Raw genomic sequence first — 71,199 nt, forward strand, 5'->3', positions numbered from 1 at the left:
TCACTCATTGTAGGAACATAAATTATTGGAAAACTCTGTCCAAGACGACCTCTTTGTTCGTAATATTCGGACCGAGCGAGAAACAACAACGACGGTCAGAATACATAAATCCTTCTAATGTGTTAAGTTTGTTTTAGCTATTCACAGCAATTTGCAACGCCGGTATCACATACAATATATATCCACGGCCTCACATAATTGTATTTACACTTATTTGTTAGTCATACTTTGAAAGTATCGAAGATTCCTTCGATCAGTGTCACTCTAATTTTTTACTTCTGATCACACTTATTTCTTAATTTTGTTCATACGTTGCAAGCATCGCGTACTGCTCCGATAAGTGTCACACTTCTTTGTTAGTTTTGGTCATATTTGAACGGCCTCCGATAAGTGTCACACTTATTTGTTACTTCAGGTCATACGTTGTAAGCATCGCGTATTACTCCGATAAGTGTCACACTTCTTTGTTACTTTGGATCATATTAGAACGAACTTGAAAAATGCCAGAGATAAATTCGCGTATAGTTCTATGAGGGGGTACGTATACGCTGCCCAAAAAACCTTACTTAGAATTAAAATTAAGCGTAGTAATTGCAATTCTAGGTTATATGGAAACCACAGCTATTAAAAAAAATAAATTTCATAAATTAAGGAACGTTATGCCGACTTTCAGGCTGAAATATAATTGTGACACTTATTTTTTACTTTTGGTCATATTAGAACGGCCTCCGATAAGTGTCACACTTATTTGTTACTTTGGGTCATATTAGAACGGCCTTGAAAAATGTCTAGAGATAAATTCGCGTATAGTTAAACTAAGGAATGTCATGTCGACTTTCAGGCGGAAATATAATTGTGACACTTATTTGTTACTTTGGGTCATATTAGAACGGCCTTGAAAAATGTCTAGAGATAAATTCGCGTATAGTTAAACTAAGAAATGTCATGTCGACTTTCAGGCGGAAATATAATTGTGACACTTATTTTTTACTTTGGGTCATATTAGAACGGCCTTGAAAAATGTCTAGAGATAAATTCGCGTATAGTTAAACTAAGGAATGTCATGTCGACTTTCAGGCGGAAATATAATTGTGACACTTATTTGTTACTTTGGGTCATATTAGAACGGCCTTGAAAAATGTCTAGAGATAAATTCGCGTATAGTTAACCTAAGGAATGTCATGTCGACTTTCAGGCGGAAATATAATTGTGACACTTATTTTTTACTTTGGGTCATATTAGAACGGCCTTGAAAAATGTCTAGAGATAAATTCGCGTATAGTTAAACTAAGGAATGTCATGTCGACTTTCAGGCGGAAATATAATTGTGACACTTATTTGTTACTTTGGGTCATATTAGAACGGCCTTGAAAAATGCCTAGAGATAAATTCGCGTATAGTTAACCTAAGGAATGTCATGTCGACTTTCAGGCGGAAATATAATTGTGACACTTATTTTTTACTTTGGGTCATATTAGAACGGCCTTGAAAAATGTCTAGAGATAAATTCGCGTATAGTTAAACTAAGAAATGTCATGTCGACTTTCAGGCGGAAATATAATTGTGACACTTATTTGTTACTTTGGGTCATATTAGAACGGCCTTGAAAAATGTCTAGAGATAAATTCGCGTATAGTTAACCTAAGGAATGTCATGTCGACTTTCAGGCGGAAATATAATTGTGACACTTATTTTTTACTTTGGGTCATATTAGAACGGCCTTGAAAAATGTCTAGAGATAAATTCGCGTATAGTTAAACTAAGGAATGTCATGTCGACTTTCAGGCGGAAATATAATTGTGACACTTATTTGTTACTTTGGGTCATATTAGAACGGCCTTGAAAAATGTCTAGAGATAAATTCGCGTATAGTTAACCTAAGGAATGTCATGTCGACTTTCAGGCGGAAATATAATTGTGACACTTATTTTTTACTTTGGGTCATATTAGAACGGCCTTGAAAAATGTCTAGAGATAAATTCGCGTATAGTTAAACTAAGAAATGTCATGTCGACTTTCAGGCGGAAATATAATTGTGACACTTATTTGTTACTTTGGGTCATATTAGAACGGCCTTGAAAAATGTCTAGAGATAAATTCGCGTATAGTTAACCTAAGGAATGTCATGTCGACTTTCAGGCGGAAATATAATTGTGACACTTATTTTTTACTTTGGGTCATATTAGAACGGCCTTGAAAAATGTCTAGAGATAAATTCGCGTATAGTTAAACTAAGGAATGTCATGTCGACTTTCAGGCGGAAATATAATTGTGACACTTATTTGTTACTTTGGGTCATATTAGAACGGCCTTGAAAAATGTCTAGAGATAAATTCGCGTATAGTTAACCTAAGGAATGTCATGTCGACTTTCAGGCGGAAATATAATTGTGACACTTATTTTTTACTTTGGGTCATATTAGAACGGCCTTGAAAAATGTCTAGAGATAAATTCGCGTATAGTTAACCTAAGGAATGTCATGTCGACTTTCAGGCGGAAATATAATTGTGACACTTATTTGTTACTTTGGGTCATATTAGAACGGCCTTGAAAAATGTCTAGAGATAAATTCGCGTATAGTTAACCTAAGGAATGTCATGTCGACTTTCAGGCGGAAATATAATTGTGACACTTATTTTTTACTTTGGGTCATATTAGAACGGCCTTGAAAAATGTCTAGAGATAAATTCGCGTATAGTTAAACTAAGAAATGTCATGTCGACTTTCAGGCGGAAATATAATTGTGACACTTATTTGTTACTTTGGGTCATATTAGAACGGCCTTGAAAAATGTCTAGAGATAAATTCGCGTATAGTTAACCTAAGGAATGTCATGTCGACTTTCAGGCGGAAATATAATTGTGACACTTATTTTTTACTTTGGGTCATATTAGAACGGCCTTGAAAAATGTCTAGAGATAAATTCGCGTATAGTTAAACTAAGGAATGTCATGTCGACTTTCAGGCGGAAATATAATTGTGACACTTATTTGTTACTTTGGGTCATATTAGAACGGCCTTGAAAAATGTCTAGAGATAAATTCGCGTATAGTTAACCTAAGGAATGTCATGTCGACTTTCAGGCGGAAATATAATTGTGACACTTATTTTTTACTTTGGGTCATATTAGAACGGCCTTGAAAAATGTCTAGAGATAAATTCGCGTATAGTTAACCTAAGGAATGTCATGTCGACTTTCAGGCGGAAATATAATTGTGACACTTATTTGTTACTTTGGGTCATATTAGAACGGCCTTGAAAAATGTCTAGAGATAAATTCGCGTATAGTTAAACTAAGAAATGTCATGTCGACTTTCAGGCGGAAATATAATTGTGACACTTATTTGTTACTTTGGGTCATATTAGAACGGCCTTGAAAAATGTCTAGAGATAAATTCGCGTATAGTTAACCTAAGGAATGTCATGTCGACTTTCAGGCGGAAATATAATTGTGACACTTATTTGTTACTTTGGGTCATATTAGAACGGCCTTGAAAAATGTCTAGAGATAAATTCGCGTATAGTTAAACTAAGGAATGTCATGTCGACTTTCAGGCGGAAATATAATTGTGACACTTATTTGTTACTTTGGGTCATATTAGAACGGCCTTGAAAAATGTCTAGAGATAAATTCGCGTATAGTTAACCTAAGGAATGTCATGTCGACTTTCAGGCGGAAATATAATTGTGACACTTATTTTTTACTTTGGGTCATATTAGAACGGCCTTGAAAAATGTCTAGAGATAAATTCGCGTATAGTTAACCTAAGGAATGTCATGTCGACTTTCAGGCGGAAATATAATTGTGACACTTATTTTTTACTTTGGGTCATATTAGAACGGCCTTGAAAAATGTCTAGAGATAAATTCGCGTATAGTTAACCTAAGGAATGTCATGTCGACTTTCAGGCGGAAATATAATTGTGACACTTATTTTTTACTTTGGGTCATATTAGAGCGGCCTTGAAAAATGTCTAGAGATAAATTCGCGTATAGTTAAACTAAGAAATGTCATGTCGACTTTCAGGCGGAAATATAATTGTGACACTTATTTGTTACTTTGGGTCATATTAGAACGGCCTTGAAAAATGTCTAGAGATAAATTCGCGTATAGTTAACCTAAGGAATGTCATGTCGACTTTCAGGCGGAAATATAATTGTGACACTTATTTTTTACTTTGGGTCATATTAGAACGGCCTTGAAAAATGTCTAGAGATAAATTCGCGTATAGTTAAACTAAGGAATGTCATGTCGACTTTCAGGCGGAAATATAATTGTGACACTTATTTGTTACTTTGGGTCATATTAGAACGGCCTTGAAAAATGTCTAGAGATAAATTCGCGTATAGTTAACCTAAGGAATGTCATGTCGACTTTCAGGCGGAAATATAATTGTGACACTTATTTTTTACTTTGGGTCATATTAGAACGGCCTTGAAAAATGTCTAGAGATAAATTCGCGTATAGTTAACCTAAGGAATGTCATGTCGACTTTCAGGCGGAAATATAATTGTGACACTTATTTGTTACTTTGGGTCATATTAGAACGGCCTTGAAAAATGTCTAGAGATAAATTCGCGTATAGTTAACCTAAGGAATGTCATGTCGACTTTCAGGCGGAAATATAATTGTGACACTTATTTTTTACTTTGGGTCATATTAGAACGGCCTTGAAAAATGTCTAGAGATAAATTCGCGTATAGTTAAACTAAGAAATGTCATGTCGACTTTCAGGCGGAAATATAATTGTGACACTTATTTGTTACTTTGGGTCATATTAGAACGGCCTTGAAAAATGTCTAGAGATAAATTCGCGTATAGTTAACCTAAGGAATGTCATGTCGACTTTCAGGCGGAAATATAATTGTGACACTTATTTTTTACTTTGGGTCATATTAGAACGGCCTTGAAAAATGTCTAGAGATAAATTCGCGTATAGTTAAACTAAGGAATGTCATGTCGACTTTCAGGCGGAAATATAATTGTGACACTTATTTGTTACTTTGGGTCATATTAGAACGGCCTTGAAAAATGTCTAGAGATAAATTCGCGTATAGTTAACCTAAGGAATGTCATGTCGACTTTCAGGCGGAAATATAATTGTGACACTTATTTTTTACTTTGGGTCATATTAGAACGGCCTTGAAAAATGTCTAGAGATAAATTCGCGTATAGTTAACCTAAGGAATGTCATGTCGACTTTCAGGCGGAAATATAATTGTGACACTTATTTGTTACTTTGGGTCATATTAGAACGGCCTTGAAAAATGTCTAGAGATAAATTCGCGTATAGTTAAACTAAGAAATGTCATGTCGACTTTCAGGCGGAAATATAATTGTGACACTTATTTGTTACTTTGGGTCATATTAGAACGGCCTTGAAAAATGTCTAGAGATAAATTCGCGTATAGTTAACCTAAGGAATGTCATGTCGACTTTCAGGCGGAAATATAATTGTGACACTTATTTGTTACTTTGGGTCATATTAGAACGGCCTTGAAAAATGTCTAGAGATAAATTCGCGTATAGTTAAACTAAGGAATGTCATGTCGACTTTCAGGCGGAAATATAATTGTGACACTTATTTGTTACTTTGGGTCATATTAGAACGGCCTTGAAAAATGTCTAGAGATAAATTCGCGTATAGTTAACCTAAGGAATGTCATGTCGACTTTCAGGCGGAAATATAATTGTGACACTTATTTTTTACTTTGGGTCATATTAGAACGGCCTTGAAAAATGTCTAGAGATAAATTCGCGTATAGTTAACCTAAGGAATGTCATGTCGACTTTCAGGCGGAAATATAATTGTGACACTTATTTTTTACTTTGGGTCATATTAGAACGGCCTTGAAAAATGTCTAGAGATAAATTCGCGTATAGTTAACCTAAGGAATGTCATGTCGACTTTCAGGCGGAAATATAATTGTGACACTTATTTTTTACTTTGGGTCATATTAGAGCGGCCTTGAAAAATGTCTAGAGATAAATTCGCGTATAGTTAAACTAAGAAATGTCATGTCGACTTTCAGGCGGAAATATAATTGTGACACTTATTTGTTACTTTGGGTCATATTAGAACGGCCTTGAAAAATGTCTAGAGATAAATTCGCGTATAGTTAACCTAAGGAATGTCATGTCGACTTTCAGGCGGAAATATAATTGTGACACTTATTTGTTACTTTGGGTCATATTAGAACGGCCTTGAAAAATGTCTAGAGATAAATTCGCGTATAGTTAACCTAAGAAATGTCATGTCGACTTTGAGGCGGAAATATAATTGTGACACTTATTTGTTACTTTGGGTCATATTAGAACGGCCTTGAAAAATGTCTAGAGATAAATTCGCGTATAGTTAAACTAAGGAATGTCATGTCGACTTTCAGGCGGAAATATAATTGTGACACTTATTTGTTACTTTGGGTCATATTAGAACGGCCTTGAAAAATGTCTAGAGATAAATTCGCGTATAGTTAACCTAAGGAATGTCATGTCGACTTTCAGGCGGAAATATAATTGTGACACTTATTTGTTACTTTGGGTCATATTAGAACGGCCTTGAAAAATGTCTAGAGATAAATTCGCGTATAGTTAAACTAAGAAATGTCACGTCGACTTTCAGGCGGAAATATAATTGTGACACTTATTTTTTACTTTGGGTCATATTAGAACGGCCTTGAAAAATGTCTAGAGATAAATTCGCGTATAGTTAAACTAAGGAATGTCATGTCGACTTTCAGGCGGAAATATAATTGTGACACTTATTTGTTACTTTGGGTCATATTAGAACGGCCTTGAAAAATGTCTAGAGATAAATTCGCGTATAGTTAACCTAAGGAATGTCATGTCGACTTTCAGGCGGAAATATAATTGTGACACTTATTTGTTACTTTGGGTCATATTAGAACGGCCTTGAAAAATGTCTAGAGATAAATTCGCGTATAGTTAACCTAAGGAATGTCATGTCGACTTTCAGGCGGAATTATAATTGTGACACTTATTTGTTACTTTGGGTCATATTAGAACGGCCTTGAAAAATGTCTAGAGATAAATTCGCGTATAGTTAAACTAAGAAATGTCACGTCGACTTTCAGGCGGAAATATAATTGTGACACTTATTTTTTACTTTGGGTCATATTAGAACGGCCTTGAAAAATGTCTAGAGATAAATTCGCGTATAGTTAAACTAAGGAATGTCATGTCGACTTTCAGGCGGAAATATAATTGTGACACTTATTTGTTACTTTGGGTCATATTAGAACGGCCTTGAAAAATGTCTAGAGATAAATTCGCGTATAGTTAACCTAAGGAATGTCATGTCGACTTTCAGGCGGAAATATAATTGTGACACTTATTTGTTACTTTGGGTCATATTAGAACGGCCTTGAAAAATGTCTAGAGATAAATTCGCGTATAGTTAAACTAAGAAATGTCACGTCGACTTTCAGGCGGAAATATAATTGTGACACTTATTTTTTACTTTGGGTCATATTAGAACGGCCTTGAAAAATGTCTAGAGATAAATTCGCGTATAGTTAAACTAAGGAATGTCATGTCGACTTTCAGGCGGAAATATAATTGTGACACTTATTTGTTACTTTGGGTCATATTAGAACGGCCTTGAAAAATGTCTAGAGATAAATTCGCGTATAGTTAACCTAAGAAATGTCATGTCGACTTTCAGGCGGAAATATAATTGTGACACTTATTTGTTACTTTGGGTCATATTAGAACGGCCTTGAAAAATGTCTAGAGATAAATTCGCGTATAGTTAAACTAAGGAATGTCATGTCGACTTTCAGGCGGAAATATAATTGTGACACTTATTTGTTACTTTGGGTCATATTAGAACGGCCTTGAAAAATGTCTAGAGATAAATTCGCGTATAGTTAACCTAAGGAATGTCACGCCGACTTTCAGGCGGAAATATAATTGTGACACTTATTTGTTACTTTGGGTCATATTAGAACGGCCTTGAAAAATGTCTAGAGATAAATTCGCGTATAGTTAAACTAAGAAATGTCACGTCGACTTTCAGGCGGAAATATAATTGTGACACTTATTTTTTACTTTGGGTCATATTAGAACGGCCTTGAAAAATGTCTAGAGATAAATTCGCGTATAGTTAAACTAAGGAATGTCATGTCGACTTTCAGGCGGAAATATAATTGTGACACTTATTTGTTACTTTGGGTCATATTAGAACGGCCTTGAAAAATGTCTAGAGATAAATTCGCGTATAGTTAACCTAAGAAATGCCATGTCGACTTTCAGGCGGAAATATAATTGTGACACTTATTTGTTACTTTGGGTCATATTAGAACGGCCTTGAAAAATGTCTAGAGATAAATTCGCGTATAGTTAACCTAAGGAATGTCATGTCGACTTTCAGGCGGAAATATAATTGTGACACTTATTTGTTACTTTGGGTCATATTAGAACGGCCTTGAAAAATGTCTAGAGATAAATTCGCGTATAGTTAACCTAAGGAATGTCATGTCGACTTTCAGGCGGAAATATAATTGTGACACTTATTTGTTACTTTGGGTCATATTAGAACGGCCTTGAAAAATGTCTAGAGATAAATTCGCGTATAGTTAACCTAAGGAATGTCATGTCGACTTTCAGGCGGAAATATAATTGTGACACTTATTTTTTACTTTGAGGGCATTTGGGACAACACCACTCCACGATCGTACCTCTTTCACCAACATTTCATTTTTACGACTATTGCCTTTTGGGCCAAAATGTCTATATTAAGAAATACAAGTAAACTGCTACACATTAAATTGAAACTCAATTAAAATTAAATTACATTTAACTCCTAAAACTTGTAGAGTTTTAACAGTCAATAGCTTACGGATTAAAATATCCGCCTGCTAAAAAAGACTCGGGTTCGGTTCCTGTCAACAACCGTATTTTAAACTGATTCAATTAATTTTAATTTTATCCATTAATAATAAAAATCTTACAGAATAAATTGACGTAATTTTACTATAGAATAAATTGCCGTTGGGCAGTAGAAAACCCGTACAAACACAAGACCCACACACGTGGTAACACGAATTTGAATTCAGGAGTTTTAAAAACAATAAACCCTTTTCCAAAATTCGAGAAACTGCGAACGTGGTTTTAATTACACTTTGCCCCGGTACTGCGAACAACAGACACACACAAACAAACGGAAATGGTGATTGTAAAACTATGTTCCCTCGGAGAGGTAAAAATATTAACGGTTAAGCTAAAAAAATTCTGCCAAAGTTGGAACGCGTTATGGGGTGCGTCTAGTTTCTCAGAATTCTAGCTCAGAAGCTCTGAAATTTTTCATTCTGAGAAACTAGACATTTCTTCTGACCGGAAATAGAATCCTTGGTTTTTGAGCATTCTCAGCCCAATAGTATTAATAGTTTTGAGGTACCATGCCGGCAGAAATCAAAATGGCGGGCTCCTGATAATTATGTGATAGTCTACGATCCCGAATCCGATAGATATTATATTTTACGTCTGAAACAGTGGGATTACGAAAGAATGGAGAATGGTAAGTAATATTTCGTCATTATTTGTCATTGATTTTTAATATCTAACAGTTATTTTAGTATCTACTCATTTAAAATTTTGCTTTAGAGCCAAGGCCTAACAGAAACACGCGCTTTTGTTTTGATTTTTAACAGTATGACAAACTAAACGCACCCATGGAGTCGATAGAAAGTTTAAAATTCGCGCCGATCTCCGTTGAATCGATTATACACGGGTGAGGTCGTTAACTTAAGGAGAAAATGTACGGAGTCGCGTTGTTAAACATTTTTAACCGTGATGACCATGGAATAATGTTAAGTTAGAAGAAACCACCTATGGACTGTGAGAAGGATGATAAAATACGCGAAAAAGTAGATTAGTCCATAATTAAAAGGAATAATATAGCTAAATCCTAAACAAATTTGAAGAAATTAAAAAAACTTACTAATAACTCGTACCAATAGGTCTTCGAGCAAAAAACGCGAAACTCGGATCAAATAGATCTTCGAGTAATAATCTAAATTAAAAATAAATAAAATAGCCAGAAATTCCAACGGTAGACCGGTTTCGTTCTATTTTTAACTCATCAGTACCGTGCGGGAAATCTGGCTGGCGACTGTCAAATCTAAAGGAGAAACTAAGCCTAAACATTAAAAATTTCAAAACGCGTTTCATATAGGTGGTTTCTTCTAACTTAACTTATCATATATACTATTCTAAACCACACTCCCCCCTTTTCGGCTTTCCGTTGCTATATGCAACGCGTTTTGAAATTTTTAATGTTTAGGCTTAGTTTCTCCTTAGATTTGACAGTCGCCAGCCAGATTTCCCGCACGGTACTGATGAGTTCCAAATAGAACGAAACCGGTCTACCGTTGGAATTTATTTTTAATTTAGATTATTACTTGAGGATCTATTTGATCCGAGTTTCGCGTTTTTTGCTCGAAGACCTATTGGTACGAGTTATTAGTAAGTTTTTTTAATTTCTTCAAATTTGTTTAGGATTTAGCTATATTATCCCTTTTAATTATGGACTAATCTACTTTTTCGCGTATTTTATCATGGAATAATGTTGGCTCACAAAAAAGGGGGTAGACACAAGATTGAATTGACGCATTCACATATTGCCTACAGGGAAATATTCAAAAAGGGGCGAAATCCACCCGAAGTACCTTCCTATTTAATAATGTTTGAGGTAGATGGCGACACTATAAAGTTTATGAAAAATAAACTTTATTAAAAAGTCACCAATTAATTACTTATAGTACTTTAAATTCTTATTAAAAATATATAATTTTGTAACTTAAATTAAAAATTAATTTTAACAGTAGTTAAAACTCTCAGCCATAGATGGCACTATAATACGATTTTAAATTATCCAATCAGGGAATAGAATTTTGTATTTTAAATCTCGACAAAACCGTTCTCTACTTAAACTGAAAACTTTCAACCAATCGTTGAAAATCCAAATTATGACGTCATGTTGCTATCAGAGGGCCATCGACTAACAAATAACGCCATCACCACGTTACCTCGGATGAATTTTACCCCTTTAAAGTCGTCTTTGCCCTTTATAAATTGTAAATCGATCTATAGAACTTGAATTCCAAGAGAGAGGGTCAACTGTTTTAGGTGTCGATCCATTTTATGTCACGTTCCATTCCCCCTTTGGCATAATGTGACGCGTTGAAGATATCTTACAACACGACTTCTCTATTGGTATTGTCGTAGGATAGGAGAGTTACAAGTCTGGAGTACGAGATCCCTAGCGCCATCTATTAGTAATCGACGTAACTATTCCGGGTAGGAATAGCCGGCGCACATTCGAGAAGTAGACTATGAAACATTCTGTTCAGCGATTATTATAGATTTTTCGTCGAGTGTAAAATTCGCTTAAATCATGGTAAAGGATTGCTAGGATCATTGTTTCACTACGTAATAAACTTAATTTCAACAATTTCATTATGTTGTGATTTTTTATTAATAAATATTTAAAATTCCAAATATTGTTAATTGTTAATTATTATATACGCGTAGCTTCGTGGCAGTAAATTTTCCAGGTGCGCTGATAAATGGAAAGCCACGAAACAGAACGTTGACACTTCAATACTTCATCCTTATCATATTGTATTTTGTGGCAAAGTTAAATTTCCGTACGCATCGACCCACGAATCGTCATCGTACAACTGCATTTGGAAAAAGCGAATACGTTTATTATTTACGCTATAGGTAACATTGATCCGTATAATTTTAAAAACATTCCTCGTATTTGAACGGTTCAATTTCAACGAAATTTATATTAAATTTAATTGTGAATATAAATTTTTACGCGTTAGTTTTTGAAATGGTTTCTTGCCTACTGGTATTTACATTGCTCTCAGTGATCGCTATGTCATCAGCTGAAGGTAAATTATTTATCTATTTACGGCGGGTATATATACGTAAAATAAAAAGTATAACCTATATATGTTACGAAAGTAGTATCCTTCACCCTAAAATTGTAGTCCAGACTAAATTAAATTAACTAGTTATTAAAAATATTCTTGAAAACTATTTCATAGGAAAATATAATTTATAAATATCCTTACGGTGTTAAATTTTTACATTTTACATCGATAGGCGGAGTAATACACCGTGATGCGGTGTATACTTCCGCAGTTTGGCGGTATATTCGATCTTACGAAGGTATTATTTTTGCGTCCTAAATCTACACTTCTCTCGTATCTGCTGATAGATTTGAATTCTACGAATATGGTTCAATTAATTAACTAGTTTCGCTACGCTAGTTAATTAATTCAGTAATTATAAATAATAATAATTAAATGGAATAATCTTTGGCATAGCTTGGAACATCAGAAATTGTCGGTTGCCTAAGAAAACTGGTTTGTGTAGAGCAGCTATTCCCAGGATTTATTTCGACTCCGAACTTGGAAATTGTAAGGAATTCACTTATGGAGGATGTGGTGCAAATGCCAATAACTTTAAATCCATGCGCGAATGTTCCGCAAGATGTCTCGTCTAAGCGTTTTAAATCAGATAACGTTTCACTAAAAAACTAGCATACAATAAATACATATAAAACCTTGAAGTATATCTTAAAAAAAACGTAGTATAAAATCTTCGGTAAATAATCATTTGTTTATTTTTTTTAAATCTAGTATGAAATTTTCGGTAAATTAAATAATCATTTGTTTATTTTTTTAAAATCTAGTATGAAATTTTCGGTAAATTAAATAATCATTTGTATATTTTTTTTAAAATCTAGTATAAAACTTTCGGTAAATAATCATTTGTTTATTTTTTAAAAATCTAGTATAAAATCTACGGTAAATATTCATTTGTTTATTTTTAAAAATCTAGTACAAAATCTTCGGTAAATAATTATTTGTTTATTTTTTAAAAATCTAATATACAATTTTCGGAAAATAATCATTTGTAGATGTAAATTACTTAGATTTATTTGTTTATTTTTTGTAACTTTGACCGAGGTTAGGTGCAAAGTGGTTTGATAAAGTAGTCATTGTTCGATAAGCTCTGGTTCTCTATGCAATGTAAATAATTTTCAATTTTCTTAACTATACGCAGTTTATTTAAACTTATTTTTAACAATTAATATGTTGTAATAAAGCCTGTTGTAATTTTATCAAGTGTTTGAGCATCTTTAATGCTAGTGTCGTATTATCTTCATCAACGAATCAATTACGAGCAGTTTAGTTGGACCTTTAGATTTGTCAGTGCTTAGATACCACAAACCATGTCTGTTTTATAAATATAACAAATATAGCCATTTCAATAAAATCATCATTCTACAACTTATAGGAAATTAGTTTCCGTTAGTTAATATAATTTTGAAAAGGGCTAGTGATAAGTTTCTTTCGTTAACGCTTGACGATAAGAGAAGAATCTTAGCCCTATATTAATATCAATATGAAGTGTTTTGAAAAAGGAGGGCAATGACTTAATTTCAAATACCCATTTCACACTCTGCCAAATTTGCACTCTGGTATATTACGATAGAGGTTTTCATTCTAGAGTTATTGGCAGAATCTTCTTTGGAGGAATCATATTCCATAAAGCTAGAAGGAAGGCTCTAATTCTTTGTAAAGCCGTACGAATACTCCTACAGACCTTTATCCCTAAAAGTGAATCAACCGCGCTTCTAGCTGAAAAAACTTGAATTTCGTTGTTCCACCATCGAACGTCTTACTCTACAGATACATACTTTATATTCATTCAATTTATTTTTGATACTTACAAATTTATTTACATGGGAAATCTTAGGTTTTCAGTCCATTTCATGGTCACTGTTATACATTACTGAGTAAGAAGATTTGAATATCAACATTCTGCATACAACCACAACTTAAAAATTATCTCTAAATTTAATAAGTTTGGGATTTTAAACTAAACACGTCGCGTCGAATCAAATTTAACATATTAAGGAAAAAATCTTAGCAAAAACAATCAAATAATTCAAACGACAAAAATATCTAATCTAAGCTGTATTTCGTTTTCTTTGCTCCGTCCAAAGGGTCCTATCTCCGACCTCCGACTTCGGTCAGGTGTGGGCTGGATACTGGGCTTCGGCCCAGGCTAATGGAGAGGGGCCGGGCAAACTGGCCGCCTCGGCGGATTGAGTAGCCTGCTGTGGGGCTGCGGGCCTCCGTATGAGGGCACGGCGGACCCATCTCCCGGCCTTTTGGGCTCCCACCGGGATCTCCGGTGCCAGCTGTGCCGGGTTATGCGGGCTGCTGTGTGCCCGCCGTTCCCCTTTAGGAGCTCTCTCCAAAGGGCTTGGCTCCCTGCCTTTGTAGGTGGGGTGTCGGCCGGAGTTGCTAGAGCATCCGTTCTCTATCCCACTACTGTGTGCGAAGTGGCGGGCTGGTCGTCCCATTGTTGCACCTTCTGCTGGGTTGAGCGGCTTGCGTCGAGGGTGCGACCATCAGTAGTGGGGTTCTGCTACCCATGCTGGTTTTGTCACCTGTCCGGGCTTGTGGACGCTGGCGTAGGGCATTCTGATGATAGGCCTCCGGTGGTGTGGTTCTTTTCTTACCGGTACACCGGGCTATAAATTCTGACAACATGTATTTCGTTTTCATAAAAAACCCCACAGATTTCCGACCTTTTGGCAGCCGATTTTGAAAACAATAAAATTGCGTTTTTACACACAATCCTAAGGATTTGTGTGTATTAGTCTCACGTACAGTGTAGCCGATGCCGTTGCCGTTGCCTATGCCGCCGTGTTGAGCATATCTCTTCAACGGTTAGGGCTAGAAGAGTCCATGATATCTCGTTCGAATGTAGATACATCACCATTAGTAGCCTTTCATAAAGTTTTCAAATCGGAGCCCTAGAAGTTGGGCATTTGTCCAATTTACTATTTTCGGTGGTTTCGCTTTCTGTGGTAGATATTTTTTTTTAAATTTGGTCCGATAACGTTAAAAAAAATATTATTGGATAGGTTAGGATTCAGCGGTCCTACAACTTCGGTTATATCAGTAACTATTAAATTTAAGTATACTTTTCAGGGTAATTTACGGGACCCCAATTTTCGTGGTTTTATATATTCACCTAAAAATCTACATACAATTTTTTAATTTAAGTCCAATTTTCATGAAAGTTATATTTTTAATAGCTGTGGTTTACATATAACCTAGAATTGCAAATACGTTCCTTAAATTTAATTCTAAGTAAGGTTTTTTGGGCAGCGTATACGGACCCCCGCAATTTCCAACATTGTAAATCCGCGTGTTTATAGAGGTCTACGCGCCCGTTTCCCTCTAGCGTTTTTCAAGGCCGTTCAGAGGTAGCCGCGCTTTCAACGTATGACCAGAAGTAACAATTAAGTATGACAGTATGGACGTAGTCTTCGGCGTATGACCAGAAGTAATAAGTGTGACACTCAACGTAACAAATAAGTGTGATTAGAAGTAACAAATAAGTATGAAACTGATCGAACTAGTCTTTGTTGTATAACCAGAAAAAAAAAGTGTGACACCCAACGGCTGACTAGTAGTAACCAATAAGTGTGATCAGAAGTAAAAAATAAGAGTGACACTGATCGATGCTTTCAAAGTATGACTAGAAGTAACAAATAAGTGTAAATACAATTATGTGTGGCCGTGGATATATATTGGTTGTGATACCGGCGTAGCAGGTTGCTGTGAATAGCTCAAACAAACTTAACACATTAGAAAGATTGTGTGTATTCTGAGCGTCGTACGTCTTGTTCTAGCTGTAACTAGGTGAAAAGAAAATACATGTTTACAATAACAATAACAAAGAACCACAAAATCAGAGATCATGGTTTGTTCAAAATGGTGGCAACCACATTTTGGTGTGAAACAAGTGTTAAGATAGCTAGGACAAACCATTTATTCTTTGTAGATGTATGGGTGCTCATCTTTAAAATTGAGCCTTTAAAAAATTAAGACAACTATCGCCATCTACTAAACAATTAATGAAGCTTCACCGTTTAATGTTAACGATAAATGAGCGGAACATGTAGTAGAAGCCTAAGGTCATGGTTGCGTTCAGTAACTCTAAAAAGCTCAACGGTTTTTTACTGAACGGGGTCTTTGACTTCCGGTTTTGACGTCATGTCGCCCGTCCGTTGAGCAGGGTTTTCCGTTACTCAACGGTCACGTGACGTCGCACTACGGAGTAAGACCGCGTTCAGTAACAGAAAACGGTTGGACCGTTGAATGCGCATACGCTACTGTACGACTTTTTTCACTTCCGGGATTGACGTTGCAAACGGAGAGTCAACGAAATAAGCGGCTGAAAGAGCAACTCCAGCCGACACCCTACCTACGGAGCTAAGGAGTCAAACCCTTTGGAGAGAGCTCCTAAAGGGGAACGACGGGCACACAGCAGCCTAAGTAACCCGGCACAGCTGGCACCGGAGATCCCGGTGGGACCCCAAAAGGCCAGGAAACAGGACCGCCATGCCTTCATACGGAGGCCCGCCGCCCCACAGCAGGCTACCCAATCCGCTTAACCTGACACTTGTTTTCACGTATAAAAAACTTCAAGGTCATTTTAGGGCGAATCTGAAACTCGTTAGTGTAAATTGTACTCGCCGGCGCGCCGCCGACGCCGATTGTTTGTCGCCGAATGATTTTGAACGGCGCGCCGCTGACGGTTTATAATATTTTTTAACAGGGCTACCAGATTTTCTATTGATATCAGTCTCTTTGAAGCTTTAACAAAATTTCAATTATTTATTTATCACGTCTGTGGCTTCGTAGTCGCCCGATTGGATCAGGACCTAGAAACGGGATTGCAAAAACGTCCTACAATGAAAACGAAATTTCATATAAACGCCGCACCATGCCTCCGCGACCGTTAAATTTTGGTTCAACGCCGCCGCCGACAAAAAAGTATAAATTGGGCAAAATCAATAAAGCAAAGGTTTGATTCGACACTGAAATCTGTACTCATATAAAATCTAGCAGCAGTCATAAGAGAAGACTCAAAATCCGCGCCAATTTCCTCCCCCTACTCACAGACGAAATCAGCCTATTGTACTTTGGGAATTTTTTTGTCAACATGAAAAACTTATTATCCTTTAGTAATTAATCACAGAAGATAAAAAAAAGACGAGACAAAAAAGTTATTTACATTTCTTTGCGCTTTTCAATATTAATTAATTGAATTCATAACGATTTTATTCGCTTGATAGACCAAAGATAACAGCGATAAAAATTTCAAATTTCCGTGGTTTCAAATATTCCCTAGTAAGCCTGAACCCGATGAGAAAACTATCTATTTTTTTTATTTAAAATGTAAAAACCCATTTGTTTGCAAAAAGACCCTCTAAAATGACAAAAAAACAGATAAATCGAACTGTATCTCAAACAAAGACGAATAAACAAAGGGGTTCCAAACCCAATGTTTAGCTCGAGATATTTTTAAGATAATCCGCCAGTCAAAGGTCAAACGGCGTACCATAATCTGGAAATTACGAATCTAGACATTTTTATGAGAAATTTAATACGAAGCGTATCTCTGGTTTAGACTGCGCAAATTTTGGTCATTTCTTAAGCCTAATTTGTTTTGGGGCAGCGTGTAGGCTGACGGAATATAATAGGTAAGTGGAACATTCAATTAGTTTTTACGGCTGTTAAGTGCCGCGTGACTATGAGTTTAAGAAAATACCATTATCGCTTTGTTTACCAGCGTTAGAGGCCCTTAAAAATTGGTAAATCATCGTTTCCCCCAGAATATTATATAGGCCCAACGTAATTCCATCACGTATACTTAAGCTATTTCCATAAGAGTTTTGTTTGCGTACGGCGACAAAGCCTCACGAAAGCCGTCAAGTATACGTTACGGAGTTACAACCGTCGTTTAACATACCTACGTGATCATTTCCGTATAATAATACAATGGGGAAACGGTAATTACATCGAGCTGTAATCAACAAATACATAAACAGAGTGCTACGGACATCATTAACCGATAAGTCGACGCTGTTTGCAGATCTAAAACCAGGCTAACATGAAAATTTCGTACATCTTTCTGTTGGCTAGCATAGCCGCCTTAGTGGCTTTGGCCATTGCCGGTAAGTAAAATTAAAAATTTTAATATAAATTACGCTCTTCCCTAACACCCGTGTCTTTAAATAGAGGATAAATACGTGACCCACGACTGTGACCTTGAACCAGAGACGGGTATTTGCAAAGCGCGCTTGACCATGTATTACTACAACGTTTCCGAGGGCAGATGTCTAACTTTCGTCTACGGTGGCTGCGAAACCAGGAACAAGAATCGATTCTTCACGGAAGAACAGTGTCTCGAAGCTTGCTCCCGACGTAAGAAACCGCCACCGACTTCTCCCATTAGGTCACCATACCTCGCCTGGTTAATGTTACCGTTCCAATACATGCGACCCGGTAAAAATATAACGTGTGATATTGTAAACCAGTGTGAATTCGTACACCCTTAGAAAAGAATGGTGGCCTTGAAAGCGTATAATGGAAGTTTTTCTGTTCTCAGAACCGACGACCATGATGTCCTCCGCGACCATGATTCCACCAGTACCAGTACCAGTCACGGAGGAAGTGAAGGACGTTGTACCCATCATTGCCACCATACCCCCGCCGAGCAACGATTGCAAAATGCCGCCCGATTCCGGAGTATGTAAAGGACACTTCGTCAAGTACTTCTTCAATACTCTGAGTGGAACTTGCGACAGCTTCATCTACGGAGGTTAGACAACGTCTCGAATTACCATTACACAAACACTTATATTTTAGGGAGGGCGCTAGGGTAGGCTACGCTGGCTATAGCTATAGCCAGGGTTGTAGAGTGATGGTTCGATCACTTAGCAATTCTACCAGATAGAAGAGTTTAGCTAAATATATGGCACGCCCGACACTGTGTAGCCCCCCAATACATAGAAGTACTGAGGTGCAGCTTAATTTTTAGGAGATAGCGGGAAATTTAAATTTTACAAGCTAACTGCGTTCGCTTTAATTTCTGTTTCGTTTTTACACGTGCGAATTTTAAAGAAATTTATTTGTTTAATATTTATGATTAGCAAACGTTAAATTTTAATTTCTTAAATATTTATTTCAACTGAAATACAAAATTTGCACTGGAATTGAAAAGGAATATAACTGACCGTAATTTTGTCTTTTGGCTCTCAGTGGCGTAGACAAGGGGGGGTTTACGCGTCCAGAACCCCCCTTTGGTCCTACCTATTGACTGTACTAAATTTCCACCCCCTTCTCGACCCCTCTTAACGTTCACATACTAAGAATCCCCCCCCCCTTGGCGAATATCTGGCTACGCCGCTGTTGGCTCTTAATTAGTTTAGGTTGACTTAGATGGTTTGTAATTTTCAAAAATTAAATTTTTAATGAGTTCATAAAAAAGCGACAATTAATTAATTTAGAGATAATAAAGAGCCGACATAGATCGACACGAAAACTTGGTAGTGTTTCCTTTCCTTAATTACTCGTGTAATGAGGTAAAGCCCACAAAATATCTGTAAGGGCTACTTAGCGTCACTAGCGCCATCCTTGGTTCAGAAATATTTCCCCAAATAAAAAATTCAATTCTACAACCCTGCTATAGCCTAAGTTTCATTTCGCTTTGGTGCCCACAATGAAAATTGAATTAGCTCCGGAAAGGAATTTTCCTATTTAATTTTTGAGTAGCATGGAAAATAAATATAATATAAAGGTGTTAGCCCATACCTAAAAATATCCTCGCGTTACCATTGCTTAAAGGATAGTTTTTACTAGGGCAAACACGCAGGGAAGGCCTAACGAAAATTTATAAAGTTGGCGGCTACCTGCGAAGCGTTTTTGCCATATTTAAAACCAGTCTTATTAGCTCTAATTATTAGGACGTGTAAATAAGGCAATGAGAAGGGTATATTTAAGTCTATAGAATTGGTGAAATAATTAAATCTCCCAAATTAATGTCCCCATGGCGCTAATTTTTTAAATCAGTTTTGTTTTCATTGTCTTTCAATTAGGATGTTTGGGCAACGACAACAGGTTCAATTCGTTGAAAGACTGTCACAAGAACTGCAAACCCGAAGAGCGTAAGTTATTAGTTTGTAATGAGATTAAGCGCATACATTAGAACGCGTTTGGATAACTCGTAATAAAGTACGTAAATTTCATATCAGCAGAAGTATATAATATCAAAAGTGACATAATTACCAAAAGTGTCAATCGAACCTTTTTTAATGAATGTTAAGAGCGAAGCAATTGAGAAATGGAGAGGGAAGGGAAAGAAGTAAAAAAAAGGAGAAATAATGCCACCTGGTGAGGTATTTTAGAACTAAAGAAGAACTGGAGGAGGCTAGCAAGCGTATTGATTTATGGCGACTCGACGGAAACTCTACCGCCATCTATCTACGTTTAATACAAAACGGCCATCTCAGTAGCCGCATTCAGTAAATCTAAAGCATTGAAAAGTATGGGAACTTGCACACTTTAGGAACTTTGTCACTTTTGATAATATCTATAAACATAAATATTTCTAATATAATTCGCTCTGGACATGGACCTTCACACGCTTCTGCTGATAGCCCAAAATGTTTTTAAAGGGGAACGGCCAAGCTTTTCAAAATATGGCCTTATTTGCATATCAAAAGACGAACAAGACGTTCAATATGCGTACACGTACCTTATTTTGTCTTTAAAAAATAGTTTTTGGCCCAAAAAGTTGAAACGCAAAATAACGCCAAGTATTTCGGTTTGAATTTTCGTAGCCATCTTAAGATGTATCGCCAGCACGACCTAACTTTGGAAATCGCGCAATTTAGGCTTAGGTCTCGTTTAACTGGAACGCGCCGGGCGTGCAAAATAAAAATAAACCAAATCTTTCGCGTCTTCAGCAGCGCGCTTTTATATTGGTTTTCAATTTTAATCAAGCAATGTCTCACCGATTTCCCGAATTTCTTTATTTTATTAAAAATTAACCTCTAAATACATTTTTGATTTTAGCAGGCTATAGGGCTATCTTGGTTAAAGCTTGACTGTTCCTCTTTAAGAATAAACTGTGGGGGTGTAACACGTCGTGTGTGGTTTCATTATTTGGTTGCTAAAAGAAAAAACTAAATTATTAATAAATATTTATTACAAATTAAAAGTTTAAAGTTTAATTGCACGTGTTTATTTTTTTAATAACTCATGTTAAACGTAATAAATTTAAAGAGTTTATTTTACTTAGCCATCGTTAAAACCTATATGCCACGAGTTGGATTCGAACAGTGCTTCCTGCCACCGATGGCAGGCAGTTGCAAAGGAAAATTCATGAAATATTTTTACAACCCTGACACGAAAGAGTGTGAAAAATTCAAACATGGTGGCTGCGAAGGTTGGTCTTTTTCAAAATTTATTTTTGAAAAATATATTTAATTTTATAATTTTTACCCGAATGGCTTTGAAAAATTATTTTTGTTAAGAAATTTAAAAAATATATAATTATATATTTTTTTTTCTTCACAAAAATGGCAATACCATTGTGGTTTTAATTTTTTAATTTTTCTCCTGGATGGCGCGCCATAGGTAACAGGAACAACTTCGATACCGAAACCGAGTGTCTCAAATCCTGCGCCAACTCCGAAATGATCCCGCCTTCGAAAATGTTCAATTTCTTGAACACGCACCCAATGTTCCCAATGCCCAATCAACGACATTAAATTTTGCGCGATATTTCAAAATGATCATAAAACATTTGTAATCGCGACGGTGTAGAGAGTAAAATTTAATTTCTTTTTTTAATACAATATTTAAAATACATTACATATTGCGTATGTACGAGGTTAAAATTGCCAAAAATACCTTAAATGTCATTGCCCTAATACAGAAATAAATTGTTTTTTTATAAATTGTTTATAATTTTTTAGATATAATAAATGGGAACCCAGGTTGTTTCCCCCTATTGAGTTGTCAGAGCTCACTTTATTGTCATCGTCCCTTTAAACATAAAAAGTCTTCCCACATTTCATCGCGTTATTCGTTTTCATAACACATGTGCCTCCAAATATTTGAAGGAACAAAGATAAACTGACAACAAATTTTCAGCGTGAGTTTCTCTCAAAGTGTCATTTAAAATAAACATGAATCGGCATAAGTAAAGCAATTTCCGTAAGTATAACACTTGCTATTCTCCCTTCGTCAATTTTTTGTAATGATAGTCTTGCAATGACCCTTTAATCATTACGTGACTAATGACTGAAACGTCTCCGGGAGCCATAACTAGTCTTTAGGAGTGCGAAGTCCCATGAAAAAACCAAGTAAACGCCATTTTTTTAATATCAGATAATTTAATTTTTAAATGCGATCATTACTAGAACCATAAGTGGCATAATTACCAGTAAGATAAATTTTACAATGATACCTTGTTTAACGGAAATGACGTCACTTAATTCGGGGACGCAATTGGCGGGAACATTACAAAGACCACATTGGGTGCTAGATCGGAATTCGCGAGTCCTACGTTTCTTTGGTCCGTGTAGAACAAGCTCTCATTGATGAATTTCTATGGGAAAGGCTCTTATTGGCATACTTAGGGTAATTATGCCACTTATGCTAGAACTTATATCAAGTAAGTACTACTTACATAACCATATCTCAACAACGAATTTTATTAGGACTGCAATTTTTACAGTGGATCTTGATTTCGCATTTATCTTAAATTTTCTACGAACTTCCTATTTTCAAATTTGGCGTTTACTAGGTTTTACCCAAATGTCGGAGCCCCCCTAAATGAATAAACCAAGGTTTTTTTGGAAACTTTGACGCTTTTAACTCGAAAAATATAAATGAATTATTGAATATGAACATAGTATTTACTATTGTAAGCCCAAAAAGTTAGTTCTTTTTAATATTATACTATCCTGGCAGAATTATGAAATCATTCCGCAATGGACCAAAATCATTCAGTGTTCAACTTATTTATATTATGTTACTTATGACTTTAATTTTATTCAGCCTGTTTTTGTTGTAATGTGGGAAGGGTGTTTTCGAAAGGGGCGGGTAAAAATCAATTTAAGAGCGAGCTTTGTTGTGTTTGTCCGCTAGACAATGAGGGTGTTTCGATGAGGGTATGTGATTTCCTCGTTTACTAAAAGAAATCTGGGTTTTGACAGGCCGCACCTGCTTAAGACTACGTTAATTATCAAGGTATCCGAACCCTTTATATGTCTCCGAATCGGATGCTTTAATAGCATTTCCGTTGCATCTCGAAGGAAGTAGGAACGATCCAATCGTAGCTGAATCATGCTGCCATTAGTTTTCACCCTTTGCTTCCTCGCTGGTGAGTTCATTTCGATATTTTCACAAGACGAGGCTGACTAATAAATGATTACGTATATTTTGTAAATGATGTATGAGAAGGGTCTAATTTCAGACCACTCGCGTACAATAGGACTCGTAACGCCAACGTAAAAATATTCGCTACTTTACGAGAGCGGACAAATTTGACGGCGCCATCATTCGATCGTTAATGTAAACTTTTAAGGTGCGTTTTAATTATAATTATTCATAAAAATTCGTAATTTTTTTAAATCTTAACAGAATATTAATAAAATAATCTTAAAAATTCTTAAAATATTTAATATTTTAAATAAAAAATAATTTACCACGCACCTTCAAAACTGATAGAAACTGATAACAGATGGCACTATACATCTACAGTTCTACAATTTTTCCATACACATTTTCGAGGGGTGACTTAACCTCCAAGACTTAACCTATCTAATAACATTACGAGTACCGCTGGATGTAAGTGGATGAAATATCTATATTTTAAACAAAATTTATATAAATTAGGCACAATCCAAATTTTAAATTTCGAACAAAATTTATATAAATTAGGCCCAATCCAAATTTTAAAATTCGAACAAAATTTATATAAATTAGGCACAATCCAAATTTATCATTTCGAACCAAATTTATATAAATTAGGCACAATCCAAATTTAACATTTCGAACAAAATTTATATAAATTAGACACAATCCAAATTTAACATTTCGAACAAAATTTATATAAATTAGGCACAATCCAAATTTAACACTTCGAACAAAATTTATATAAATTAGGCACAATCCAAATTTAACATTTCGAACAAAATTTTTATAAATTAGGCGCAATCAAAATTTAATATACTAGAACAAAATATATAAAAATTAGGCGCAATCAAAATTTAATATACTAGAACAAAATATATAAAAATTAGGCGCAAACCAAATTTAATATACTACATGTAGAACATAATTTATAAAAATTAGGCGCAAACCAAATTTAATATACTAGAATAAAATTTATAAAAATTAGGCGCAATCCAAATTTAATATTTATAAAAAATTTAGAAATATAATAGGCACGATCCAAATTTAATATTTGGAAAAAAATAAGAAATTTGGCACATTCTATATTTTATATTTTGAACAAAGTAACATAAATTTGGCACATTCCATATCTTATATTTTAAACTAAATTGATATAAATTAACTACAATCCAAATTTGGTATTTAAGACAAAAATTATATAAATAAGGAGCAATCCAAATTTAATATACTACAACAAAATTTATATAAATTAGGCGCAATCCATAGTTAATGTTTGTAAGAAATTTATAAATATATTAGGCACGCTCCAAATTTAATATTTTGAACCAAATAACATAAATTTTGCACATTCCATATTTAATATTTTAAGCTAAATTGATATAAATTAACTACAATCCAAATTTGGTATTTAAGACAAAAATTATATAAATTAGAAACAAATCAAAATTTATTTATCAGAGCTCTTAAATACAAAACTGTTTAGTCGGGCTGGAGATTAATTTGAGCGAAAGAGGGCTGCCAAAAAAGGGGGCCGACACCTGGTCTTCTTTCGCACGTGAAGCAGCGTGATGACGTCAAAGCCCCAAATTCACTATTTTGTCATCATCATGCTGACTCACGCCGAAAAATGATCCTGCGCTTACCCCCATTTTGTCCGCCCCATTCTCCCGTTGTGTTTTACAAGACTACTCCTTACGTTTTCTCCACGATTCAATGGACCAATAAAAATATTTCGTTTAGTTTTGTTTTCTTTCCCGCGCTGCTAAAGTATAGTATGCAACGAAGATACAGCAAAGTCGCCATCTACGTAGCTATATTGGAACTATAAAAATATGTATCCTTCAAATTTTTGTCTAATGTAATAATTTTATGGGATCTGATTTGGAGCCGCAACAGCAATTTTATTTTCAAAATTCCCGCCAAGTTGAGAGTTCCGTTGGTTTGCCGAATTTTCAAAAACCTCTGCCGAAATTGGCCTTAATTTCTAAACAATCACAGAAATCACATTTTAACAAGGTTCCTCGTACGACAATATTTTTATTCGACTGTTTCTAATTTCACGGAATAAAATGTGACTGATGAAGACATTTGAATTACGTAATTGGCTGAAGCTGCCAGCTCCAAAACTTTAAAGGCCTAGTTTCAGATAAATTCATCCCCCAGTATCGAAAAAGGGTTCAAACCTCATTTTGCTTTTCCCTTCGAGAACGCTATCCCCCAATTGATAGCGATGGTCACCTCGTAATTCGGACTTCACCGTTCTCCAGGATCATGGAGCTTCTAATTAAGTAGAAGCTCCATGCCAGGACATTGTAATAAGCGATAGCATAAACTTTACGGTATACTGGGTATAATTTCTTTCGGGGAAACATTTGAGCGCCATGAAACGGTAGAAACCTGTAAAAATAGTCACGTGGCTATAAAATTGCTTTAAAGATTAGCGTCGAACAGCGACTTCTAGCTTCATTAAATAAATCTTTAAAAGTTAAACATTTAAAAAAAGTCTTACTTAAAATTTTGTGGTAAGTTATGTTTTTAAATTTTTATACTTTTTAATAGAAAAAAGATTAATTTGTTAAGCTTAATTTAACGACGACTCGGGCATTAGTATTGTTATTGTGATAGTGATGTTAAATCTTTGATTAGAAAATTGTATAAAAATGAAAGACTTAGACTAGAACACGTTTTTAACTTAGGCTTAGTGAAGCAGCCCTTCTGTTTTTACCACGGAAAACAACGATGGCTGAAGTGCGTTATAGAAGTTTGCAGTGCTATGAAGGATTTCCGGGAACATTTTAACAAGTTAGCTAAAACCAAAACAATTTATGCTATCGTCTAATTTTGACAGCGCTTACAATGCCAGACTTAATCCTTTCACATTCATGAGCCAGGTTCACACTTACCCCTAAAATCGCTTCGTTTTAGATAAATAGTTTTCAAAACCAGCGTTAGAAATCGCTTCGTGTTGGTTCGGGAAGCAACTCGTCCAAGACGGTTCGCTTAGAATTGCTCGTATTTTCAAAACTAATGGGAATAAAATTCTAAATAAGGTCAAATAATAATACTGTATGTATAGTAAACATGATTGACTAATTGTTTTGGGATACACTTTAGTATTTTCAAAATTCTGATCTTTAGTTGAAATGACGTTAGCCTTGGCTATAAGCGAGCCGGGGTGAAGCGATTTCGCACTGTGAACCAAGAGTTATCGTCGGTGGTCAAAACTGGAATTCAAACCGACCAAAACTGGGTTTCAAGCTCTAGTGTGACCGTGGCTCATGGAGAGGTCGGGTCACTATCAATGGAGGGCTTACGAGGGGGAAGCCAAAAATATGTTTGATCCCTTTTTCGAGTAAGGGGGTGAACCTAGGCCTTTAATTTATCGGCAATACGTAGTTTCTAAGATTAATTTTGAATTTATTTTTTCACAACAGCATTAGCTACGGACAGTGTGTCTGTTGGCGCGCCCCAAACGTCACCCAAGACGAAAAAAGAGGACGTCAACGTCTGCGAACTTGAACCGGATGCGGGTCTTTGCCACGCTGATTTTATCACGTATTACTACGACAATTTGGAGAACAAATGTAAAGAATTTCATTACGGCGGCTGTGGAGCTCTGAGCGGCAATAACTTTGAAACAATTGAGGCCTGCGAAAAGAAATGCGTCACTAGTTAAAACGAATATTCTTATTATCAAATGAGTTCATATTAATATTAATTAAAACCTTTTCTTTTTGTATACTTGGATATAATTAAACAGATAAGAAAACATTTCTATTTATCCTTGAATTTATGTATTAAATTACGTATCGTTTTACACGAAGGACGGGATAAGGGTGATGTATTGCAAAGAAAATTCAAATAAGAAATGGAAACTCAGTTTAGGATCTATAGCGATATGTTTAGAGTTACCAACTTCCGATATGGTAAAGCATAATCTTAGTTTATTTATGTATTATCAGAAGTATATAATATTTCTTACAAGATAAGTATCCTTCTCTCTATCCTGCGAAAGTTATTGGCTTGAAACATGTACCTTTATGCGTTCTCAAGAAAAAATTAAATATCCCTACAGACCAATTTTTTTACATTTTACATCGTTAGACGAAGTGTATTCATCAGCGTTTTCGCGGGAAACTCGAGCCCATTGAAAGGAACATGTTTGGTGGCCTAGGATACCTTGTTGGATACTCATCTGCTAAGACATAAATTATTGGCTTCTGATATTAGTAATCAAAAGTTCTCAACGTAAAGAAGTAGCTGTTAAATCCCCAAAATAGTTTCAATTCCTCGTCTATATTTTCGGTGGATATGCGCATTGTAGATGGGGAAAGCTTATTAACTGATTAAGAGACGATTTCCCGAGCAGAGATGAACTTCGGGGTAGTTGATGATTAGGTTTTGTATTTACATATTTGGTGTTTCTCACCATCGGTGTACGTGAAAAGATGAAGCTGTTAGTTTATGTCCTCGTACTTACGATTCTTTTGTTCGGTAAGTTCAATTTCATCGCGTTTATTAAGTTTATAAATCTAATCCAAAAGAGGAGCATTTAGTAATCAGTAAACTATGTCAAGTTCATAAATCTCACCCAAAAAATGAGCATATAGTAATCAGTAAACTATGCCAAGTTCATAATAAGGCAAAAACAAACCAGAGCAAGGCCAATTGATTTGGTTGTGCTAAATCTTTAATTTTCCTTTCAAGCCAATGTTAAATATTCCTCGTGTTAGAACCTGATCAATAAATATCAGAGCTTAAATTAGAGCTTGAAATTTCAGATAAATTTGGGTAAAAATGTTATAGTTATATGTCCGAAACATTTATTTTATAGTAACTGTTCTCTTGGATGGTTTATAATAATGTATACATTAATGATGGCAGGAACATGGGAGGCTGGAGCGAGTCCTAGCAACGCCGCTTGCATCCAAAACAAGAAGAAAGGGACTTGTTCGGGCCGCGAAAGAAAGTTTTACTACGATGCCACCGTTCAAATGTGCAAACCCTTCGACTACAGGTATTCTAAGTATTTCCAATTTTCCTTCAAACATAAAACTGTTTATAGAAAATTGAAAAAAAACCTATGAACCAGCATGGACAGTAAATTAAGAGGACCGGTTTTCGATACCCTTTCACAGTGCATTTTATTTCTCCCCGCGTATCAATCAGCTCGAGAGACTCCGAGGGAGTCTTGCAAGGTCGTTTGTACCAAGTGATCTTAAAATTTCAAAATGGCAATCTAATGCGGTTGATATTGTTACGTAATTTTTTGAGCTTTTTATTTTAGTAATTTTTAATTTTGGTTTTTTAATTCAATAAAAAATATCAACTGATATTTAGTATATCACATTTAAACTATAAAAACGTGAAAAAAAATACCTTTTGGCGTAAAAATGTACTTCGTGTTTATCTTTTTTCTTTTTTCGAACAGTATCGTCCACTCTTAGCGATACTTGTTTTTTTCAAATAACCTTGGACGACTCCCTTATTGTGATTGGTTTACGGGGCTAAAAACCAGGCTTTTTACCGATCCTCTAAAATCTACTATCCATGGAACCAGTAATAATAATCGCTAATCAATTAAAAGTATTCTAACATAAATTAGTAAAATTAATTTGGTAAAAAGGATAAACGCATAAAGCTACCATTGAAGGAAATTAATAACTTAAACATTTGGCCAGAGCTAGTCGTAGTATAACAAAGAATAATTAATAATCAGCTAGGCTAATACCCTTGGCACCACCATAGACCAAAGTCATCAAGCGACTTTTCAAGCCATTGATTCAGGTGGCCGTGTTACAATGCGTAGGAGGGTGGTGGCAAGCCCTTCGTGCCACGCGAGCCAACAGCTCCCTACACACACTATTACCGTTAACCTCAACAAGTTTTTGTGGAAGGGGAAACCCCTTGAACCAGTGGTGAGAAAACTTGCAAACTCAACGCGGAATGAGTTGTTCCGAGTTATGACCCATTGCCACAAGCTGAGATCGAACCCGGCTCCTCTGCGAGGGGAAAGTGTTATACAATGTACCTCTGAATTGAGACATTTTATAGCAATAATTCCTTTAAGTTTCTTATTGCTATATTACAAAGATTGGTTGAATAGTTATTATTTGAGGATTTGATGAATAAAAATAATATATTGCTCTCTAATTTCAACCTCCGTTTTCCTTTCAAATTCAGCGGCTGTGGAGGAAACGCCAACCGGTAATTAAACAATCGATATTTTAAATGACCAACAGCGGTCACGGTAACTAAATTAAATCTTTAAAATTAATCGATACAGGTTCAATACATTAGAGGTCTGTCAAAGCAGTTGCGAAATCAACAGATCGGCCACCAGAGGTTAGGCTCAACATCAATTCTCCTTGGATCTGAAATACGAAATCAATACGAAAATTAACACGTTCGATGTAGATCCAAATATTTAAATAAATTCTTATAAATAATGTAGTTATTCTTTATTAGGGTCTTACTAAGTTTACTGAAACGGATTTACTAAAAACAAAATCAAATTTGCCGGTTCTATAAAACGAACGGGGAAAAATTCGAAAATAATGCCCTCGGATAGTCTTAAGATAGTATAAATAAAGAAAACCAATTTCAATTAATATACATAATTTGTTTATAAAACCAACTATAACGTACTAGGGAAAAGTGAAAATTGGAATTCAACATTGAGGTGCATATTGAAAAGAATGAAACAATTAAGAAATACGATTTAGATAACATATTTTTTAATGAAATCGCGGATACTTGTAAAACCATAAAATAGTAATTCTACATAAGAAAATTTTTAATGAAGTAATTAGCGATAAATCTGTTGAATGTAGATAACTGCCAATTAGTCAAATAAGATTAAGATTAATTTTAATATTTCCTATAGAGTTGAAATGATTTTAAGAGATTATAAACACGGATATGTACGAATTTTATCAGATGTAAATAAAAACTTTCCTAGAAATCGGAAATATAATCAATTCTTGGGGTTGGTTTACATTATAGACAAGCATCAATTTCGAACTTCCATTTGGGGTAATATTTTGTTTTTCGGAGTTTACTCTTGCGTTGTTTTCCTCCGGAACCAGAACCATCCTTGATAGTCGGAGCGTGAACGGAAATTCGTGGGCACAAACGGAAACGAAACAAACGGGGAACTTATATCAGAAGTATATATTGTATATCTCTTAAGAGAGAAGTATTAATCAAGGCTATAACAATGAAACATATATATTCGCAGTCTCAAGGCAGTGCCGAATTATCCACAAGGCTGACTAGGCTGAATAAGCCTGAATCCAAGGGCCCACCAAGAGCACCGGTCAAGCAGGTCCCTACGCGTCACAAGGGAGAGGGTTAACGAGGGGCCCAATGCGGCTCGAAGCCTAGGGGCCCTGCCCTGCGTTAATACGGCACGGACTAGAGGCAGATTCGCGGACACAGAACCACGAATGAAAATCTACCTCCACCTATGTAAAATGAACTAATTGTGCCCCGTAGAGATATTTACTTATTTACAAACCATAATATACCGTTGACGTATTTCACCCAGCATTATTTTTCATCATAAACATTTTTTTTTTAAATTTCTGGGGGCTGGCGAATAACTTTATCTCTAAGAGATGTTTTATACACTTCTGGTTGAATTGAATTTACAGATATGCGCAATATTATTTGTCATATCCACCGATAACATTATTTTTTATTGTGTTTACAGTTGAAATTAGATAGAGTTATGTAACCCGGCCACCTGTTTAAGGCATTATAAGTCACTAGATGACTTGGGTCTAAGGTGGTGCCTTGGGTATTAGCCTTAGTGATTAATTATTATTATTAATAACGCTTGAATATAAAGCAAAACATTTCAATCAAATGCCATTGTAATTTTGGAGGTACTCGCAGATTCAAGAACGAAGTTGATATCATGAGTCCATAATTATCTTCCATAAATGTTGTTTTTATAAATAAAATACTTCTCATATTTTATTTATGGCTTCGAGTCATTTCATTACTCGGCTGGTTATTGAGATTAAAAATCTCAATAGTATGTCAAAAAGTTTATTGATAGCCATAGGTGGGGTAACTAATTATACCAGCCGTAGGTCAATTGAATTAGTCAACCAAAATATTGCGTTTTAATTCTAGAAATTATATATGGTACTCCTGTATATTAAAGTATAGTTCCAATCAAGTGTAGTTGCTTGACTCTTCGTCATCACAAAATTCCAATGAAATGTAAAACTACGCGGTTAACATTCATATTTAAAGGGAAAATGACAATTTCCCGTACTCTCCCTTAAATTAATTGAAAAGTTACGATGAAAAGGGTGTTGTCGACGCACGCGATGTTTTCGTCATAACCGATTTAATTATTCTTAAGCGGCCTTTTACAATATACCGTTTCCTTCGTAGTAAAATATATATAAGTTTCAAAATGCATTCCCTTTTCGCGTTTGTAGATCATGCCTGCCGGAAATCCTGTTAGTGAACGTATTTAAAGCCGTTTAAGTAAACGACGATATTCAACTTTCGTCATTTGGAGATCTCGTTTAAAACCGCGCGTCGACAACTCAGTCACGAGAACATGACGTCTTCTACAATTCTACTGTTCAGCCTCGTGATCTTAACAGGTACGTTTTAAATTTGAATATCTGATTAAAGGGGAACGGTCAAGCTTTAACCAGTTAGATAGCCCTATAGCCCATTAAAAACTAAAATTTATTTCGAAAACCGCATCAAAAAATATTGAGTGGTTAATTTTTAATAAAATAAAGAAATTTCGGGAAATCGAAAAGCGCGCGTCCACCGCGACACCTGGTGAGAAGTCGCTGAGACAGAAAAACAACGTAAAAGCGCGCGCTGCTGAAGACGCGAAAAATATGTTTTGCACGCGCGGCGCGTTCCAGTTAGAAGAGACCTAAGCCTAAATTGCGCGATTTTAAAAGTTAGGATAGTTCGCAAATCGCTCATACGGGGTTAGGGGCGCTGGCGGTAGCCCCAAAGATGGCGGCGAAAATTCAAACCCAAACACCTGGCGTTATTATGCGTTTCAACTTTTGGGGCCAAAAGCTATTTATTCAAGACAAAAAAGATGCCTGTTAGTATATTGAACGTCTTGTTTATCTTTTGATACGGAAATAAGGCCATATTTGGAAAAGCTTGACCGTTCCCCTTTAACTCGCCATTTATCAGTAAAGCCAATAATAATGAAAAATATTGTGGCAGTTCTTGGCCAGCTACAAGCCGAAACGCTCGAGGAATGCAGCCTACCAGTTATAAAGGGAAGATGTCGGTCATCCATCAAGCGATACTATTTCGATAAGGATTTCGGAGAGTGCAAGGTCTTCTACTATGGAGGGTGTGTAACGCAAACAAAACATATTTTAATATTATTAATATTTAAACAGTAATATACAACCCTGGGAATTATTTCCATAGATCAAAAATTTCCTTCTCAAAATATTTATTTACACCCCATTGTATTTTGCTTGCTCAATCCAAATATTTACAGCTCATTGCACCTTTCTTCCTCAAGCCAATTACTGACCCTTCTTTTTGCCTTCCTTCCTCAACCCAATTACTTTCCCTCCTTTTGTCATCCTTCCTCAACCCAATTACTTACCCTCCTTTTGTCTTCCTTCCTCAACCCAATTACTGACACTCCTTTTGTCTTCCTTCCTCAACCCAATTACTTTCCCTCCTTTTGTCATCCTTCCTCAACCCAATTACTTACCCTCCTTTTGTCTTCCTTCCTCAACCCAATTACTTACCCTCCTTTTGTCTTCCTTCCTCAACCCTCCTCAACAACCCAATTACTTACTTTTCTTTAGTCTTCCTTCCTCAACCCAATTACTTACCCTCCTTTTGTCTTCCTTCCTCAACCCTCCTCAACCCAATTACTTACTACCCTTTTGTCTTCCTTCCTCACCCTCCTCAAGCCAATTACTTACTTTCCTTTAGTCTTCCTTTCTCAACCCAATTACTTACCCTCCTTTTGTCTTCCTTCCTCAACCCTCCTCAACCGCATTACTTACTACCCTTTTGTCTTCCTTCCTCAACCCTCCTCAACCCAATTACTTACTTTCCTTTAGTCTTCCTTTCTCAACCCAATTACTTACCCTCCTTTTGTCTTCCTTCCTCAACCCTCCTCAACCCCATTACTTACTCCCCTTTTGTCTTCCTTCCTCAATCCTCATCAACCCGATTACTTACTCCCCTTTGGTCTTCCTTCCTCAACCCAATTGCTTACACCTCATTGCATTTTAATCCCACAACCCAATTACTTACACCTCATTGCATTTTAATTCAACAACCCAATTACTTACACCTCATTGCATTTTAATCCCACAACCCAATTACTTACACATTCCATTTTCTTAAACAATTGAATGTAATTATTCGATCTTCTTCTCAAACATTTCTTTTCCCGATTTTATAGATGTCGGGGTAACGCTAATAACTTTGCTTCCTACGAGGAATGTAATCACAAATGCTCGCAATACGCTGACGAAAATATGTACGCGTGAAAATTGTAAATGGATCATTTGCCTTGTCAAACACAAATAAACTCTAGTTCAAACGCAACCAAATATTGTTTAATCTATAAAAACTAAATTCATTTGACGTATAACAATAGTAATAATATTGTAGCGGTAAATGAATGTTTGGGGGAAACGTTAACAGTTTGACGACGACGAAAATTTGTTAATGTGAAAATTTTAAAAGACTTGAAATTGTATTTTCACTTAAAAATGAACTCTAGTTCAAATAAAAAATAATTTTTAAACTACTACAACTAAACTCAATTCGCGTATAATAAACATTTCTTAACCCAGGTCATAAGTAAATTTTTTACGTTAATAGCCTTTGTATACAGGGTGTTTTTGTGTCTCGAAAAAGTGATTTTTTTCAAAAACTATGTTTTCTAGAAAGTTGAAATTTGTACTGTACAATTTACGTGCCAGGGGACACTTTCTACCAAAATTGCATCTAAATCGAAAAATATTTTCATGTTTTTTGAAAATTAAAATTTTAATCGCTAGGTGCTATAAGAAAATTGTCGTACTTTGTCAGTGAAAAAGACGTCTATTTTTTTGCGCCAACGCTATTTGTACGTTTTCGGTGACGCTCTACAATTTTGTCCATGACAATTTTCTTATAGCACCTAGCGGTTTAAATTTTAATTTTCAAAAAACATGAAAATATTTTTCGATTTAGATGCAATTTTGGTAGAAAGTGTCACCCGGCACTTATAATGTACAGTACAAATTTCAAATTTCTAGAAAACATAGTTTTTGAATAAAATCACTTTTTCGAGCAAAAATAACACACTGTATATGAATTCTTAGAATTGAACAGGCGAAGCTGACACCTGGAAAACGTGAAGGTTTGTAATAAAAAGTAATTTAATCACGTCTTTCCTCGTAACATATCCAAGGTGGACCACTCTTTATCGCTAATCAGATTCTCTCTTTCGCTCGGAAACTCTGGCTGATATCGCTAATGACAGCTTTCGTGTAAGTGCAAGCGGGATTTCCTTCGTGTTGTAATATTACGCATATTTTCGACCTACGTTGCTTTTCCCGTTGAATTTTGTTGGTTGATAAGAAAAGGGGGAACTTCAAAATTAATAAATATTTCTTCTTTACTCGCGTCCATTCTATCCTTGTTGTACCATTTGAAGAAACGTTTAGAGGTGACAGGAACGAACATTTTCAGTTTAGGGAAAAATATTTAAAATATGAAGTCGTTGGTTTGCATCTGCTTGGTGCTGTTTGTTGCTACAGGTAGGCAAAAATTGAATCATGTTAAAGGGTGGATGAGTTACCGAATTTCTGACCTCTCTCTTTATTTTCTACGCGATATTTTGGATCTTCCAATGAAAAATACTTTGGTATTTAAAGATAATGATTTCGCTGTGTTTTTTGTATTTTAATCGTGTTTTTCGAATTCTTGGCGATGATTTTAAGTCAGATATAAGAATTTTGAAATACCCCTTGGTATGGAAACCGTGGCTATTTTTATTCTAAAATTTATTTCAGAAAGAAATGTATAAGTAAAAGACCAATTCCGTAATATTTTACCCAAAACGTGTCTAAATCGACAAAGAGAGAAAGTTTGTCTTCAGTATAGACTCCACATGAATAATAGTTCTCAGACAACATGCACTCGGAAGGGTTATTATTAATATGAAAATTTACATATTTCAAGCCATTTTGACGGAGGAAGTCAATGGCCAGAACATTTGCAACTTGCCGGTAGAGGTTGGACCGTGCCGAGCCAGGTAGGCTAGTCAAGCTGCGTGAACATCTAGGCTGAACATTGGCATATTAATCATTGGATTTATATTTTTATCTCCATTTATAACCGATTTTAAAAAATGGTTGTCATTTTCCAAAATGGCGATAAAATCTGTTATATATTGTTTGTTAAATCAAAAGCTATTCCAATGCCAATTTCAACCGATTTGTAAACCAGTTATTCAAATTGTTGGACTAACGCCTTATTTTTTTGGTCCTGGCCTAAGGATGATCCGATATTATTACAACGGAAATGCCTGCACAGTATTTCACTATGGTGGGTGCCGAGGAAATGAGAACAACTTCCGGTCCAAAGGTATAAGAGGGGTTTCATTAAGTTAGGGGTATTCTATTCGACTACCATTTCGTCGTATCGTAGAATCACCCATGCATGCCATGGACCAAGAATCTAAGAGTATTCACTGTTCCCGATATTTTGACATGGTAGGCGTGGCCTAAATTGGAAGGCTTTCTGAGGTGCATCAGCCGCTTTGAAGCGCCTCAAGGATTTGGTTCAACTATCACTACGAGAGGCTTAGTTCGGGCTTGGGCGACAGTACGTACGGGAAAGTTAGATTAGGCTTAGTTCATTAAATGTTTTGGTTTAGAAATATAATGGATTCCATTGAATTTGATATAAAAACCTCAGCCATATGCCGTAGCCGCTTACTGGTTATATTTACTTAACATAATGGTTAATTACCATTACTTTAAAGTTTAAAGAACCAAGGTCCAGGGCCGGACTTAGAGATCCTGGGCCCATAGGCAAATAAGGAGTCTGGGCCCCCTTTTCACGAGCTGCATTTACTCTTATCCCTGGAACTAGGCTGTGCCTGAATTTCCCTGATTCAGCGTAGAAGTCTGAGGTCTACGGTTATATTACTAAATAAAGCTCTGAACAATCGTCGACAAAATATGCGATAATTATGAAACATTGCGATTTAAGGCTGCGTCCGTAAACTGCCAGGCAGAAATTTTGGTAATTTTAAAACCAAATCTACCTAGGAATTTCTCCAATATAAATACGATTGATATCATAGATTTATGCCTTCGAATACAGTAATTACGGTCACTGGAGGGCCCCTTAAAAGGATGGGTCCCTAGGCCACGGCCTAGGTTGGCCTAGGCGAAAATACGGCACAGCCAACTTGTGCCAAGGTCTAAAACTTACTAAGCCTCATCATTTAACCGACTACAACGACGTCATTTTGTCAAATTGAACGTGAACGCTCCAGCTTCGCTACGAAACGACGCCAGAAATCGACTTCAGCGACGCCAAGTTTCTCCATATTGAACTAAAATTACTCGTGATTTTCCTTTCCCAGTGTGCTTTTTAAAGCCTGAACAGTGAGTCTCCTTAGATTCTTGAACCATGCCCATGCCAAGCGCTACGTCAAGTAAATTGTAGCACCATCTGCTGAAATAACTTTGGAGCTAAGATGAATATAAAATCACCCTTTACAATAGCGCTACCTATCGTGCAATAACGAAACTACTTGGCGTTGGAAAACGTTTGGCGGCCAATGCAAATTAAGATAATTATTAAAAATTAATAAGTGCATGCGTCCATTGTGCTCTAAGCAATTTTACAAAACATATTTTAATTTTTTCAAATTCTTAAGTCAATTACTTAGATGAACTTCTAGTATAAATAGTTAAATACAAAACTTAAACCTACTGCTGTTTAAAAGGCTTAACGAAAAACTAGGCTTAACTAGTGATATGTTTGTGGCTTTTTTAATTCGACCTAAACATTTTAACAGTGCCCGATAAATTTGTTAAAGCAAACACCTTTTTATTCGCCACCGTTCTAAATCAAATATTCCAAACTTGTTGAACACCTGGGGTGGGTCAAAATTCTACTAAGTGTGAGTTCCTCCCGCTAAAAAGTGTCAAAATGTAATTCCCTCTTCTGAATACGGCAGTTCACGGGTTCAATAGCTAAGCCTTTGATCATAAGTATTATTTTAGTTAACCATAATATACAAGAATGAATACAATTGGTATATGATTGTAAAGGAAATATTTATTTGAAAATTAACGTACAATTCTGTATTTTCCAAAATTTGTTTAAGTCCACAAACAATTCATACTGTTTTTCAAGTAAGCTGACCTGAATAATCGCTGTCATTTTTATTTTTAATTTTACCTCATTTTTGACTAAGTCATTCTCACTCTTCTCAAGAGAACTTGTAAGAAGTGATTACGTCACATCCTGTGAAAAATGTTGACGCGCCCCTAGTATAAGAAATCAAACACAAAACGTATATTTACACATATTTTTAAAATATAAGGAAAAACTAGGTTTTAGCTAGTGGTCTGAGATGATTCGGTCTACCTTTTCCAACCTTTTAATTTTACCGAAACATGTCAAACCACGTAATATTGAAATATGTACAAATATGACGAAGATTTGTTCATTAATGCGTATATAGAACTACAAATACAATAACAATTATTTTTAAAATTAAAAGCTGACTGTGAACGTAGCTGCGCCCCAATCAAGAAAAGATTTACCTAGAAGATGAGGCTGTTTTCTTACGTGAATTTCCGTGTGAAGATATTTAAACTTTGTAAAATGTCACTATGATTAAAAATATTTAAACTTTGTAAAATGTCACACTGATTAAAAATATTTAAACTTTGTAAAATGTCACTATGATTAAAAAATATTCAAAATGCTATGAGTAGTTTCCTTTTTTTGACCATACACGGCAGCCCCACAGATTGAACTACATGGTTCAGATGTTACTTTTTGACCATACACGGCAGACCCACAGATTGAACTACATGGTTCAGATGTTACTTTTTGACCATACACGGCAGACCCACAGATTGAACTACATGGTTCAGATGTTACTTTTTGACCATACACGGCAGCCCCACAGATTAAACTACATGGTTCAGATGTTACTTCTTCTGACCAAAATGCAGGGAACGTGACAGTTCTATCGAAGTAATTTTCTAACGCAACAAGTAGCAGGGAAATGCGAACATTAAGGTTTGGGTTCGTGTGATAGGTAAAAAAGGACTTTGTACACACATCGAGGTAACCAGCGTAAAAAAGTAAACTGAAACAGTATTTAAAGTCCCTGCTACTTGTTTTTGCGCTAGTTGTTGCCTACTTCCAGGGGCTAGTATTCTTTAAAGCGGGGCCTACTAGCCCCTGGAAGTAGGCTGCAACAAGCATAAAACCAAGCAGCAGGGAAATGCGATTTCAGGGGTACGATGAATTTGTGAATGCGTGGGAATTGATATAAATAACAAAAAACAAATGAATATCAGCCAGTTCTTCCGAAGTGAACTCCATTGTTGCAGTTTGAAATGCTGTTTAAGTTTACTTTCTTACGCTGGTTACCTCGATTTGTTTACAAAGTCCTTTTTTACCTATCACACGAACCCAAACCCTAATGTTCGCGTTTCCCTGCTGCTTGATTTTGAGCTTGTTGCAGGCTACTCCCAGTGGCTAGTAGGCCACACTTTGAAGATCTCTGGCACTCTTTTAACACATCATCGTAGGAAAATTCGAAAAAAAAACAGTCGTACTTCTCCACTCACCACCTACAACTCCTTAAAATGTTTGCGTATCGTTTGAAACACCCTGTATATTATTTTAGCCGCGTTCACATTAGACACTTTGTAACCGTTTTAAAACGGTTTCGAAAGATGAAATAGTACAATTTTGCTGTAGAATGTATTTATCGTATGGCTATTAATACAGTTGACATTGAAAATGTTCAATTTTATCTTTTGAAACCATTTAAAAACGGTTCGAAAGTGTCTAGTGGGAACGCGGCTTTTGTTAAGTGTATTTTTGAAGGAGAATTTTCCGTTATGATATATTTGTTGAATAGTGAAACAAACATGGGCTCTACGGCCATTGTTTAGTTTATAGTTATGTTTATGTTGAATTATAATCACGTCTATGATCAAAAAAACTTTACGGCAACCATTGAATTGGGAATAATACTGCTAGAATTACAATTACGATTTCGGTTGCCCTGGTTACGCGGGACCTGTTCTGATAAGACTGTACGAAATTCATCTTTATAATTAGGCGGTAGCGCCATCTATATTTTGTAAAGTTATATGGCCAAAAATAAATAATTATTAGCTAACTCACCGTAACTTGAGTTAAAAAGGATCGTGTTGACAGAATTTATTTTTAAATAACTTCAAAGGTTTGTTTGTTACGAGTAATCATACATTTCAATTTCGCATCAGATTCGCGCAAAAATTAAATTGCCACATAGTTGCCACCACTAGAGACAGATGCCGCCACGGTAGAACGATAAAGTTGATATAGTCTCCTTATTGAACGAAATTGGTCCCGCGCCAGCCAGATTTAGGTGTACCTCTATTTATTCCCAACTCAAAAGTCGTTTGTCATTCCCGGGACAACAATTGTACCAAAAAGCTCTACAATTGATTTTGAATTGAAATAAACGCGCCTCATTGGTGCTATTAGTCTCTGCGGGTAGCAGCAATTAAAGACCCCATATGTATCCGTGGTTCTGCGGTAGAATGCTCACCTGACGTGCAGGAGGGCTCGGGTTCGAATCCCGCCCAGTACTAACGCAAATTGAAAAATAATGACAACAAAAACGGGCCCTTTTGGAAAAACCTTTTCCCTAATTCTAAGAAACTGCGTACGCAGCGATTACCCTTTGCCCCGAAAATGCGAACGCGTTCGCAGGCCTGACAGACAGACAGACCGACACGGTGGTTGTATAACCCCTCCTAGGGTACAAAGTCCCCTCGGAGAGGTAAAAACAATGGAGGATCCAATTCTGATATCAAAATAAATTGGTGCTTAAAAATTAGGGGTTTTCCTGAAACATCCAGTCTCCACTTAAACCATTTCATAAAATTTTGGTAAATATTTAAAGGAAAAGTCCAGGATAAAATAAACTTAATTTAAAATTAAAGGCCCAGTTTTAAATTTTTTTAAATAATTTTCATTTTGTTTAAAAACTTTCAAATGAAATATATTTACGCTTCTATAATATATAAAAACAATTAGTAGGGTGACGCCATTTTCGTTTAGAGCCGGCTGTGACGAAAGTCCTGAATTTGCTTCTCCTTGGCTCCGAAAGTTAGAGTTGACGTCAATTTAAAATTAAATTTCATTGGCTCTGAGCCTCTGAATGGTAGAGTTGCAGCAGACGGCTTTTCAATAAGCGAGTGAGTGTATTTGTTAAAATTTTATATGGTTCTATTTACAATTAACTCGTTTAATAATTATTATAAAGAGCATTGGAATTATGTGCGCTCACCAATTAAGACGTAGAAGAGTAGCTGGTTACGAATCAGAATTTTTCACGCCAATTGAGAAGAAAAAGGAGCCTAATTGTTGGTTTTTCGGAATATCTGGCATTCTCAAACACGATCGCGAGCAGAGCGCACGCGGAGCGAGCGCGTGCATTGGGCCGTGGTTCTGTATAGGTTTATGGTTGATTGGTCAGCTGATATAATATAGCCAATCGCGTAGTCATTTCGGAAACACGTCATACTACATTAAAAACGGCTAATAGGTTCGGAAGTATGCCTGTCCACACAAACGGCATAATAAAACAATTTCATTTTCATTTTTATATTTCAATTGGCATTTAATTGTATCATATATTATTTTTATCGCTGTTTTAAACGATGCTTTTTCACTATAAATAATAATTTAAGCAAGTTGGACTTTTCCTTTAAACTACATAATAAATACAAAACTTTGTTCTGTCGAAGTAATTCCAAATAAAGGGTATTTTAAATGAACTGTCTGTTTAGAGCCGAAAAGTAAGTTTGTTTTTTTCAAAATATAGTTCTTTAATAGTTAATTACACGTAATATTAGTACCAAACAATTTAAACTCCTTTACTGGTTAAGTAATACCATGAGATACGGTACCGGGAAACTCATGGTGCCTCAATGACGCCATTAAAGGTTAATTTCTAAATGCCTAACATTTTGCTAGATGGCACCACCAGTCTGACGCTTTGGATTTCAAATAGATATTTCCATACCATAGTGATTCCTAAACATTTCCAATTGCAGTTTCTGTTAAAGAGCCCAAAATAGGGACTTGGCAGCATGACGTATATAATACGTCACACAAGCTTTTTCCAATTGAAAAAAAAAAGATTACCAGCATGGCGGCCATAGCCAAAGGTACGGCGTTACGTCATGCTGCCAAGTCCCTATTATCAAACTTAATAAATTTAACCTTTTTAAAATGCAATTATTTATAAACAAACCACGATTTATAATATTATTATAAATACAATATACACAAAAAGGATTTACAGGTTATTGACACGTTACATTTGTTTGACAATAACTCCGCGATACCCCTTTTATTAATAAAGTTATTGTTAATAGTTTGGTTGATGTTTCTTACCTATTGAGCTGAAAATATTTTTAAGGTAACATAAAGGTGGCGCTAGACTCGCGAAGAAACTTGAATTTTAAAGTCAGCCTGAAAATTGTCAGAAATATTTTTATACTTCGATATTTATACTTTTTATTTTATTTTGTGGCAACAACTATTGTCTGAAAATAGTTCAAAATTTAGTTTTTTCGTGCCGTTCTAAGTCAGTATTTTCATAAGTCATCTAAAATATTATTAAATGCTACTCACGTATAATGACCGTAGTTTGTGTTTTTAAAAAGCGACAAGTTTATTTATGCAATAAAAAGTTTGTGGTTTTTAAAAAATTCTAACTAGTGTTTTCATAAGTGGCTTCTAGTTTCAAAACATCGCTTAAAATAGTGTATCAAGTTTTTCTTATAAGTAATAAATAAGAAGATTTAATGGATCCCTTGAAAACAGTTTATTGGTAATTTCTCTCAAAGAATACACAATTTTTTATGAAGGTAGGTGACCTGGTGAAGCCATAATAATCAAGCTATATGCAGTCTGCTAGACACCGTTTCTGCTTTTTATAAGAATTTTGCGTTTATGCTTTCAGTAGATTCTTGAGAGCTAGAAATACACACTCAAAAATAATATTTAAAGCCAACATTTCATCGCAGAAATTATCCCCACAATCGAACAACCGGTATTTCAGTACTACTGTTAAATCGTTTGTCACCGAAGGAAGCTGTGACTTATTTCTTAGCCTTGAAAGATAAAACTAAGGAAAATATTGCACCATGATTGCAATTTCCTCCATTCACACCTTGGTTTCAACCATCAATAATAATAATTTATTGATAGTCATATAATTACATATTTGTACACTGTTTAAAGTCTTCGACAGGTGAAATTTTTGCCCTCTTTTTAATTCTGCTTGAAAACTATAATAGATAGATCGATGAAACCAATTGCAACTATTATTTATTTTCCAATATCTTTCGTTATTTATCGGTTTCGTCCGCCAAAAATTAATAGTTTGGCGGGAACCGTCAAAACCTATTTTTGACAACTTTTTAAATATTGGTTCTACGGCACTGACTAGAGCATTTTTGAATTCACAATGGTCGGTTCATATTTAGAAAGTGGAAAAATTATCCCTCTACAAGCAACGGTTGAGAAGTTATCGCGTTTACAAACTTTCGTCGAGACTAGGAAACACCTAAAATGCATCAAGCGATTATTAATAACGCAACTTCAACAGCGATCCAATAACATATATTTAATTAAAGGCTGGTTTAAAAAAACCAAATTCCTAGGACAACTTCGCAAGTGGTCTTAAGAATATTTTTTTTATACGCTAAAGCTTTTAAAAAGCTATTTGCGTTTTAAATTATTTATAATAATTGTTACGGTAACTGTTCACACGACGGGATACAAACGTTGCGGGAGCACCCGCAACGTTGCAGAGGGTATGTGTGAACGCGGCTAATGGATCGTTTTCTGTATGTAGAAATTTGCTGTTGCGATAAAATATAAACTTGAAGGCCCGACCACTAATATCAGAAGTTCATAGTAAATCCCTTCGGGGGAAGAATTTAATTTCTCATTGAACCCATGTTTTTTTTAGTCATTCTGCGCACAGTTGAAAAACCGCGGGCGCTTTCCATTGGTTCTTAGTATTAAAAATAAATTGTACCGGAGGTAGTAACCGGGTGGCTTTGGGCTTTAAAAATAAAATGCGTCTTTAGAGCGAGCTGGAGGCCGCAATTGTAAATTTATTTACAGTTTTTCCTTATAAATAAAATATACAAGGTAATGTAAATGTAATTTTTACGTTAAAGGTTGTTTAACTAATTCAGTTAAATAATAAATATGAAACCATAACAGGGATCTTAGAAAAGAAACTTGAGTCGGCAGTCTTGAGGATCAAGTATGTAATTTTTTTTTAATGCTTAGCTGAGGGTTTAATCAAAGGAACTCCCCGAGTCCAAAGTGAGCCGGAAATGAGGTGGGCAGAGTTTCCAGATGTACGATCCTTATCGTATTTGTACGATAATTGAACCCGCGGTACGATATACGATCCGAAGGCTGGATCGTACGGCAAAAATACCATCTCGCGATAAAATACGATCCAAAGTACAATCCGTGTAAAATTTTTAGAGCGAAAACCTTTATATATCTTTAAATATTGCTAAAGATCCCAGACTCCCACTTCCAAACACGCTCTTGGGGTTTGGTGAGGGGGACGTGATAATCGTCGCCACGAATCGTACCTAAAGGTGAGCTAAAGTATACGACATAAAAGGTATAACAAATTGTTTCTTATTATCAGGTTTACAACTCACTGAGGGAGTTAAGTTTACCCTCATGTCTAGTATTGCTCCTACAGCCCGGGTGTACACACGTTTTCTTTCTTGGAACCGGCATCGTTCATTTTTAATTAAAACTACATAATTAATTAAAAGAAAACCCCATCTGAATTCTAAAGAGACCGTTAAAGCAAGTGTCGGCTCGACGTCAAGTAGCTCTTTTTTCAACAGATGTCACTATCTTCCTAATCAAAACAAGGTAGTTAAGCTACATTTTGACCCAAAAGGCGGGTACTTATAGGTACCCCTGGCGTTAATTGGATCGTTTGTAAATTGGCCAATAAAGTAAATTTCAACAATTTTAAACAATACTTTTAAGAGTCAATGATATCTCGTTCGAATGTACATACATCGCCATTGATAGCCTTTCATAAAGTTTTCAAATCGGAGCCCTAGAAGTTGGGCATTTGCCCAATCAGTAAATATTAAATTTAAGTATACTTCTCAGGGTAATTTACGGGACCCCAATTTTCGGGGTTTTATATTTTATCGTAAAAATCTACATACAGTTCCTTAATTTAAGTCCGATTTTCATGAAAGTTATATTTTTGAATAGCTGTGGTTTACATATAACCTAGATTTGCAAATACGTTCCTTAATTTTAATTCTAAGTAAGGTTTTTTGGGCAGCGTATACGGGCCCCCGCAATTTCCAACATTTTAAATCCGCGTGTTTAGAGAGGTCTACGTGCCCGTTTCCCCATGAACTTTCTATTGCCGGGACGAGAAAGTGTTAGGCGAGTCTGTGTTTTTTTCTCGTACCGAAAGTGTCCATATTTTTCATAAAACAAAAAAGGTTGGCCGACGACAGTAAAGGAAAATTTCCGATATTCGTGGGGTACAATGTAAACAAACAAAATGGACGTTTCATTGGAATGGGTTGATAAATGTGGAAGACTTGATGATTTTAGTGTTAATAGCGTTACTCGATCAACTTTTGTTTGCTCGTTGCATTTTGATAGTGGCCAGGGTCCAACTAAAGACTGTCCGGATATTATTGACCACAGGACAAGTGAAGAATTCTAGGTATTAAAATTGCTTACCTAACATTACCTACCAGTCTATTTTAACCTAATAACCCATCTTCAATCCTTTTTTACTCAATTTTAAATTAGATTTTCAAGAAGCAGTATGAGGGTTATCAACTACTAGAAAGTAATCACTGTATGTCCAAAAAACCTGAAGAGATCAATATGCCATTGCAAACTTAGGTTGCGACTTAGATGGAAACATCAAACCCTACAGAATTGGAAACTTCTATACACTGGGAAATTCCAAAACACCAAAATTCTTCATTTTTCAATCCTGAGAAACCAACGGCACTCGCTAAAACATCAACTCCAAAATCTAATCTTTGTATAAATAGTACTTAAGGTAATACTATTTTTTATAAGTTTCACCTCTAACATAATATCCTTAATCTTAAGGAGGAGTTTGAAAATGGTAAACAAAATACTGGATATTTCTCATGGAACGATAACGCTTTACATTCAAACAAGTGCGATTATTTAACATATTCAACTACATGTACAAGCTGCAAAGAATCTGAAAACTGCTTTAAAAAAGAAATTGTATCGAAGGAGAGTTACTCTGAACCAAAAGAAAGATAAAATAAAGAATCTTAATGTTAATAAGCATCGCAAGTGCCCATTTTATGGAATGTCAAAAGTTAACATAGTGAAGGAGGTTCAAAGACAGAATAGACAAGCTGCATATCTAAAAAGCAAAGCGTTTAAAATTAAGCAACTACATCGACAAATTAGGGAAGACGGCCAAAAACTAAATAGCACTGATAGCAACCAACTCCTTGAAGTTTTAGAAAGACATAAAAATGATTTCCCAAAAGACTCGGACAAAAGTTTGTTCATAGAAGAACAGATAAAAGCCATCGCATGCAAAAGTAAACGAGGTCGTCGTTGGCATCCGAAAATGGTACAATGGTGCATTTATATTCAAAACAAATCACCCTGTGCCTTTGAAGCTATGGAACGAAGTGCTTGTTGTGAATTACCATCTAGGAGAACATTATACAACTATGCTTCACATTTCAGAGTCAAAACAGGTTTCACAGCTGAATCTTTCAAAGAAATCATAAAAACCTTTGACGAGAATTGCAAACATGAACATCAGAAATTTGTCAACTTATTAGTTGATGAGATCAAAATTAAGGAGGATATTATATACAAAAAAGTACGGGTGAGCTTATTGGATTTGTAGATCCGAATGAATATGGAAATTCTGTTGTTGAACAAAATATAATTTTATCTGCGCTAGAAAAGACTCCAATTGTAACCCATATCCTCTCGGTAATGATCCAAGGCATTACTAGCAATATAACTTTTCCCCTTGCACACTTCCCTAGTGACAATTTAACCGGTGATATTTTACACTCGATCATTTGGGAAGCTATTTCAAAATTGGAGTTTTCAGGAATTAAAGTTCTTGCTGTTACTGGGGATGGAGCCAGTTGCAACCGAAAAGTTTTTAAAATCTCTGCAGGTGATGTAGGTTACAAATGCAAGAACCATTTTCCTCTTGATGAAGATAGAGACCGTTTTTTTGTTTGTGATCCCCAACACCTTTTGAAAACCACTCGAAACTGTCTAGAAAATAGCGGAGATGGCAAGTTTTCTAAAACGTTTTCCAGGAATCTTTTCAAAGGTGGTCAACACATGCACTGGAAAGAAATAGACATTTTGTACAGTGAAGATGTCCCGCGGAGCATAAAGCAATTACCCAAGTTTTCATATGACCATGTGTATTTAAATTCATTCTCCAGAATGAAAGTAAATCTAGCTGCACAGGTCTTGATAAACGATTTGGCGAAGAAGTTAGTGAAATGGTCAAATTTATCAACGTCATGGACAAATTTTTTGATTGCATGAATGCTAGAAATTTCAGAGAGGGTTATCGCAAAAGAAACCCAAACCTAGCTCCTTATGAAAGTACTGATGATCCAAGACTAAAAGTTGATGAATTTTATAGTTTATCTATATTTAAGTCTGCCAATGATAAAAACATCATGTATTATTTTTATTTAGTGGCTTGAAGATGATTTTATCGAGTACTTTAATGCTTGGAAAGATGAAGTAAGAAATTTTTCTGGTACATTCAATGCTGACCAGCGAAATTCCATGATGCTGAGCAGAGAGACTATGAAAGGGCTAAAAATAACTGGTAAACATTTGTTTTGCGATTTACCAATTACTCGTGCTAATACTTTGAATGTTTCTAGCTAAATCTGTTGCTGAAATTGTGATATTCCTAATACGAAAAGGAGCCAAACTTGTACTTACTAATCGCCTAAATCAGGATAATTTAGAAAAAGAGTTTGGAAAGCACAGAGCTGCTTGTGGTCCAAATACTGCCTTTAATGTTAATTTGTTCCGTCAAAATGTTGATAATTTCCAATATTGCATTTTTTTTATTTTCTTAGGGGGATTTGTAGGTGTTGGTAGTGGGATTTCATCATCACAAAAACCATTATCTCCTATCACAGCTTCAACTGCTAAACTTGTATCAGACAACACATCAACCACTTCTGTCAAACTTTCATTTAGGACTAATTGATCATTGATATTTGTTGTATCGTCAATCAATTTTTTTAGTTGGCATTAAACACGATGAATTTTCATTTTGAACAATTTTTGAAAGCGAAGGCCTAGAAAAAATACACAATTCAATTACTTAAGTTTCAACCAAAATATTTTTTTTTACCTTCACTTACTTTGCATATGGATGCTCAACATGTCTTTTATTTTTTACTGTCAATGAATTGCCGTTCTCTAAACATAATCGCTTTTAAAATAATTCATTTCTTTTACGTCCATCCATGTTATAGATATTTAAATGAATAGCGAATATATAGAATTTACTTCCTTTGCTAAGCCTTCTCAAAAATATTTTGAGCAGACTAAAATAGCACGTGGCGATCTAAAATGATGCAACGGTTTGTTTACATTGTACCGCTATGCGCGAAAATGTTGCGCGTAGATCCTTAGACGTTGTACGTCGAAGAAAAAACGGCTAGTTTCTCGTCCCGGTAATAGAAAGTTCATGGTTTCCCTCTAGCGTTTTTCAAGGCCGTTCAGAGTGCGCCGCGCTTTCAACATATGACCAGAAGTAACAATTAAGTATGACACTATCGACCTAGTCTTCGGCGTATGACCAGAAGTAATAAGTGTGACACTCAACGTAACAAATAAGTGTGAAACTGATCGAACTAGTCTTTATTGTATAACCAGTAACAAATAAGTGTGATCAGAAGTAAAAAATAAGAGTGACACTGATCGAATTAATCTACGATTCTTTCAAAATATGACTAGAAGTAACAAATAAGTGTAACTTCAATTATGTGTGACCGTGGATATATTGGTTGCTGTGAATATCTCAAACAAACTTAACACATTATAAGGATTGTGTGTATTCTGACCGTCGTACATCTTGTTTTTCCTCAAACGGAGAGCGTGGCCGAATGCCTTGAGAAGCGTACGAGTCGGAAATTAATAAGCATTATATATATCCATGGTAAAGGCATCCTGCATGTATTATATTACTAATTTTAACTGGTTTTCATTGGAAAATGCGATACATTTTTGTCTAGGAAATAAATGTTATTGTTGGAGACTGTTTCGTAAAATTTCCATATGAATCAACTAAAGGAATCAATAAATTAACAATATTTCGCAACATATTTAGAAACAACCAGACCTGTTTTGTTTCGTATCCAGAAAAATGACAATAATAATAAAATAGTGGATATATATTTTAAAACATTAATTAAAATAATATAAATATTATACACTACATGAAGTCAATAACTAAACAATTAAGTATTCTTCAAATATTTTCCAAAATTCACTTATTGTGACGATTTTAATCCCGACTCCTAACCTACAGACTGCGAGAGTGTCACCTTGTATTAATAATAGTCTCTACCTGGATATATCACTCTACCCACAGATTGAACTACATGGTTCAGATGTTACTTTTTGACCATACACGGCAGACCCACAGATTGAACTACATGGTTCAGATGTTACTTTTTGACCATACACGGCAGCCCCACAGATTAAACTACATGGTTCAGATGTTACTTCTTCTGACCAAAATGCAGGGAACGTGACAGTTCTATCGAAGTAATTTTCTAACGCAACAAGTAGCAGGGAAATGCGAACATTAAGGTTTGGGTTCGTGTGATAGGTAAAAAAGGACTTTGTACACACATCGAGGTAACCAGCGTAAAAAAGTAAACTGAAACAGTATTTAAAGTCCCTGCTACTTGTTTTTGCGCTAGTTGTTGCCTACTTCCAGGGGCTAGTATTCTTTAAAGCGGGGCCTACTAGCCCCTGGAAGTAGGCTGCAACAAGCATAAAACCAAGCAGCAGGGAAATGCGATTTCAGGGGTACGATGAATTTGTGAATGCGTGGGAATTGATATAAATAACAAAAAACAAATGAATATCAGCCAGTTCTTCCGAAGTGAACTCCATTGTTGCAGTTTGAAATGCTGTTTAAGTTTACTTTCTTACGCTGGTTACCTCGATTTGTTTACAAAGTCCTTTTTTACCTATCACACGAACCCAAACCCTAATGTTCGCGTTTCCCTGCTGCTTGATTTTGAGCTTGTTGCAGGCTACTCCCAGTGGCTAGTAGGCCACACTTTGAAGATCTCTGGCACTCTTTTAACACATCATCGTAGGAAAATTCGAAAAAAAAACAGTCGTACTTCTCCACTCACCACCTACAACTCCTTAAAATGTTTGCGTATCGTTTGAAACACCCTGTATATTATTTTAGCCGCGTTCACATTAGACACTTTGTAACCGTTTTAAAACGGTTTCGAAAGATGAAATAGTACAATTTTGCTGTAGAATGTATTTATCGTATGGCTATTAATACAGTTGACATTGAAAATGTTCAATTTTATCTTTTGAAACCATTTAAAAACGGTTCGAAAGTGTCTAGTGGGAACGCGGCTTTTGTTAAGTGTATTTTTGAAGGAGAATTTTCCGTTATGATATATTTGTTGAATAGTGGAACAAACATGGGCTCTACGGCCATTGTTTAGTTTATAGTTATGTTTATGTTGAATTATAATCACGTCTATGATCAAAAAAACTTTACGGCAACCATTGAATTGGGAATAATACTGCTAGAATTACAATTACGATTTCGGTTGCCCTGGTTACGCGGGACCTGTTCTGATAAGACTGTACGAAATTCATCTTTATAATTAGGCGGTAGCGCCATCTATATTTTGTAAAGTTATATGGCCAAAAATAAATAATTATTAGCTAACTCACCGTAACTTGAGTTAAAAAGGATCGTGTTGACAGAATTTATTTTTAAATAACTTCAAAGGTTTGTTTGTTACGAGTAATCATACATTTCAATTTCGCATCAGATTCGCGCAAAAATTAAATTGCCACATAGTTGCCACCACTAGAGACAGATGCCGCCACGGTAGAACGATAAAGTTGATATAGTCTCCTTATTGAACGAAATTGGTCCCGCGCCAGCCAGATTTAGGTGTACCTCTATTTATTCCCAACTCAAAAGTCGTTTGTCATTCCCGGGACAACAATTGTACCAAAAAGCTCTACAATTGATTTTGAATTGAAATAAACGCGCCTCATTGGTGCTATTAGTCTCTGCGGGTAGCAGCAATTAAAGACCCCATATGTATCCGTGGTTCTGCGGTAGAATGCTCACCTGACGTGCAGGAGGGCTCGGGTTCGAATCCCGCCCAGTACTAACGCAAATTGAAAAATAATGACAACAAAAACGGGCCCTTTTGGAAAAACCTTTTCCCTAATTCTAAGAAACTGCGTACGCAGCGATTACCCTTTGCCCCGAAAATGCGAACGCGTTCGCAGGCCTGACAGACAGACAGACCGACACGGTGGTTGTATAACCCCTCCTAGGGTACAAAGTCCCCTCGGAGAGGTAAAAACAATGGAGGATCCAATTCTGATATCAAAATAAATTGGTGCTTAAAAATTAGGGGTTTTCCTGAAACATCCAGTCTCCACTTAAACCATTTCATAAAATTTTGGTAAATATTTAAAGGAAAAGTCCAGGATAAAATAAACTTAATTTAAAATTAAAGGCCCAGTTTTAAATTTTTTTAAATAATTTTCATTTTGTTTAAAAACTTTCAAATGAAATATATTTACGCTTCTATAATATATAAAAACAATTAGTAGGGTGACGCCATTTTCGTTTAGAGCCGGCTGTGACGAAAGTCCTGAATTTGCTTCTCCTTGGCTCCGAAAGTTAGAGTTGACGTCAATTTAAAATTAAATTTCATTGGCTCTGAGCCTCTGAATGGTAGAGTTGCAGCAGACGGCTTTTCAATAAGCGAGTGAGTGTATTTGTTAAAATTTTATATGGTTCTATTTACAATTAACTCGTTTAATAATTATTATAAAGAGCATTGGAATTATGTGCGCTCACCAATTAAGACGTAGAAGAGTAGCTGGTTACGAATCAGAATTTTTCACGCCAATTGAGAAGAAAAAGGAGCCTAATTGTTGGTTTTTCGGAATATCTGGCATTCTCAAACACGATCGCGAGCAGAGCGCACGCGGAGCGAGCGCGTGCATTGGGCCGTGGTTCTGTATAGGTTTATGGTTGATTGGTCAGCTGATATAATATAGCCAATCGCGTAGTCATTTCGGAAACACGTCATACTACATTAAAAACGGCTAATAGGTTCGGAAGTATGCCTGTCCACACAAACGGCATAATAAAACAATTTCATTTTCATTTTTATATTTCAATTGGCATTTAATTGTATCATATATTATTTTTATCGCTGTTTTAAACGATGCTTTTTCACTATAAATAATAATTTAAGCAAGTTGGACTTTTCCTTTAAACTACATAATAAATACAAAACTTTGTTCTGTCGAAGTAATTCCAAATAAAGGGTATTTTAAATGAACTGTCTGTTTAGAGCCGAAAAGTAAGTTTGTTTTTTTCAAAATATAGTTCTTTAATAGTTAATTACACGTAATATTAGTACCAAACAATTTAAACTCCTTTACTGGTTAAGTAATACCATGAGATACGGTACCGGGAAACTCATGGTGCCTCAATGACGCCATTAAAGGTTAATTTCTAAATGTCTAACATTTTGCTAGATGGCACCACCAGTCTGACGCTTTGGATTTCAAATAGATATTTCCATACCATAGTGATTCCTAAACATTTCCAATTGCAGTTTCTGTTAAAGAGCCCAAAATAGGGACTTGGCAGCATGACGTATATAATACGTCACACAAGCTTTTTCCAATTGAAAAAAAAAAGATTACCAGCATGGCGGCCATAGCCAAAGGTACGGCGTTACGTCATGCTGCCAAGTCCCTATTATCAAACTTAATAAATTTAACCTTTTTAAAATGCAATTATTTATAAACAAACCACGATTTATAATATTATTATAAATACAATATACACAAAAAGGATTTACAGGTTATTGACACGTTACATTTGTTTGACAATAACTCCGCGATACCCCTTTTATTAATAAAGTTATTGTTAATAGTTTGGTTGATGTTTCTTACCTATTGAGCTGAAAATATTTTTAAGGTAACATAAAGGTGGCGCTAGACTCGCGAAGAAACTTGAATTTTAAAGTCAGCCTGAAAATTGTCAGAAATATTTTTATACTTCGATATTTATACTTTTTATTTTATTTTGTGGCAACAACTATTGTCTGAAAATAGTTCAAAATTTAGTTTTTTCGTGCCGTTCTAAGTCAGTATTTTCATAAGTCATCTAAAATATTATTAAATGCTACTCACGTATAATGACCGTAGTTTGTGTTTTTAAAAAGCGACAAGTTTATTTATGCAATAAAAAGTTTGTGGTTTTTAAAAAATTCTAACTAGTGTTTTCATAAGTGGCTTCTAGTTTCAAAACATCGCTTAAAATAGTGTATCAAGTTTTTCTTATAAGTAATAAATAAGAAGATTTAATGGATCCCTTGAAAACAGTTTATTGGTAATTTCTCTCAAAGAATACACAATTTTTTATGAAGGTAGGTGACCTGGTGAAGCCATAATAATCAAGCTATATGCAGTCTGCTAGACACCGTTTCTGCTTTTTATAAGAATTTTGCGTTTATGCTTTCAGTAGATTCTTGAGAGCTAGAAATACACACTCAAAAATAATATTTAAAGCCAACATTTCATCGCAGAAATTATCCCCACAATCGAACAACCGGTATTTCAGTACTACTGTTAAATCGTTTGTCACCGAAGGAAGCTGTGACTTATTTCTTAGCCTTGAAAGATAAAACTAAGGAAAATATTGCACCATGATTGCAATTTCCTCCATTCACACCTTGGTTTCAACCATCAATAATAATAATTTATTGATAGTCATATAATTACATATTTGTACACTGTTTAAAGTCTTCGACAGGTGAAATTTTTGCCCTCTTTTTAATTCTGCTTGAAAACTATAATAGATAGATCGATGAAACCAATTGCAACTATTATTTATTTTCCAATATCTTTCGTTATTTATCGGTTTCGTCCGCCAAAAATTAATAGTTTGGCGGGAACCGTCAAAACCTATTTTTGACAACTTTTTAAATATTGGTTCTACGGCACTGACTAGAGCATTTTTGAATTCACAATGGTCGGTTCATATTTAGAAAGTGGAAAAATTATCCCTCTACAAGCAACGGTTGAGAAGTTATCGCGTTTACAAACTTTCGTCGAGACTAGGAAACACCTAAAATGCATCAAGCGATTATTAATAACGCAACTTCAACAGCGATCCAATAACATATATTTAATTAAAGGCTGGTTTAAAAAAACCAAATTCCTAGGACAACTTCGCAAGTGGTCTTAAGAATATTTTTTTTATACGCTAAAGCTTTTAAAAAGCTATTTGCGTTTTAAATTATTTATAATAATTGTTACGGTAACTGTTCACACGACGGGATACAAACGTTGCGGGAGCACCCGCAACGTTGCAGAGGGTATGTGTGAACGCGGCTAATGGATCGTTTTCTGTATGTAGAAATTTGCTGTTGCGATAAAATATAAACTTGAAGGCCCGACCACTAATATCAGAAGTTCATAGTAAATCCCTTCGGGGGAAGAATTTAATTTCTCATTGAACCCATGTTTTTTTTAGTCATTCTGCGCACAGTTGAAAAACCGCGGGCGCTTTCCATTGGTTCTTAGTATTAAAAATAAATTGTACCGGAGGTAGTAACCGGGTGGCTTTGGGCTTTAAAAATAAAATGCGTCTTTAGAGCGAGCTGGAGGCCGCAATTGTAAATTTATTTACAGTTTTTCCTTATAAATAAAATATACAAGGTAATGTAAATGTAATTTTTACGTTAAAGGTTGTTTAACTAATTCAGTTAAATAATAAATATGAAACCATAACAGGGATCTTAGAAAAGAAACTTGAGTCGGCAGTCTTGAGGATCAAGTATGTAATTTTTTTTTAATGCTTAGCTGAGGGTTTAATCAAAGGAACTCCCCGAGTCCAAAGTGAGCCGGAAATGAGGTGGGCAGAGTTTCCAGATGTACGATCCTTATCGTATTTGTACGATAATTGAACCCGCGGTACGATATACGATCCGAAGGCTGGATCGTACGGCAAAAATACCATCTCGCGATAAAATACGATCCAAAGTACAATCCGTGTAAAATTTTTAGAGCGAAAACCTTTATATATCTTTAAATATTGCTAAAGATCCCAGACTCCCACTTCCAAACACGCTCTTGGGGTTTGGTGAGGGGGACGTGATAATCGTCGCCACGAATCGTACCTAAAGGTGAGCTAAAGTATACGACATAAAAGGTATAACAAATTGTTTCTTATTATCAGGTTTACAACTCACTGAGGGAGTTAAGTTTACCCTCATGTCTAGTATTGCTCCTACAGCCCGGGTGTACACACGTTTTCTTTCTTGGAACCGGCATCGTTCATTTTTAATTAAAACTACATAATTAATTAAAAGAAAACCCCATCTGAATTCTAAAGAGACCGTTAAAGCAAGTGTCGGCTCGACGTCAAGTAGCTCTTTTTTCAACAGATGTCACTATCTTCCTAATCAAAACAAGGTAGTTAAGCTACATTTTGACCCAAAAGGCGGGTACTTATAGGTACCCCTGGCGTTAATTGGATCGTTTGTAAATTGGCCAATAAAGTAAATTTCAACAATTTTAAACAATACTTTTAAGAGTCAATGATATCTCGTTCGAATGTACATACATCGCCATTGATAGCCTTTCATAAAGTTTTCAAATCGGAGCCCTAGAAGTTGGGCATTTGCCCAATCAGTAAATATTAAATTTAAGTATACTTCTCAGGGTAATTTACGGGACCCCAATTTTCGGGGTTTTATATTTTATCGTAAAAATCTACATACAGTTCCTTAATTTAAGTCCGATTTTCATGAAAGTTATATTTTTGAATAGCTGTGGTTTACATATAACCTAGATTTGCAAATACGTTCCTTAATTTTAATTCTAAGTAAGGTTTTTTGGGCAGCGTATACGGGCCCCCGCAATTTCCAACATTTTAAATCCGCGTGTTTAGAGAGGTCTACGTGCCCGTTTCCCCATGAACTTTCTATTGCCGGGACGAGAAAGTGTTAGGCGAGTCTGTGTTTTTTTCTCGTACCGAAAGTGTCCATATTTTTCATAAAACAAAAAAGGTTGGCCGACGACAGTAAAGGAAAATTTCCGATATTCGTGGGGTACAATGTAAACAAACAAAATGGACGTTTCATTGGAATGGGTTGATAAATGTGGAAGACTTGATGATTTTAGTGTTAATAGCGTTACTCGATCAACTTTTGTTTGCTCGTTGCATTTTGATAGTGGCCAGGGTCCAACTAAAGACTGTCCGGATATTATTGACCACAGGACAAGTGAAGAATTCTAGGTATTAAAATTGCTTACCTAACATTACCTACCAGTCTATTTTAACCTAATAACCCATCTTCAATCCTTTTTTACTCAATTTTAAATTAGATTTTCAAGAAGCAGTATGAGGGTTATCAACTACTAGAAAGTAATCACTGTATGTCCAAAAAACCTGAAGAGATCAATATGCCATTGCAAACTTAGGTTGCGACTTAGATGGAAACATCAAACCCTACAGAATTGGAAACTTCTATACACTGGGAAATTCCAAAACACCAAAATTCTTCATTTTTCAATCCTGAGAAACCAACGGCACTCGCTAAAACATCAACTCCAAAATCTAATCTTTGTATAAATAGTACTTAAGGTAATACTATTTTTTATAAGTTTCACCTCTAACATAATATCCTTAATCTTAAGGAGGAGTTTGAAAATGGTAAACAAAATACTGGATATTTCTCATGGAACGATAACGCTTTACATTCAAACAAGTGCGATTATTTAACATATTCAACTACATGTACAAGCTGCAAAGAATCTGAAAACTGCTTTAAAAAAGAAATTGTATCGAAGGAGAGTTACTCTGAACCAAAAGAAAGATAAAATAAAGAATCTTAATGTTAATAAGCATCGCAAGTGCCCATTTTATGGAATGTCAAAAGTTAACATAGTGAAGGAGGTTCAAAGACAGAATAGACAAGCTGCATATCTAAAAAGCAAAGCGTTTAAAATTAAGCAACTACATCGACAAATTAGGGAAGACGGCCAAAAACTAAATAGCACTGATAGCAACCAACTCCTTGAAGTTTTAGAAAGACATAAAAATGATTTCCCAAAAGACTCGGACAAAAGTTTGTTCATAGAAGAACAGATAAAAGCCATCGCATGCAAAAGTAAACGAGGTCGTCGTTGGCATCCGAAAATGGTACAATGGTGCATTTATATTCAAAACAAATCACCCTGTGCCTTTGAAGCTATGGAACGAAGTGCTTGTTGTGAATTACCATCTAGGAGAACATTATACAACTATGCTTCACATTTCAGAGTCAAAACAGGTTTCACAGCTGAATCTTTCAAAGAAATCATAAAAACCTTTGACGAGAATTGCAAACATGAACATCAGAAATTTGTCAACTTATTAGTTGATGAGATCAAAATTAAGGAGGATATTATATACAAAAAAAGTACGGGTGAGCTTATTGGATTTGTAGATCCGAATGAATATGGAAATTCTGTTGTTGAACAAAATATAATTTTATCTGCGCTAGAAAAGACTCCAATTGTAACCCATATCCTCTCGGTAATGATCCAAGGCATTACTAGCAATATAACTTTTCCCCTTGCACACTTCCCTAGTGACAATTTAACCGGTGATATTTTACACTCGATCATTTGGGAAGCTATTTCAAAATTGGAGTTTTCAGGAATTAAAGTTCTTGCTGTTACTGGGGATGGAGCCAGTTGCAACCGAAAAGTTTTTAAAATCTCTGCAGGTGATGTAGGTTACAAATGCAAGAACCATTTTCCTCTTGATGAAGATAGAGACCGTTTTTTTGTTTGTGATCCCCAACACCTTTTGAAAACCACTCGAAACTGTCTAGAAAATAGCGGAGATGGCAAGTTTTCTGAAACGTTTTCCAGGAATCTTTTCAAAGGTGGTCAACACATGCACTGGAAAGAAATAGACATTTTGTACAGTGAAGATGTCCCGCGGAGCATAAAGCAATTACCCAAGTTTTCATATGACCATGTGTATTTAAATTCATTCTCCAGAATGAAAGTAAATCTAGCTGCACAGGTCTTGATAAACGATTTGGCGAAGAAGTTAGTGAAATGGTCAAATTTATCAACGTCATGGACAAATTTTTTGATTGCATGAATGCTAGAAATTTCAGAGAGGGTTATCGCAAAAGAAACCCAAACCTAGCTCCTTATGAAAGTACTGATGATCCAAGACTAAAAGTTGATGAATTTTATAGTTTATCTATATTTAAGTCTGCCAATGATAAAAACATCATGTATTATTTTTATTTAGTGGCTTGAAGATGATTTTATCGAGTACTTTAATGCTTGGAAAGATGAAGTAAGAAATTTTTCTGGTACATTCAATGCTGACCAGCGAAATTCCATGATGCTGAGCAGAGAGACTATGAAAGGGCTAAAAATAACTGGTAAACATTTGTTTTGCGATTTACCAATTACTCGTGCTAATACTTTGAATGTTTCTAGCTAAATCTGTTGCTGAAATTGTGATATTCCTAATACGAAAAGGAGCCAAACTTGTACTTACTAATCGCCTAAATCAGGATAATTTAGAAAAAGAGTTTGGAAAGCACAGAGCTGCTTGTGGTCCAAATACTGCCTTTAATGTTAATTTGTTCCGTCAAAATGTTGATAATTTCCAATATTGCATTTTTTTATTTTCTTAGGGGGATTTGTAGGTGTTGGTAGTGGGATTTCATCATCACAAAAACCATTATCTCCTATCACAGCTTCAACTGCTAAACTTGTATCAGACAACACATCAACCACTTCTGTCAAACTTTCATTTAGGACTAATTGATCATTGATATTTGTTGTATCGTCAATCAATTTTTTTAGTTGGCATTAAACACGATGAATTTTCATTTTGAACAATTTTTGAAAGCGAAGGCCTAGAAAAAATACACAATTCAATTACTTAAGTTTCAACCAAAATATTTTTTTTTACCTTCACTTACTTTGCATATGGATGCTCAACATGTCTTTTATTTTTTACTGTCAATGAATTGCCGTTCTCTAAACATAATCGCTTTTAAAATAATTCATTTCTTTTACGTCCATCCATGTTATAGATATTTAAATGAATAGCGAATATATAGAATTTACTTCCTTTGCTAAGCCTTCTCAAAAATATTTTGAGCAGACTAAAATAGCACGTGGCGATCTAAAATGATGCAACGGTTTGTTTACATTGTACCGCTATGCGCGAAAATGTTGCGCGTAGATCCTTAGACGTTGTACGTCGAAGAAAAAACGGCTAGTTTCTCGTCCCGGTAATAGAAAGTTCATGGTTTCCCTCTAGCGTTTTTCAAGGCCGTTCAGAGTGCGCCGCGCTTTCAACATATGACCAGAAGTAACAATTAAGTATGACACTATCGACCTAGTCTTCGGCGTATGACCAGAAGTAATAAGTGTGACACTCAACGTAACAAATAAGTGTGAAACTGATCGAACTAGTCTTTATTGTATAACCAGTAACAAATAAGTGTGATCAGAAGTAAAAAATAAGAGTGACACTGATCGAATTAATCTACGATTCTTTCAAAATATGACTAGAAGTAACAAATAAGTGTAACTTCAATTATGTGTGACCGTGGATATATTGGTTGCTGTGAATATCTCAAACAAACTTAACACATTATAAGGATTGTGTGTATTCTGACCGTCGTACATCTTGTTTTTCCTCAAACGGAGAGCGTGGCCGAATGCCTTGAGAAGCGTACGAGTCGGAAATTAATAAGCATTATATATATCCATGGTAAAGGCATCCTGCATGTATTATATTACTAATTTTAACTGGTTTTCATTGGAAAATGCGATACATTTTTGTCTAGGAAATAAATGTTATTGTTGGAGACTGTTTCGTAAAATTTCCATATGAATCAACTAAAGGAATCAATAAATTAACAATATTTCGCAACATATTTAGAAACAACCAGACCTGTTTTGTTTCGTATCCAGAAAAATGACAATAATAATAAAATAGTGGATATATATTTTAAAACATTAATTAAAATAATATAAATATTATACACTACATGAAGTCAATAACTAAACAATTAAGTATTCTTCAAATATTTTCCAAAATTCACTTATTGTGACGATTTTAATCCCGACTCCTAACCTACAGACTGCGAGAGTGTCACCTTGTATTAATAATAGTCTCTACCTGGATATATCACTCTACCCACGGACTGTAAAATTTACAGTCCGTGCTCTACCTTCCCGCGTACATTTCGCCACGGCTGCCAATACGCATAAAGAGGGAGGGGGGTAACCCTACCCGACGAATCGTTTTTCAAGGAAGTTCTAATTTGGCTTCCGTTTGTTACGGGTTCTACTCTCCGAGCGTCTGCTCTCTGCGTTCAAAATAAAACAGCGGTTAGGTTTAAGGAGTATTCCGTTTTCAGGAGTTTTGCTTAACAATTATTAGAAATTATGGATGAGTAACGATTTATTATTAGTATTTAAAGTTAGGTATTAAATTTTTATGAAAATGGGCGTAAAACGATGCCTATCCACGTTGTGGAAATGAATCTCGCTTTTATCATAAAAATCATATGGCTGGGGTAAAGTTTATTCCAATTGCAAAGCCAATTTCAAATCCTAATACTTGTAAAAGATGGTTAGTTTGGCTTCAGGAAGCCAGAGCAGAATTTAATATTTCAAATATTGCTTTCGGAATTTAAGTTAAATATGTTACCAGATTCAATATTTTCAGTATTCCTTTTCTTCGATAAGTTCTCAACGCTATCGTCTGTTGTCAACAAAATATTAATATACTGGGTTCTATTTTCACGAAACATTTACTTTACCTGAATCTGATGGTGAAAATAAATTGTTCTCATCAGCGATAAATTTATCATAATCCAAATTATCCAAAGAGCAATTAGAACTTAACGAGCTTTCCAAGCTTTCATCATCATCTTTCTCATAGCATTTAGTAGGAACCAAAGCGGTAGAAGGGCAGGGACGTCATTTCAGGATTTTTCAGGGGGGGGGGGGCGAACTTGGGTGTCCAATGGTCTAATGGCGGGAGCCCCAGGGGCCAGCGCAACGAAACTGGTATTTCTAAAGAGCAAAAACATGTTTAATTTATACTTCAATTTCAGCTTTAATTGCGCCATCGCCGGAACTGTGGAACACCAAGGATTTCGGTCATAAATAAAAAATTCGCACCAAGAATATGTATTTATATTTCGGAAGATTGAATATGTTGAGATTACGGTGAGCCCCTTTCCCCCGTATCCAGGACCGTGCAGAGGGGGGAGGGAGGGGGCAAAATCCCCGGGGCCCGGGCGAAAAGGGCCCATAAGGGGGGGGGCGTATCTGTAGGACCCATCGAAGAAGCTCAAGGGGGAGGGGGGTGCAAATAAAGATAACTTGGGAAACGTTTTCAGCTCTCAAGGGGGGGGGGTGCAAATCGAAGGGGCCCGCGAGTAAGTTTGACCCCGGGCCCCAGGATACCTCTGCCCGTATCGGGAGCGGAGAGGAAGACCAAACGTCACCGGCTTCTGTTTCAATCGAATTGGGAAACGTCAGTTTTACGGAGCCCATGAGATTCCAAGTCGAGTTGATTTTTATTTTAAGCGGAGGAGCATACCAGCGGGAATAGAAATGACGCGATAAATCGTCTAGATATAGTCATTCTCTCTAGACTCTGAGTATAAATAAATACATTATTGTTCCTTCAAAGATTAAAAATATAAATCAAGTTTAAAAAGTCGAAAAGATTCCATTTTTAAAGCTAAAACACCGGATATCGTCTTTGTTTCATATTGCCGAAATCATTAATAACTTCGTCAATATTAAGATTTTTGCGTCTTCTTGGAGGCACGCAATGACCAGCAGATCGCTGAGACGTTGGTCTCCACATTTTCGGAGGTAAGTTTTAACACGTTTCATGCAGCTGAAAAATCGCTCGTTTTCAACCGATGTTACCGGCAATGTCAGAACAAGGTCAATTGCTTTTAAGAGCTCCCTGAAAGCAAGTGGATTACGACTCAAGCATGTTCTAACTTCCAGAATTGTCAATGATAGAATAAAAGACCGCAAGTGGGATATAGTTTCACAAGTTCGTTGATTGAATCTGGACATAAAAAATTATTGGCACTAGGATTGAAAGCCAACACACTCTTTAAAACACTACAGTTATATGTGAATCGCGCCTCGATTTCAGATAGAAACCGGTCTATACACTCTAAAAAGGATTCCGACGCGCATTGAATTTGAATCATCGGTATTTTGGGTCTTCTCTGCAACCTTCAAATTCTTCTTACCAATTATTGACATCACATAATAGTCAGCTAGTTTCTTCGACAACACTTGAGCTCGCTGTGGCCTACGGAAGTTTATGTCGTTCAGTGGAATACCAATTTGAACTCCAATTTCATCAGCTTCTTTTGCAAATGCCTCCCAAGTGTAATTGTTTCGAAATGCCATCAGATCGTTTTTGGTTGATTCTAGTAGTTGAATGGCAGATAGGTAATCGACTGATGAGTTTTGTAATTCTTGCGATAATGAATAGACTGCCCCAAGTAGCTTTTCAGTGACAAGTAAACAACGAAGGAATGATATTGAATGTATTCGTTTTCGCAAACCTTGAGCTTCTGCAGCTGTTAACCTGTCAGCATTCTGTTTAGCAATGGCTTCCAACACATTAACAATGGTTTCAATACGAAGCTTTATTTTGCGAACGGATCGATATCAATAAGACCATCGAGTTTCAACTAATCTTTCGAGCTCCAAGACTTCAAGATTATTCTCAATTTGTGCTTTCACAAATAGTTCATGTCGGGGGCCACTAACTGATAAAAATACATAAACTGATTGAATGATGGAAAACATGGCAACGATCTCAGGAATATTTTTAATTGTATTGACTAAAACTAGGTTTAGTCGATGGGCGTGGAAGTGAATGTATATGACATGTGGTGCAATTTTTTTAATCCGTGCCTGAACACCTATAAGGTGACCACTCATGACAGAAGCACCATCGTAGCATTGAGCCACACATATATCCCACGATAATTTGTTTTCCAAAACTGCATTGTTGATAGCAGTTTTCAATGCCTCAGCATCTACTTTTTCCATATGAAAAGTACCTAGAGGCTTTTACCAAACTAAACCATTTGGTGACGTGGATCTGATGACGAAGCTCATTTGTTCTTTGCGAGAAATATCCTTTGACTCATCAACCATCAATGCCCAGTAGGGTCCTAGTGAACTAATAAGGTTCTTTCTAAGAATGTTTGCCAAGCAGTGTAAAATATCGTTCTGAGATACTCCGCTAATGTAATGTGTAATGTCCGTATCTCATTCGAAGTCTTTCCCTTAGTTGAGGTAAAAACTTACTCATCATTTCGAGCAATTCAACGAAATTCCCTTTGTTTGACGATTCTTGTGACTCATCATCACCACGGAAAGCCAACCCTTGCCGAGCTAGATATGAAGTCGCTAAAATTAAATACTTGATATGGTTTTTATTTTCCAGAACAACCGACTTTCTCTGAACATTTATGAGATTTGCTACAGATTCAGTCTTTCCAGCTGACACATTTTTCGCATTCGTCCACAGCGCTGTGCTATCTCTGTGCTTGCTACTGGATTCATGCTGTCTCAACAATTCTTTCATGTCGTTCCATTTTTTAAATCCCTTGTCGACCAACGTTATATCCCCACAAGTTTCGCCCGAACGGACAATATTGGGACTAAAATGTCGACTACTGAAACAAAAGAGGGCATCCTCATTTACGGAGTATTCTATCCATGGAAAATGTTTGAAATATCCAGAGTTGAACCAACGCTTAGACGTTTGAGGATATTCTTGTAGTATTGGTTGAACTGGACCTTCATGATGAGAACGTGATAGATCGAAAAAAGACACTTGGTTTTCTGTCAATGCTTGTGATTTTGGGTAATTCCAATATATCTTCTGTTTCTTTACTAACTCCACTTGTAGAAGCCACTGCATGATCAACTAATTGCTCAGAATTAATTTTCTGGTTTTTACATGCTGTAGTTGTAGACTCTGTATCTTATTCCAAATTCGGTGTGCTTTTCCTCTTTAAGAAGGTAAACATTGACGCTTGTGTTGCTTTCTTTGCCATAACGATTATGAATTGTCGCGAATTCTACTGCATTCCGCCTGGGCAGTTTTATCTCAAGTTCCCGTAGTCATATATACTATTTGGTTATAGGTAGGACGATTCAACGAAATACAAGCCTAAATTATTTTTATAAGTTAAAAAATAATTACAACTTACGAGAAGTTACGTCTTATATTTTCTTAAAAAAATCGGAAAACTCCCTAACAGCGTTACACTACACCGACTACAGTCTGCAGCCATTGAGTTGGGAATAAATACAGGTACAACTTAATCTGGCTGGCGCGGGACCAATTTCTTTCAATGAGGAAACTTTATCAACTTTATCGTTCTACCGTGGCGGCATCTGTCTCTAGTGGTGGCCACTATATGGCAAATGAATTTTTGCGCGAATCTGATGCGAAATTGAAATGTATGATTTCTCGTAACAAACAAACCTTAAAAGTTGTTCAAAAATAATTTTATTCTGTCAAAACGATCCTTTTTAACACAAGCTACGGTGAGTTAGCTAAAAATTATTTATTTTTAGCCATATAACTTTACAAAATATAGATGGCACTACCGCCTAATTATAAAGATGAATTTCGTACAGTCTTCTCAGAACAGGTCCCGCGTAACCATTGCAGCAGAAATCGTAATTGTAATTCTAGCAGTATTATTATCAATTCAATGTCTGCAGCCCTAGGTACTATCGAAAATACCGCAGTTTTGGTTACGGTTTCCTCCTACAGCTCAGTCCTACTAAAAACGCAACAATCCGTAGAAAACGTCCCAGTTTAAAATAAAAAAACACAAAATCAATGGCCAGACTATCGCTGGTTTAGTCACCGAAGCTTAAATATTTTAATTATCGCGAATTCTACTGCATTCCGCTTAAGTCGTTTATCCAAGATTCCCGTAGTCATATATATTATTTGGTTTTACGTGGGACGATTCAACGAAATACAAACCTAAATCATTTTAAGAGTTAAAATAAATAATTACAACTTACGAGAAGTTAATTATTTTATTTTATAACTTCTGAGAAACTCGGAAAACGCCTCAGCAGTGCTACACTACACCGACTACTGAAAATACCGCCGTTTTGGTTACAGTTTCCTCTTAAAAACCCAACAATCCGTCGAAAACTTCCCAGTTTAAAATTTAAACAAAATCGATGGTCAGACCGTCGTGTGTTTAGTCACTGAAGCTGCATAGTTGAAAATTAAATGGATATCGCAGAACTACTTAAGAAATAAATAATAGCATTATTTCCAAAACAATATTTGGAAGAAACTAAACAGGAGCTTTTTAATGAAGTTATATGCAATTTTTTCGTTACCTTTTTGACTCGTAAAAATTCAAGGGGGGAGTTATTATTAATATTATTATTGAAATGGCTTCTGGTTCGAATTCAGTCAAGGGCTTGGAAAAGCTTTGTTTGCCGCCATGCCTATGCCCAGCGAAGGAGATCATAACAATAATGCAATTCAGTCATTAAATAAAAGATTATTAATGGCTTAATTATTTCTTAGATACCTTAAATGACTCAAATCCTCCGTCGTTTTGCTCCTATGCTGTAATCAACTCAGCTACAACTTACTCGAGAACAGAATCAATTCGTCAATGGCTTAGCTTGTTTATGGACACAATATTCGGCTCCAGCCACAGAATAACATGTGCTTCGTCTATTACAACCAGCTTGACTACATCAACGAAGACCCAAAACCAAATAACTAATCTTGGTCTTGCTCATTTGATTTTACTTTTGTTTTCTGCTCTATTTGTTTATATCTTGGCGCGATTTTAGAGAACATATAAAACATTCAAAATTATTTGAAGCTACATTGGCTTTTGACCCTATTCGGATATACAAAACCCAAAATTACGCCATCTCATTCGCTTTTGGCCCTATTCGGATATACAAAACACAAAATTACGTCATCTCATTCGCTTTTGGCCCTATTCGGATATACAAAACCCAAAATTACGTCATATCATTCGCTTTTGGCCGTATTCGGATATACAAAACCCAAAATTACGTCATCTCATTCGCTTTTGGCCGTATTCGGATATACAAAACCCAAAATTACGTCATCTCATTCGCTTTTGGCCCTATTCGGATATACAAAACCCAAAATTACGTCATCTCATTCGCTTTTGGCCCTATTCGGATATACAAAACCCAAAATTACGTCATCTCATTCGCTTTTGGCCCTATTCGGATATACAAAACCCAAAATTACGTCATATCATTCGCTTTTGGCCCTATTCGGATATACAAAACCCAAAATTACGTCATCTCATTCGCTTTTGGCCCTATTCGGATATACAAAACCCAAAATTACGTCATCTCATTCGCTTTTGGCCCTATTCGGATATACAAAACCCAAAATTACGTCATCTCATTCGCTTTTGGCCCTATTCGGATATACAAAACCCAAAATTACGTCATCTCATTCGCTTTTGGCCCTATTCGGATATACAAAACCCAAAATTACGTCATCTCATTCGCTTTTGGCCCTATTCGGATATACAAAACCCAAAATTACGTCATCTCATTCGCTTTTGGCCCTATTCGGATATACAAAACCCAAAATTACGTCATCTCATTCGCTTTTGGCCGTATTCGGATATACAAAACCCAAAATTACGTCATCTCATTCGCTTTTGGCCTTATTCGGATATACAAAACCCAAAATTACGTCATATCATTCGCTTTTGGCCCTATTCGGATATACAAAACCCAAAATTACGTCATCTCATTCGCTTTTGGCCCTATTCGGATATACAAAACCCAAAATTACGTCATCTCATTCGCTTTTGGCCCTATTCGGATATACAAAACCCAAAATTACGTCATCTCATTCGCTTTTGGCCGTATTCGGATATACAAAACCCAAAATTACGTCATATCATTCGCTTTTGGCCTTATTCGGATATACAAAACCCAAAATTACGTCATCTCATTCGCTTTTGGCCCTATTCGGATATACAAAACCCAAAATTACGTCATATCATTCGCTTTTGGCCTTATTCGGATATACAAAACCCAAAATTACGTCATCTCATTCGCTTTTGGCCTTATTCGGATATACAAAACCCAAAATTACGTCATCTCATTCGCTTTTGGCCCTATTCGGATATACAAAACCCAAAATTACGTCATCTCATTCGCTTTTGGCCCTATTCGGATATACAAAACCCAAAATTACGTCATCTCATTCGCTTTTGGCCGTATTCGGATATACAAAACCCAAAATTACGTCATCTCATTCGCTTTTGGCCCTATTCGGATATACAAAACCCAAAATTACGTCATCTCATTCGCTTTTGGTCCTATTCGGATATACAAAACCCAAAATTACGTCATCTCATTCGCTTTTGGCCCTATTCGGATATACATAACCCAAAATTACGTCATCTCATTCGCTTTTGGCCGTATTCGGATATACAAAACCCAAAATTACGTCATCTCATTCGCTTTTGGCCGTATTCGGATATACAAAACCCAAAATTACGTCATCTCATTCGCTTTTGGCCCTATTCGGATATACAAAACCCAAAATTACGTCATCTCATTCGCTTTTGGCCCTATTCGGATATACAAAACCCAAAATTACGTCATCTCATTCGCTTTTGGCCCTATTCGGATATACAAAACCCAAAATTACGTCATCACATTCGCTTTTGGCCTTATTCGGATATACAAAACCCAAAATTACGTCATCTCATTCGCTTTTGGCCCTATTCGGATATACAAAACCCAAAATTACGTCATATCATTCGCTTTTGGCCTTATTCGGATATACAAAACCCAAAATTACGTCATCTCATTCGCTTTTGGCCTTATTCGGATATACAAAACCCAAAATTACGTCATCTCATTCGCTTTTGGCCCTATTCGGATATACAAAACCCAAAATTACGTCATCTCATTCGCTTTTGGCCCTATTCGGATATACAAAACCCAAAATTACGTCATCTCATTCGCTTTTGGCCCTATTCGGATATACACAACCCAAAATTACGTCATCTCATTCGCTTTTGGCCCTTCCTATAAAAACTTGTTGAGGTTAACGGTAATAGTAAATGTAGGGAGCTGTTGTCTCGTGTGGCATACAAGGGCTGGCCACCACCTTCCTACGCATTGTAACCCAGCCACTAGCTTAAAGGCATTAAAAGTCGCTCGGTGACTTTGACCTAAGGTAGTGCCAAGGGTAATAGCCTAGCTGAAGCTGATAATTCGTCTCAACACGGCCATTCTCCACAAGTATAAACAAATACACTCTTGGGACGATTCAATCCCTAAAGAGTATGCACTATGCAGACGACAAATGCAGCTTAGTGGGCGTGCTAACGATAAAGACGAGAGTGAAAAAAGATACAGATTGTTGTCAAGCTGTAAAGAGACAGATATCCAAGTCAAAATATAAGATTATCTGGTGAAAGGGATTAGTTCAAGTTTAGGGGTGTAGTCGTTTACTGATAATTTGCGCTTTCCACAACAATTCTATTAAACTCCAATATAGACATGTTTGTGAAAATTGTGACCCACCTTCAGAATTTGATTTAAAGGACTTGGTTTTATTCTGCCTATCACCCTTTAAATTTACTCTCCTTCCAAACAAATACCCTGGTGGTAGGCCAACATGTTCTGCTGTTGGCCTACCACCAGGGTATTTGATTGGTAGGAAACTAAATTTAAAGGGTGACGGGCAGAAGAAAACCTAGCCTTTAAGATTATAATTATATGTCGAAATCGCTTTAGCATCAGCATAATCGTTACCCATCCAATTTAACACTGAAGTACGCGAGTCCGTTGTGCTAATGTTACGTATAATATTAGGCCAAGCACACTGTATTATAGGACTTATTTTGGTGTTGATGAAAATCTATTTTGAGGTAGAATTGGTTATTTAGTTACCAAGTTTGATTTCGTTAAGTCAAGGAGCTTTATCTTGAATATGAATTAATTAAGTAATAACGCAGAAGAAAAATCTATAATCGTGACAATGACATACCCTTTCCATGGTTTGTTTGTCGAAAGATACATATGGATAGTTGAATACCAAAAATTAAGCCAGATTTTCTTTCCCATAATTATCTGTTTATTTAGTATATTTCTTTGTTTGTAACGGTTTTACAAAATATATGTTCTTTATTCAATTAGAAACAGCTTCAGCGATATCACTTGGAACCCTTCCCATACTCGTCGCATCGAAATATTTTAACCTTACTTTTGTCAAATAATCCCATTTTCACCTTTTCAAAATTGTAAAGCTTTACCACCAAAATATCGTAATTTTTTAATATATAATTTTATTTCGATCGCAATTTACAGCCATGCAAACATAATGCGGCGAATACCCGTATTAAGTGGTTTCGCATGTTTTTTGACAGTTTTCTATTGTTTCGAAATTATTCGCGTTTCCTTTACAGCCGCCATACGTAAACTCTTCACATTTCATGGTCTTAGAATTGTAGTAGAAACGTTTAAATATGGCAAAGCACGGTCCACTGTCCTTCGGAAGCAGACAGATTTCGTTTACCGCTTCCACGCTTTCCAATGTAAATATGGCTAAAATAAATAATGCCATCTTTAATCGACTCTTATTTTCAGTAATGAAATAGAATTCTTACCTGCAGCGATAAACATTGCGAACAAGACGCTCGTTGTAAACTTCATTTTGAATGTCGCGCTTTTAAATCCCACGCCGATCGTAGAATGTTTTTGGAATGAAGATGAACGGATGAATTCCGCTTGCTTTATAGCGAATCGTCTCCCTTATGCCCGATGTAGTTGCCTACCGCCTTCCGTATATTCGGACGTGACTACAAAGTGAAAACCAGACGTTGCGCAAGGAAAAACGGAAAATCCAACTAACAAAATATCAGGTATGGTTTGCATCATATGACAGCATCAACTAGGCTTAAGTACTTTGAAAAATGGGTATTTTGATTGGATGGAAAATTCCAGGATGACAAATAGGCAGTAGCTTCAAAGGTCGCAATCATTTTTAATTTTGATTGCGTGTGCCAAGTTTCTAACTGAAGCGTAGGAACGAAAAACATATAAAATCAGATTAGCCGCTGTCTAGTAAACAGCATAATGAATTGTTTATGGGACAGAAAATGTCATATCAAATGTCTGATTAAAACTATACCATACAGCAAACTTGATCCATAAAATTTTATTTCACAATAATCTTATTGAAACCCAGTGGTGTAGTCGGGGCAGGGCGTCGCCCCGGTGCTTTTTTCAAAGGCAGGGCCCCGCCCCGCCTTGGTTTTTCCATTTTGCCAGGGCGGGCCCTGCCTCTTTTTTTTCCAACTTGCCAGGGCTCGCTTTGCTTCTATTTCGTATATCATTTTTCTGGAATAAAGGGTGTGTGAATTTATGATAAATTTTTCCCGCAAAAAAATACCATAACAATTTCAAATCGTTACCTAGTTACGGCCAGCTTCAATCACGCTAAAAATCGAAGTTAAATGTACATTTATAGCGTCCGGTACAGCCAACTTCGATTACGCGCTGTTGAAACCTAGTTTTTTTTGCTGTCGACTTCGTTCGCGCTTTGTCACTGATGCTATTTCCAATAACCACTGAAGCGATTTTAGAATTTTGCATTCAATTACTAACGTTAGATTGGCTTTCTAGGTTAATGAAAGCCACAACAGAACTATTGCCCATATTCGTCCTTTCCTCCAACACGGTTTGTTAGAAATTCAGTCTTAACTCATGTTCCTCTAGGCAAAAGGACCCGAGTGCTAGGAGTGGTCATGGAACGTAAAATGGCGTTTAGTTATCGAGAAGGGAGTTTGAAACATCACAAGCTATTTATAGACGTCTTGGTCGAAATTTACGACTATTTAAACGTATAGTAAGCATAGAACCCTGAGAGTTTTGTTTAAAAAAGAAATTTATTAATAAAAGTTTGTAGCGTAGGGCGAACGAAGCGGCCACCCCAGGCGTTAAGTCTAAGGGGGTGCCTCAGTGGTAAAGAAAAATAAAGGAAACAAATATTTTTATATTAGGGGCAAGCAAGGCGGGCACCATAATTGGATTTCGCTTCATCCTAAAACTTGACTCGGGGCTCGG

General features: G+C 35.9%; 8 protein-coding genes across 10 annotated transcripts in view; 5 read left to right on the forward strand and 3 right to left on the reverse strand.

The window, feature by feature from the left end:
- Nucleotides 1-17,438: 17,438 nt before the first annotated feature.
- Nucleotides 17,439-21,872, forward strand: LOC149936340 (carboxypeptidase inhibitor SmCI-like). 3 transcript variants are annotated; one of them, XM_090154808.1, is made up of 7 exons: nt 17,439-17,609; nt 18,002-18,083; nt 18,148-18,414; nt 18,503-18,730; nt 20,007-20,075; nt 21,212-21,358; nt 21,550-21,872. In XM_090154808.1, exons 2-7 carry the CDS (start codon nt 18,020-18,022, stop codon nt 21,681-21,683), a joined length of 909 nt encoding a protein of 302 aa, XP_090010934.1. In that variant the 5' UTR covers nt 17,439-17,609; nt 18,002-18,019; the 3' UTR covers nt 21,684-21,872. The 3 variants fall into 3 exon arrangements, with proteins under 3 accessions (XP_090010934.1, XP_090010935.1, XP_090010936.1); XM_090154809.1 differs by having other exon boundaries at nt 18,518-18,730; XM_090154810.1 differs by having other exon boundaries at nt 18,148-18,333; nt 18,518-18,730.
- Nucleotides 21,873-23,161: 1,289 nt separating this feature from the next.
- LOC149936341 (kappaPI-actitoxin-Avd3a-like) lies at nt 23,162-27,108 on the forward strand. The gene is made up of 2 exons (XM_090154812.1): nt 23,162-23,302; nt 26,772-27,108. The coding sequence occupies exons 1-2, from the start codon at nt 23,266-23,268 to the stop codon at nt 27,011-27,013; spliced, it is 279 nt and encodes a 92-aa protein (XP_090010938.1). The 5' UTR covers nt 23,162-23,265; the 3' UTR covers nt 27,014-27,108.
- A 613-nt stretch (nt 27,109-27,721) lies between these two features.
- On the forward strand, nt 27,722-29,786 carry LOC149936342 (PI-stichotoxin-Hcr2g-like). The gene is made up of 4 exons (XM_090153889.1): nt 27,722-27,831; nt 28,222-28,354; nt 29,521-29,544; nt 29,624-29,786. The coding sequence occupies exons 1-4, from the start codon at nt 27,786-27,788 to the stop codon at nt 29,685-29,687; spliced, it is 267 nt and encodes an 88-aa protein (XP_090010015.1). The 5' UTR covers nt 27,722-27,785; the 3' UTR covers nt 29,688-29,786.
- Nucleotides 29,787-31,826: 2,040 nt separating this feature from the next.
- On the forward strand, nt 31,827-33,953 carry LOC149936343 (kappaPI-actitoxin-Avd3b-like). Its single transcript, XM_090181501.1, has 3 exons — nt 31,827-31,964; nt 32,560-32,692; nt 33,773-33,953. The coding sequence occupies exons 1-3, from the start codon at nt 31,919-31,921 to the stop codon at nt 33,858-33,860; spliced, it is 267 nt and encodes an 88-aa protein (XP_090037627.1). The 5' UTR covers nt 31,827-31,918; the 3' UTR covers nt 33,861-33,953.
- Nucleotides 33,954-34,997: 1,044 nt separating this feature from the next.
- On the forward strand, nt 34,998-38,309 carry LOC149936344 (kunitz-like toxin PcKuz1). Its single transcript, XM_090181504.1, has 4 exons — nt 34,998-35,120; nt 35,545-35,617; nt 35,861-35,949; nt 38,108-38,309. The coding sequence occupies exons 1-4, from the start codon at nt 35,075-35,077 to the stop codon at nt 38,152-38,154; spliced, it is 255 nt and encodes an 84-aa protein (XP_090037630.1). The 5' UTR covers nt 34,998-35,074; the 3' UTR covers nt 38,155-38,309.
- A 20,525-nt stretch (nt 38,310-58,834) lies between these two features.
- LOC149936345 (zinc finger MYM-type protein 1-like) lies at nt 58,835-63,105 on the reverse strand. Its single transcript, XM_090153665.1, has 4 exons — nt 62,743-63,105; nt 62,292-62,694; nt 58,971-59,028; nt 58,835-58,904 (listed from the first exon to the last, which is right to left on the reverse strand). The coding sequence occupies exons 1-4, from the start codon at nt 63,103-63,105 to the stop codon at nt 58,835-58,837; spliced, it is 894 nt and encodes a 297-aa protein (XP_090009791.1).
- A 196-nt stretch (nt 63,106-63,301) lies between these two features.
- LOC149936346 (zinc finger MYM-type protein 1-like) lies at nt 63,302-63,985 on the reverse strand. The gene has a single exon (XM_090153667.1). The coding sequence runs from the start codon at nt 63,983-63,985 to the stop codon at nt 63,302-63,304; it is 684 nt and encodes a 227-aa protein (XP_090009793.1).
- A 5,487-nt stretch (nt 63,986-69,472) lies between these two features.
- The window catches only part of LOC149936347 (BPTI/Kunitz domain-containing protein-like), a 10,502-nt gene continuing 8,775 nt past the window's right edge, over nt 69,473-71,199 (reverse strand). Inside the window, exon 4 of the mRNA XM_090153668.1 lies at nt 69,473-69,709. Within this exon, the coding sequence (XP_090009794.1) occupies nt 69,473-69,709 (237 nt within the window). The remainder of the gene's footprint in view (nt 69,710-71,199) is intronic.

This window comes from Leiobunum rupestre, chromosome 7, assembly GCF_980474605.1.
Source record: "Leiobunum rupestre chromosome 7, qqLeiRupe1.1.hap1, whole genome shotgun sequence".
In the NCBI taxonomy this organism is placed as follows: Eukaryota; Metazoa; Arthropoda; class Arachnida; order Opiliones; family Sclerosomatidae; genus Leiobunum; species Leiobunum rupestre.

Coding starts and splice junctions, on each gene's coding strand:
- LOC149936343 (XM_090181501.1), top strand. CDS start 31,919: ATGACGTCTTCTACAATTCTACTGTTCAGCCTCGTGATCTTAACAG. Junction 31,965..32,559: donor CAGCCTCGTGATCTTAACAG/GTACGTTTTAAA, acceptor ATATTGTGGCAG/TTCTTGGCCAGCTACAAGCC. Junction 32,693..33,772: donor AAGGTCTTCTACTATGGAGG/GTGTGTAACGCA, acceptor CCGATTTTATAG/ATGTCGGGGTAACGCTAATA.
- LOC149936345 (XM_090153665.1), bottom strand. CDS start 63,105: ATGGAAAAAGTAGATGCTGAGGCATTGAAAACTGCTATCAACAATGCA. Junction 62,695..62,742: donor TCTTGGAGCTCGAAAGATTA/GTTGAAACTCGA, acceptor CGCAAAATAAAG/CTTCGTATTGAAACCATTGT. Junction 59,029..62,291: donor TTATGTGATGTCAATAATTG/GTAAGAAGAATT, acceptor GATTATGTTTAG/AGAACGGCAATTCATTGACA.
- LOC149936341 (XM_090154812.1), top strand. CDS start 23,266: ATGCTGCCATTAGTTTTCACCCTTTGCTTCCTCGCTG. Junction 23,303..26,771: donor CACCCTTTGCTTCCTCGCTG/GTGAGTTCATTT, acceptor TTTTCACAACAG/CATTAGCTACGGACAGTGTG.
- LOC149936342 (XM_090153889.1), top strand. CDS start 27,786: ATGAAGCTGTTAGTTTATGTCCTCGTACTTACGATTCTTTTGTTCG. Junction 27,832..28,221: donor ACTTACGATTCTTTTGTTCG/GTAAGTTCAATT, acceptor TAATGATGGCAG/GAACATGGGAGGCTGGAGCG. Junction 29,545..29,623: donor TGTGGAGGAAACGCCAACCG/GTAATTAAACAA, acceptor TAATCGATACAG/GTTCAATACATTAGAGGTCT.
- LOC149936346 (XM_090153667.1), bottom strand. CDS start 63,985: ATGCAGTGGCTTCTACAAGTGGAGTTAGTAAAGAAACAGAAGATATAT.
- LOC149936344 (XM_090181504.1), top strand. CDS start 35,075: ATGAAGTCGTTGGTTTGCATCTGCTTGGTGCTGTTTGTTGCTACAG. Junction 35,618..35,860: donor GTTGGACCGTGCCGAGCCAG/GTAGGCTAGTCA, acceptor TCCTGGCCTAAG/GATGATCCGATATTATTACA. Junction 35,950..38,107: donor GAACAACTTCCGGTCCAAAG/GTATAAGAGGGG, acceptor TAAAATTAAAAG/CTGACTGTGAACGTAGCTGC.
- LOC149936340 (XM_090154808.1), top strand. CDS start 18,020: ATGAAAATTTCGTACATCTTTCTGTTGGCTAGCATAGCCGCCTTAGTG. Junction 18,084..18,147: donor AGTGGCTTTGGCCATTGCCG/GTAAGTAAAATT, acceptor GTCTTTAAATAG/AGGATAAATACGTGACCCAC. Junction 20,076..21,211: donor GAACTGCAAACCCGAAGAGC/GTAAGTTATTAG, acceptor TATTTTACTTAG/CCATCGTTAAAACCTATATG.